General features: G+C 45.5%; 2 protein-coding genes across 6 annotated transcripts in view; both read right to left on the bottom strand.

Annotated features, from left to right (window-relative positions):
* Positions 1–21,089: 21,089 nt before the first annotated feature.
* Positions 21,090–57,919, bottom strand: RNF8 (ring finger protein 8). Of its 2 annotated transcripts, none has more exons than XM_079780869.1 (9): positions 57,742–57,919; positions 52,498–52,626; positions 40,884–41,624; positions 38,514–38,576; positions 35,350–35,439; positions 33,219–33,326; positions 30,924–31,128; positions 25,063–25,226; positions 21,090–21,880 (listed from the first exon to the last, which is right to left on the bottom strand). In XM_079780869.1, the coding sequence occupies exons 1-8, from the start codon at positions 57,850–57,852 to the stop codon at positions 25,087–25,089; spliced, it is 1,587 nt and encodes a 528-aa protein (XP_079636995.1). In that variant the 5' UTR covers positions 57,853–57,919; the 3' UTR covers positions 21,090–21,880; positions 25,063–25,086. The 2 variants fall into 2 exon arrangements, with proteins under 2 accessions (XP_079636995.1, XP_079636994.1); XM_079780868.1 differs by having other exon boundaries at positions 21,093–21,883.
* An 11,828-nt stretch (positions 57,920–69,747) lies between these two features.
* TBC1D22B (TBC1 domain family member 22B) overlaps positions 69,748–71,890 on the bottom strand; it is a 76,404-nt gene continuing 74,261 nt past the window's right edge. For 3 of the 4 annotated variants that reach the window (XM_079780632.1, XM_079780634.1, XM_079780633.1), the window contains one exon: positions 71,867–71,890. This exon is cut by the window's right edge and continues 1,908 nt beyond it. The gene's annotated coding sequence lies outside the window, so the exon portion shown is untranslated. Of the gene's footprint in view, positions 70,059–71,866 lie in introns of those variants that run through there. The other variant, XR_013813989.1, reaches the window with a different exon arrangement.

Consider the following 71,890-nt stretch of genomic DNA (forward strand, 5'->3'; position numbering starts at 1 on the left):
CTCATAGCAGCTTTATGTATAATCACCCCAAATATGTAATATGTGCAAAAAAAGAAGCCAAGCATAGAAGAGCACATATCTATGATTCCATTTACATGAAGTTCAAGAACAGTAAAAACTAACCTAAAGGGACTTCAGAAAAGTGACTTAAAAATGTGCGGGAACTTGCTGGGTGCAGGAAATGTTTTGTATCTTGATTGATTTGGTGGTTACCAGGTACATACACTGTCAGAATTCATGGAACTGCTCACTTAACATCTGTGATGCTGTAACTACAGAACCGGCTCACGATGGTCCTTCCTGTTTAACCACGTGCTGAGTTGTTTTTCAGAGAAGACAGAACAAAGTCGAAAGTCATGCAGCCCAAGCATGCTCCGGGAGAGAAGTCTGACCTTCAGCTGCACCAGGAACCAAAGTCTCACCCTGACACACACACACACACACACACACACACACACACACACACACAGAACCAAAGGATCAGGACATAACTAGAACTTTAACACCAGAAACCTTTCAGAAGCAGCGGGTCTGTTGTCCAGAAAGATCTGGCACCCTTACCATAATGACCACGCTCCAAGGTCCTCCCATTAAAACTTGCCCTGCAGCACCTCTGCATACCTGTTCCCCCAAATCCTTAAAAGCTTGCCTGGCCTGGCTGGTGTTGTTGCAGAATTTACCAGGCGTCTGGAAAACACACAACAGGCACTCAGAAGATTCAGGGGGAAAAAACCCTTTATTCAAAGCACGCTGCTGGCGCAGGGGATTCAAAGATCCAAAGCCTGAACACCTAATACAATGAGATTACTCCTTATATATTCCTAAATTCTTTGTTTCCTAACTTCCGGGCTTTTGTGGCAGGCTTTTGCAGTCAGTTAGAATGGGGAAGTAAGATTACGTCTAAAGGCCTGGCCTGGGTGGTGTCAGTGACCTCCCCTCTGGCTAAGCTGTTAAATTCTTAGTTTATGGCCCTTGTACACTGGGAGTATTTAGGAAAACAGATTATTGCCTAAGGAAGGCGCAGTGACTTAATTATAGGCTAACAAGAATGTGCATCAGAACACTGGTATTGGCACAGATTCAGATTGCTAGCCCCCCGCCCCCAAATAGTCTTATATTCCCCTTCAGTGTGACTCAGTGGTAGAGTGTCAACCTATGAGGTCACGGTTCAATTCCCAGTTAGGGCACATGCCCAGGTTGTGGGCTCGTTCCCCAGTATGGGGCATGCAGGAGGCAGCCAATCAATGATTCTCTCTCATCATTAATGTTCTATCTCTCCCTCTCCTTTCCCCTCTCTCTGAAATCAACAAAAAAATATACATTTTAAAAAACTCACCCAGAACCTTTGATCAGGGAGTTCGGGCTTTTGAAGACTAGCTTCCTGTTCTCTTGGGTGGCACTGTTCATAATAAAATAACCAATATTTCTCCACTGCAATTCTCGGTGTTTAGTGTTTGGCTTTGCTAGTGCCAGGTGGACAAACTCTGTCCCATAACAATTTCACTTGAAGTAAAATCTACCTCAAAAAATAATCAGATATATGAATAAAAATAGTGAAAAAGCTGTTATTTAGCTTAAATAAGAACACCAAATTGTGAGTTGGTCTTTTGACATGCATGTTTTGTTGGTTAACCAATTTTTTATTTTTATTTTGATGGTGAGAAGCATTGGTCAGAAAATCCCAATTCGTGTATTCATAAAGTTCTACTCTTGCAAATGGGATAAAGCTTCTAGAGTGTTTTTTTTTTTTTTAATTTCAGAGAGGAAGTGAGAAGGAGAGATAGAAACATCAATGATGAGAGAGAATTGTTGATTGGCTGCCTCCTGTATGCCTCCTACTGGGGATCGAGTTGTGCCGTTGACCGGAATCAAAACCTGTACCCTTCAGTCCGCAGACCGATGCTCTATCCACTGAGCCAAACCAGCTAGGACTAGACTTCTTTTTAATCAAGGCAAGAATAATCCTTCCTCAAGGAATATCAGAATTCTCCAAGTATGTTGAGTTGCAACCCCAATTGTATTTATTCGTTCTAAGATTAATGAATTAATCTTCAGTTAGGTCTACATCTTAACATCTTTGATTCAGTTTAAATCAGAAAAAAATGAATTGCACATCTGTGCTTCAACTTAGAAGTCATCAAGATAGAAATAGCTTTTGAAAGACTTCTGAAGTGTTCCAGAAATTTACAGATTTTTTTTCAAAGAAATAGACAGAATTTTGCATTACAACTGCATCTTAGAAAAGCATATCCTCCAGTTTTGCCCCTTTCCATCACTTAACCAAAATGTTTTTAATTTTCAAAGAAGTATCTATAATGTTGACTTCATAACATTGAACTGAAAGGTTTAACTCGTTCTCATTGTTAAAAGTATATGCTAGGTAAGCCAATACAGGAATAAAGTGCCTTTTCTCATAATCTCTCGAGTGGATATTCCTTTCTTTCTTTCTTTTCAAAAGTTCAGTTAAAGTAAAACTTCTGCCTTAGTTTGAAAAGGTGTTTGAAGGCAAATCTACATGAAGGCAAGTGAACTTCTGTATGGTGGAGCAGGAATTCATACGTGATTCTTGTTATTTTTACAAAAATTTAAAAAATGCATTTGAGTCAGGATCTGCTCTGATAAAGCTGATGACCTTCATGGCTGTTGACAAAGCTTCTCTTCCTTCTAGGATCCAGGGCTGTAGGAGAGTCTGCTGTTGGTGTGAGGCGTGTCCATGGGAAGCGTCCTTTCTCATGAAACAGCAAGACGAGATGAGTTACCAAGCACCTCAGGGGCTCCCTCAAGTACAAAATATGACGGTTTTCTTTGGCATAAAATATTGTTACCATTTCCAAACTGTTCACAGCCTTTGTAGTTTCCAAAGTGACTCACGATATAAGAATTCTTCCTGGATGGCATCAGCGTGTGTACAGGAAACAGGAGGAGGGAGCCTGCGACATGGAGAGAGGGGCGGAGAGACACATCTCACTCAGGTGCCCTTTCAGGCTGGGCAGATGTGAGATGCTCAGCATCATACTTCAGTTCACATTAACGTACACACACACACACACACACACACACACACACACACACACCCCACTCTGGCTTTTTGTGTTCCATCACATTCAATAATGCAAGCAAAACAATATAATACATGGTTTTCACCATTTGTCCTTTTTTTTGACATTTCACTTTAAATTGGGTTTATAAAAAGATATAAAATAAAGCTAAAATAAAACATTTGATTCAATTTACTTATTTTAAATAATTTCAAAATTATAGAAAAGTTGCAAAAATAATACGAAGAATTCCCATATACCCTTGACTAGGTTCCCCAATTGTTAACATTTTACCCCATTCACTTTATCATTTTCTCTCTATGCATACACATATCTCTATATATACATAGTTCTTTCTATTGTCATTTCATACATGCACACATACATATTCCTCTCTCTGTAGCAATACATATTGCTTTTAAGAACCACTTGAAAGTATAGTGTAGGCATGATACCTCTTTATTCCTAAATACTAAAGTGTTTTATAAGAACAAAGGAGAGTCTCTTACTTAACCACAGGGTAATTATCAAAATCAAGAAGTTAACATTGAGCCCTAACTGGTTTGGCTCAGTGGATAGAGCACTGACCTGCAAACTGAAGGGTCCCAGGTTCCATTCCAGTCAAGAGCATGTACCTTGGTTGTGGGCACATCCCCAGTAGGAGGTGTGTAGGAGGCAGCTGATCAATGTTTCGCTCTCATCGATGTTTCTAACTCTCTATCCCTCTCTCTTCCTCTCTGTAAAAAAATCAATAAAACATATTTTTTTAAAAAGAAGTTAACATTTATATACTTTAATCTGCAGACCTTATTTATATTTCACTAATTGTCCCATGTCCTTTATAGTAAATAATTTTTGGATGAATAGATAAATAAAATGTGATATATCACATTGGCAAAAAGAAGGTTTACAGTTGTGGGTATGTGAAACACCAGGTTTATTCATGTATTATTATTTTTTATTTATTGTATTATTTTCATATAAACAACTGTAAACCTACTTTTGCCTCACCCTGAATATGTGTCTATCTATATATATAAAAAGCCAGTCACCAGAATGCTGTATCGACTGGAACAACCAGTTGTTATGACGCCCACTGCAGCAAGCGAACTGGCCCGATTGGGGGTGGGGCTGGCCAGCCAACCTCCTGTGGCCCCTCCCCCTTGCTGGCCTCACTCCCAATCAGCCTCTCCCACCCCGATCAAGGGCAGGGCCAGCCAGCCAACCTCCTGAAGCCCCTCCCCCCAGCTTGCCCCACTCCCAATGGACCCCCACCACCCTGATTAGCCTGCAGACCCTCTCCCTGGCTGGCCCCAACCCCAATCGCCCCCCTTACCCCAATAGGGAGTGGGGTCGGCCAGCCAACCACCCAAGGCCCCTCCCCCTGGCCACTGGCCCCTGATCAGCCCCTTGACCCCATTCAGGGGTGGGGCAGGCTGGCCCACCGCCCACAGCCCCTCCCCCTGGCCAGTCCCACCCCAATCAGCCCCCACCATCCTGATCGGCCCACACCCCTTCCCCCAGCCAGCTCTGCCCCCAATTGGCTCCCCCACTCCAATCAGGGGCAAGGCCAGTGGCTACTGCCCAAAGCCCCTCCCCCCCACTGGCACTGCCCCTGATCAGCCTCCCCAACATCAATTGGGGGCAGAGCCGGCTGGCCCACTGCCCATAGGCCCTCTCCACAGCTGACCCTGCCCCCAATCGACCCCACCCCAATCAGGGGCAGGGCCTGCCAGCCAATCACCCTCAGCTCCTCCCCCCTGGATGGCCTGGCCCTGATTGGGCCCTGATCAGGGCAGGCTGGCTGGCCAACCTTCTGCTATCTCCTCCAGCCAACAGGCCCAGCCCCGATCCGCCCTGATCGGGGCCGGGCCGGCCAGACCCCAGCTGTGCACAAATTCGTGCACTGGGCCTCTAGTATATATATATATATCCTATCTAATAAAAGAGTAGTATACAAATTAACCATCACGCCATCACAAAGATGGCGGCGCCCAGCCCTCTCAGCCCCGCTGGAGTTCCCCAGTCCAGGGGGGAATGGCTGCTGAGAGCGGGCAGCGAGAGCGGCCTGGCTGTGAATGGGCCTCTGGGCCGTGGAGAGCCTCTGGGCAGCAGGTGCAGAGCAGCCAGGCCCCGTAGAGAGCTACTGGCGCACGGATTCGTGCACAGGGCTACTAATATATATATATATTTAGATGACTATTATTCAGTATTATATTTGGTATATAAATATATACACTGAGTGGCCAGATTATTATGACCACCTGACATTTGTAGGCACATTAGCCATACACTGCATTGTATGGGATATGGAAGCCGAAGGCCTGTTCGGACATCTTTGCTGTCTGCAGTTACCAAGATAAAACGTCTCCAATTCGCACAGGAAAACAAGGATTAGACAGTCGAGCATTGGAAGAAACTCATGTGGTCCGATGAATCACGTTTCCAGTTGCATCATGCAGATGGCAGAGTGAGAATTTCGTGGAAACAGCATGAAAGCATGCACCCCACATGCATGAGTACAACCCTTCAAGCTGGTGGGGGCAGTGTTATGGTTTGGGGCATGTTTTCCTGGCATGATTTTGGCCCTTTAATTCATGTGGAACACGTCTGAATAACACAACATACCTAAGTATTGTTGCTGATCAAGTTCATCCTATCATGTTGATGGCGTATCCCAATGGAGATGGCTTCTTCCAACAAGACAATTTGCCATGCCATGGTACTCATATTGTGCAGGAGTGGTTTCAAGAACACGAGGGAGACTTTACCTTGCTTAGGTGGCCCCCACAATCACCAGATCTCAATCCAATTGTGCATTCGTGGAACGAAGTTAAAAGAGCCATCAGGCAGCTGGTTCCACAACCATCAAATCTCACAGAACTGGACAGTGCTATCCATCAGGCATGGTGTCAGATTCCTCGCATCACCTTTCATCATCTGGTGGAGTCAATGCCAAGAAGAATCGCCGCAGTATTGAAGGCAAAAGGTGGCCCAACAAAGTATTGATGGTCATAATAATCTGGCCACTCAGTGTATATTTAGATGACTATTATTCAGTCTTAAAAAAAAGAAGGAAATCCTGTGATTTGCAACAACATAGATAAATCTGAAGGGCATGTGGAATGTGAAGAAAAAAAAAGAAATAGTTGAACTCATAGAAAGAGTAGAGAAGTGATTGCCAGGGGCTGGGGGGTGGGAGATACAGGGAGAGGTTAATTAGTAAAAGGGCACAAACTGTCAGTTATGAAATGAATAAGGTCTGAGGATCTAATTATAACATGGTAACAACTCTATATTGTATCATTGTAATTTGCTGAGAGTAGAATTTAGATGTTCTCACACACAGAAAGCTAAATACATGAGTTGATGGATGTGTTAACTCATGAGTGGAAACCCTTCACAATGTACACGTATATCAAATCATCATGTTATATACTTTAAATATCTTACAGTTTTATTTGTTAACTAGCATTCCCGTTGCAGGAAAAATCCTGCAATAGGGTTTCCTGCTGCACTCTACCCCACCCTGCCTGCTCTCCTCCCTTGTCCCCCGCCCCGCGATCTCCGCCAGCCCCCTTGCTTTTCTAACTTCTCCGCCAGCCCACTCTCCTTCCTTCTCCCCCGGCCCCGCCTCCGCTCTTCCCTTCTCCCCCGGCCCCGCCTCCGCTCCTCCCTTCTCCCCCGGCCTGCCTTCTCTGCCAACCCGCCTGCTTTTCCCTTCTCCCCCGGCCCCGCCTCCGCTCCTCCCTTCTCCCCTGGCCCCGCCTCTGCTCCTCCCTTCTCCCCCGGCCCGCCTTCTCCGCCAGCCCACTCTCCTTCCTTCTCCCCCGGCCCCGCCTCCGCTCTTCCCTTCTCCCCCGGCCCCGCCTCCGCTCCTCCCTTCTCCCCCGGCCTGCCTTCTCTGCCAACCCGCCTGCTTTTCCCTTCTCCCCCGGCCCCGCCTCCGCTCCTCCCTTCTCCCCTGGCCCCGCCTCCGCTTTTCCCTTCTCCCCCGGCCCGCCTTCTCCGCCAGCCCGCTCTCCTTCCTTCTCCCCCGGCCCCGCCTCCGCTTTTCCCTTCTCCCCCGGCCCACCTTCTCGGCCAGCCCGCCTGCTTTTCCCTTCTCCCCCGGCCCCGCCTCTGCTCCTCCCTTCTCCCCCGCCCCGCCTTCTCCGCCAGCCCGCTCTCCTTCCTTCTCCCCCGGCCCCGCCTCCGCTCCTTCCTTCTCCCCTGGCCCCGCCTCCGCTCCTCCCTTCTCCCCCGGCCCCGCCTCCTCTCCTCCCTTCTCCCCCGGCCCCGCCCCTTCTCCCCCGGCCCCGCCTGCTCAACTTCCTTCTCCCCCGGCCCCGCCTCCGCTCCTCCCTGCTCCTCCCCCCGGCTTGCTTGCTTCTCTGCAGCTTTGTTCCCTTCTGCAGCTCTTGGCTTCTTTCTACGCTGTCGCGATATGCAAATTAGCCGCCATCTTTGTTGGGATAATTTGCATATTCGTCCTGATTGGTTGGTGGGCGTGGCTTGGCTGGTGGGCGTGGCTTGGGCGTAGCGAAGGTGCGGTCAATTTGCATATTTGTCTATTATTAGATTAGATTATACCTCATTAAAACTGGAAGAAATGTCTGGTCCATCCAGGGACCAATCCAGTGTCATAATCAAATTATGTAACATCTCTTCAGTCTTCTTTAATCTGGAATAGTTCCTAAATCTTTGCCATTCATAACCTTGACACTTTAAAAGAGGCATTTTGTAGAATGCTCCTCAGTTGGCATTTGTCTATCGTTTCCTTATAATTAAATTGTAACTTTGATTATCTGTTTATGGGTGTGCCTGTCAAGTTTCTCAGCTTGAAGTAACTTTTTAAAAAAAATCCTCACCCAAGGATATGTTTTTTCTTTATTGATTTTTAGAGAGAAAGGAAAGGAGAGAGAGAGAGAGAGAGAGAGAGAGAGAGAGAGAGAGAGAGAGAGAGAAACATTTATGGGTTGCCTCCTGTAGGTGCCCTGACTGGGAATTGAATCTATAGCCCAGGTATGTGCCCTGATGCGGAACCAAACCAACTGATGCCCCAACTGAGTCACCTGGCCAGGCTGTAAAGTTCCTATTTTTCCCTTTGCAATTAACAAGTAGTTTGAAACTATGTAAATGTTTGGCGCCTCATCAAGCTTTTACCAACTAGTTTTAGCATCCAATGATGACTCTTGCCTGAACCAATTTTTATTATGATATCTGCTGAATTGTGGATTTCTAATGCCATCATTCCTTCTGCATTAGTGGTTGGCATTCAATTGTAAGTAAGAAGGAAAACGTCTCCCTAATGTATGTATGTATGTATGTATATATTTATATGGTTATAGCAGCATTGGTCATTATACCTTACTAATGTTATTTATTTTAATGCTCCAAGTGTCTTTTGAAACTCTCTTTTTAATAGTTTTTAATTGTTTTTATGAACCTACAGAAAAATAAATAATTTGTATGCTAAATAAAATATTCAAGAAATATCCTATATAAAAAAAAAAAGGCTAATATGCAAATTGTCCCCACGGGCGGGTGTCGGCCGACCAGGAGTTAGACGTGCACTGACCACCAGGGGGTGGTGGCAGGCAGCCAGCCAGGGGAAGGGAGGCCCCAGCTGGTGGCCGGCAGCTGCTAGGGATCCTACCTGTGCACGAATTTCGTGCACTGGGCCTCTAGTGTATACGATAAAACAAGACAAGTCTTATATTTTATCTGGCTTTATCACATTTAATGACATTTTTTCTTTTACATTTAATGACTTTTAGTCCTCAGATAGACATATGGATTATAGCAGCAGTAAGTAGCTCAAGAATTGTAACCTTCCAAGTATCTGGCTATTGCTGCACATGACACTGAATGGCTTTCTATACTTTCCTAGAAATAATGGTTCCTGTTTTTTATATCATTGACAGATTTTCACAAAATTTTTACCACATATGTGTGTGTGTGTAATATCACACAGTAATGCAATGTTACAATAATTGCTTTATAATAATAATCTTACATTTTTAAGATAGTTAAGAAATGAGCAAAATATGTTTATACATTCTTTCATATTGACTCACATATTTATCATTTGTAGTGCTCCTCCTTTTCTTCCCAAGGATTTGAGTCATTTTCTGGTGTTATTTCCTTTCAGTCTAAATGACTTCCTGATAACAACAAATCTGTCTTTATCTAGAAATGTGTTTTCCTTTCATTATTGTAGGGCAGTTTTGCTGGTTTAGAATTTTTCATTCAGCACATTGAATCTGTCATCCCACTGTCTTCTGGCCTCCATTGTTTCAAATGAGAAGTCAGCTAACTGTAGTAATGCATTTTTCTCTTGCTGCTTTCAGATTTCCTGTCTTTCAACAATTAGACAATGATGTGTCTAGGTGCAGATCTCTTTGTATTAATCTTACTTGAGGTTTGTTGCATTCTTGGTTATATGGATTCATCAGTTTTTGAGCATTACTTCTTTTTAAAAAGTGTGTCCTTTTCTCTTTCTCTCCTCTCCTTTGGATACAACCATTAGATATATGTTAGTATGCTGATGCTATCCCTCAGATCTCTGAGCACTGTGTATTTTTCTTTACTCTTCAGACTGGGTAATTTCACTTATTTATATTCAAGTTCACTGATTCTTTTTTGTATCATTTAGAATCTCCTGTTAAGTCCTTCTAATGATTTTTTAATTTAGTTCTTGTACTTTTTGTGGTAAAACATACATAACATATAATTTACCATTTTAACTATTTCTAAATGTTCAGTGGCATTAAGTGCATTCACATTGTTGTGCAACCATCAGAACTTTTCTTCTTCCCAAACTGAAACTCTACTACCCATCCTATATAATAAAAGGCTAATATGCAAATCGACCAAATGGTGGAATGACCGGTCGCAATGCTGCGCACTAACCACCAGGGGGCAGATGCTCAATGCAGGAGCTGCCCCCTGGTGGTCAGTGCACTCCCATAAGGGGAGCACTGCTCAGCCAGAAGCTGGGCTCATGGCTGGTGAGTGCAGCTGTGGTGGCGGGAGCCTCTCCTGCCTCCCTGGAAGTGCTAAGGATGTTGGATTGCCAGCTTACGCCGGAGGGCTCCCAGACTGTGAGAGGGCACAGGCCAGGCTGAGGGGACCGCCCCCCCCAACAAGTGCACAAATTTTGTGCACTGGGCCTCTAGTTAAATTAGAACTCCTCATTCTACTTTCTCCTCAGTGCTTGAAACCACCATTCTACTTTCTCTCTCTATGAATTTGCTTATTCTAGGTACTTCAAATAAGTGGAATCAAACAATATTTGTCCTTTTGTGACTGGATCTCTTTGCATAATATCTTCAAGGTTCATTTTTGTTGTACCATGTGTCATAATTTCCTTTCTTTTTAAAGTTGAATAATAATCCATTGAATGTATATACCACGTTTTGTTTATCCATTAATCCATCAATGGGCACTTGGGTTGCTTCTACCTTTTGATTATAATGAATACATTTCTGTGAAAACGTGTGTTCAAGTATCTGTTCATGTCCCTGCTTTCAATTCTTTTGGGTCTTTACCCAGAAGTGGAATTACTGGATCATATGATAATTTTATGTTTAATATTTTTAGTAGCTGCCATAGTGTTTTCATAGGAGCTGTACCATTTTAAATCCCTAGCACCAATGCACAAATGTTCCAATTTCTCCACATCCTCATTAACACTTGTTATTTTCTGTGGGATTGTATGTGTGTTCCCATAATAGCCATCCAAATGGTTGTAAAGTGATATCTCAACTCCATTGTTTTTGTTTACATTTCCCTAATGATTAGTGAGGTTGAGAATCTTTTCATGTGCTTATTAGCCATATATGGGTCTTCTTTGGAGAAATGGCAATTTAAGTCCTTTGCCTATCTTCTTCTTCTTCTTCTTCTTCTTCTTCTTCTTCTTCTTCTTCTTCTTCTTCTTCTTCTTCTTTTTAAGAGAGAATGAAAGGGAGAGGGAGAGACACAGAGAGAGAAACATCACAGTGAGAGAGACACATCGACTGGTTGCCTCCCATAGGCACCCTGACTGGGGCTGGGGATTGAGGCTGCAACGTAGGTATGTACCCTTGACTGCAATCGAACCCGTGACCCTTCAGTCCACAAGCCGATGCTCTAACTACTGAGCCAAACCAGCTAGGGCTCTTTTGCCCATTTTTAATTTGGGTTGTTTGGTTTTTTGTTGTTGGTTTGTATGGGGTTCTATATATATTCTGGGTGTTAATCCTTTGTCAGATATATGACTTAAAAGTGGTTTCTCCCATTCCATAGATTGCCTTTTCACTCTGTTGATAGTGTGCGTTGATGCACTAAAGGTTTTAATTTTAATAAAGTCGAATAAGTATATATTTATCTTTTGTTGCTTGTGCTTCTGGTATCATATCAAAAAAAAATCATTGCTAAATTCAATGTCAAGAAGATTCTCCCCTACATTTTCTTCTAAGAGTTTTATAGTTTTAGCTCTTACATTTAGGTGTTGAATCCATTTTGAGTCAATTTTTGCAGCTGGTGTAAGGTAAGGATCCAACTTTATTCTTTTGAATATGGATATCCAGTTTCCCCAACACCATTTGTTGAAAAGACTGTCCTTTCCCCATTGAATGGTATTTTGTATTTTTGTCAAAATTCATTTGGCCATTGGTTTGCAACTTGGCCTCTCCCAGTCACCTCCAAGTCCAGCACAAGTAGCAGGTTGCTACTTGTAGCCCATGCTGGGTGGCCCTGAGCAGGGCACAGGCAGTGGCTGATCTTGGTCTGCACCTTCCTGGAGGCCACGGAGCCAGCACACCTGGTGGACAGTTTCAGATCACGCCAGAGCACCATCCAACCACATCCAAGAGCGAAACATTCAAGGACCAAACTCATCAAGCACTAGAGCCCCACTGAAGTGAGTCCTGTTCCATGGGGTTGGCCCCTGCACAACAGCTCTTCTGCTGTGGTCACAGCCAGTTCGTGCAGCTGGTCCCTGCAGCCAATCAGCCTGTGAATAAATCCTTCTTATTGACGTGCCAACAACAAAGAGGCTCAACTACAACAGACGAGTACACACAGCCCACACTGGGAGGAGGGGGCAGTTTGCAATTGAAAATATAGTTCAAGGGTCAACTGTACTGCATTGTTTTATATATTTATTTATTTATTATTAATTATTTTACTTAAATTTATTGGGGATATCCTTGAACTTCAGAATATCCTTCGGTTCTTCTTATTATTATTTTTTACTATTTCTTTCTCCTTATTGAGAATCTCTATTGTTGATTCATTGTAAACAATTTCTTTCAGTTCTTTGAACATAATTAAAATAGACCTTTTAAAGTCTTTGTCTGCTAAATTCAATATCTGTGGTCACTCAGAATCTATTTATATTGACTGATTTTTTCCCTCTTGAGTATTTCTTTGTGTATCTTGTAATTTTGTTGTTGAGAAATTAAACACTTTGGATGATCTCTTGCTTCAACTCTGGATTCTAATTCCCTCTCCCCAAAGGTTACTTACTGTTACTGCAGTTTTTTGTTTATTTATTATTTCTCTGCTTAATAACTCGTCTGGGCTAAATCCATGAAATCTGCCTCTCCTGTACTATGCAACTGCTGATGTCTCTGTTCTGTTTTGTTATTTTTTATTCTTATTTTTATTTCTTGTCCCTTGTCTGTGTAGCTTAGTTGTTACTCACTGGTCAGAGGTTGTGATCAACCACCTGAAGCCAGTAAGTGTTCTGTCCTCTCCTGGTAGATCTGTGTCTGGGTAGGGGAGTACGTTCAACATTTAGGCCATTTTCAAGTTTTATCCAGCTTCCACTTCCTGTTGGGCCCCTTTGAATCTCCTCTGCACATACACATGACGCAGAGTTGTCAGGCGTGTGGCACGGACCTGAGCCCTCTCTGGTCTCCTCTGGGCATGTATGCAGCCTCCACCTGGGACATGCATGCCCCAACCAAGACTACAACCTCACGCTAGTAGAGCCATTGGTCCTCCTCACTTGTCTGCCTCCGAGGTTGTCACTGTCCACTGCTCCAAACTGGGTGAGCTCCCATTGATCCCAGCACAGGAGTTGCTGGTTCCGATGGCCCCCAAATTTAGAACCTGTGTGTCAAATAAGCAGAGGAGTGTGATGGAGCAGCCACGGGCCACGCCGCCACAGATTCCCATCATTCTTACCTGAAGCTCAGCCGTTTTTCAAACATAAATGCTTCTCAAATTGTATGAATTTGTTTGGTTCCTGGGGAGCTGAAATGGTTATTTTTGCCAATTTTTTGTTTGTCAACTATTACTTTTGTCGCTAGTTTCTTTTTGGGGAAAGGCTATGCTGTTCTCTTTACTTGGTCATAGCTGGGAGTCCTGCCTTCAGGTTTCTTATTTTAAATGCTCATTATTTTACAAGGAAAAATAATATACAAATACTACCTGCACAACATATTGCTTGTTCATACCTTTATTTCAAAACATGGACAATGTACAAAAAGGGAGTTCAAGGGGAAAAGTCAGAGACAGAAACTCTGCTACTCACAGAACTTGTAACTCTATAATTTCCTTATCATGTATTATTAATCATAAATTATCCTATATAATAAAAGGCTAATATGCAAATTGTCCCCTTGACCAGGAGTTTGCCCAAGGGGCGGGGCCAGCCAACCACCCTCGGCCCCTCCCCATGGCCGGCTCGGCCCAGATCAGGGCAGGCTGGCCAGACCCCACCCGTGCACCAAGACGAATTCGTGCACCAGGCCTCTAGTCTTAAATAACATCCTGTAATAGTTAACACAACCATTAGACATGTTTGAAGCTGCCTAGTCCACCCTTCTGGACTGCACACTTGTTCATGTTACAAAAGGTCAAGCTGCCTAATGGAGAGAAGAATTCTCATTTGGACTGTTGGTTTGCAAAACTTGAACCAACAATGGAAACAACTCACCCTCTTTTGTTGGATCAATAAAAATTTTTTGATAGAATTCCTGGAAAGCCACAAAGATAACTGAGTTATCAAGGTGAGAAACACATCAATTACTAAGTGCAGAGTTGCCCAATGGTTAGCCAGTTGCATCACACAAATGTAAGTAGATGGAAGACTGTAGTTATGTATTTTTTATTAGTAGTAGACCTAGTAATACTGTAATTCTGAGGTAATTATGAGTAGGAATAATATTTTGAAATATCTACAGCAACTTTAATGTGATATAAAAATAGCTATGGTTTCTATTGGTTGCCCACAGTATTAATTATCTATTGCTGCATAACAACTTGCCCCAAAATTTAGTAGCTTAAAACAATGCTTATTATCTCACAGTTTCTGAGCGTCAGGAATCTGGAAGCAGCTTATCTCAATTACTGACTCAGGGTCTCTCATGAGGTTGAAGGCAAGCTGTTGGCCGGGACTACAACCAACTAAAGGCTTGACTGGGCGGGAAGATCCACTTCCAATCTCACTCATGTGGCTTTTGGCAGAAGGCTCACTTACTTGATGAACCCTATTTCATTCTGGATGGCAATTTGTCAAGTGGAAAACCTATAATCCCAGCCTCCCTTGCTAGGTGTTACCATATACTATGTTCTGGCTCCTGAGGTATAAGTAGAAGTTGTTAGAGCTTCTGGGAAGTTTTAGAATTTCCCGGGTACTTGCTGTCTTGGATTATTAGGCAACCACTAAGATGGTAAAGGAGAAAGAAAGAACCCGGAGTCTTTAATAACAATAGAGCCTCCATTCAGCTTCTTGAAAGGGGGAGGGGCTTTTTCCAGGGCCCTGGATTAGCCTAACCTAATTCTGATGTGCACACATTATTTCATTTCATCCTAACAAAAACCCTGGCAGGAAATACTTTATTATCTTTTTTTTTTTTTTGGAAAGGAAATTAGAAGATAGATTAATGGACTTGCCCAAGCTCATATGGATGGTAACATAGAGCAGGAATTCAAACTCAGGTATGTCTGACTCCCCCGCCAATACTCATGGCCTCTAGACGACAGGGTTATTTTGCAGTGTGGGCAACCTAAGTTCTCTGCACTATCAATAATGTTAATAACAGCAAACATTTGGCGAGCTCTTTCCATGTGCCAGGCACTATGCTACAGTTTCATTTAACCTTCACAACTTCCATGAGTTAGGTGTTGTTATCCCCATTTCACAGATGAGAAAACTGAGGTTTAGAATTTTTTAAAATACATTTTTATTGATTTCAGAGGGGAAAGGAGAGTGGGAGAGAGATAGAAACATCAATGATGAGAGAGAATCATTGACTGGCTGCCTCCTGCACGCCCGCACTGGGGATTGAGCCCACAACCCGGGCATATGCTCTGACCAGGAACCGAACAGTGACCTCCTGGTTCATAGGTTGACACTCAACCACTGAGCCACGCCGGCCGGGCAAGGTTTAGAAATTTTAAATCATTTGGCTTAAGCAGAGACATAGGTGGCCGAGACATAATCTAACATATATTTCAGAAAGTCACGTTATCCGGTGTGGAAAATGGATTAGAGAGGGAAAGAGCAATGAGCAGGGGTTATTTAGAGAGCTACTGAAAGATTTTGGGAAGAGGGAAGGCCTGAATACCTGTGCATTCTGTCCAAGACCTGGATTTCAAGATGTGTGGTCTGTGTGTTCTGAGGGAGCTGCTTGTGAGCCAGGTCGCCTGCAAGAGGGTGAGGTTCAGGAAGTACTTCTCTCTCTCCTCCCTAATATTTCAGGGAGATCCTTCCATTCCCTCTTGTCTCTCACCTCCTTTAGCTTCTGGAACATTCACTGTCCCAGGCTTACCCTGAGTTTGTGAAAGGAAGAGAATGAATTGAAGAGGTGACAAACCCATTTGCTTTAGAATGTCCTGAAAACCTGACCAGTCCCATCCATCACCTAGTTAGGGGTGGTGTCAATATTCACTGCAGAAACACGTGACTGTCTCCCCGGGGCTGGCGTGTCACCTGAGGCTCCCTGCGGTCTGGGGCTCCTGGTGCCGGCATACACAGGACTCACGGGGTTCTTGTGTGGTGAGGAGGGGATCTTGGGGGCCTGTCCTCCATGCTGAGGGCCCAAACTGCCTCAGGGATGCCTTGAAGGCCCCTGGTGAGAGCTGAGTAGAGGCCCAGGAGAGTTCATCTCCAGAGAGCTGGTCCCTACATCCTAAGGGGAGGTAGGAGGGGCGGCAGACTGAGAAGGCTCGGGCACCCCAGGCCCTGGAGGTGTGAGATGCCGCCTTTACATCTTGGTGTGGCCTGGAGTTTGTGAATGTGAGGACACACTGATGAACCACTCCCACAGAATCTAATAAAACCTTGTGGGAAGCTTTTGACCTTTTGACCTCTACTAGAAAGGAGGTTCACAATACCTTTTTTGTTTTGTTAGATGCCATACCCTAAACATCTAGAATAGTGCCTAGTAAAGAATGGGCATCCAAAAACCATTGCTGAGCCGAAGCCGGTTTGGCTCCGTGGATAGAGCGTTGGCCTGCGGACTCAGGGTCCCGGGTTCGGTTCCGGTCAGGGGCATGTGCCTTGGTTGCGGGCGCATTCCCGGTGGGGGGGGGGGGTGCAAGAGGCAGCTGATGGATGTTTCTGACTCTCTATTCCTCTCTCTTCCTCTCTGTAAAGAATCAATAAAATATATTTAAAAAAAAAACACAAAAAACCATTGCTGAATTGAATTTATTTGAAACATCCAGAATTCAGAATTTGGCTGCTATATGACAAAAAATTCACACCAGATAAAAGTATTCGCAGAACTGAAAGGAAGTGCTCAGCAGGGATAGTGGGTCTGGAAATTGGATCTGAATTGGGAATCTGGGTTATACTGCTTGGAGATTAATGAACTCTGATAACCCATCGTGGGTACTGTTTGGGGAATTCTAGCATCTGAGTATTTATTGAGCACCTACTACAGGCCCAGCCCTTAGGATCCATGTGCGCTTCTAAACTGCAGAATTGCCCAGCTGGTGATGCTCAATGGTTGGGCGCTGACCTATGAACCAGATCACAGTTTGATTCCCAGTCAGGGCACATGCCTGGGATGTGGGCTTGATCCCCAGTAGGGGGAGGGAGGGGAGCGTGCAGGAGGCCCAAAGATTCTCTCTCATCCTTGATGTTTCTATTTCTCTCTCCCTCTCCCTTCCTCTCTGAAATCAATAAAACTATATTTTAAAAAACAAACTGAAGAATCAATTAAATAAATAAAAATAAATACACTGCAGAATCAGTAGCACAAAGCAGCTCATTATTTTCCATCAGCACCAGATCCCATCTTCTCCCCAGGAGCCCCGACGTCTATTGCTTCAGTCCCCATTTATGGAAAAATCAGGAAGGGTTGACCACATGGGAAGTTTTCTTTCTTTGCAAGAAGCTAATTGGTGTTCAGAAGAGCAAGCCCTTGGGCTACTGTAACCAATAGCAGCAAGCTGCTCAAGACAGGGTAACAAGCCTGCATTTCTGGGCAAGGCACAGTCATTCCAGGATTCTCCTCATCTTCTTAGGTTGGGACCACAATGCCAGTGCCTTCTCTTAAACCGAGAGTTCCAGCGAGTTCCTAGGTTATCCTTAGATCGGCAGTGGGAAGGTGCTCTCCCGTCAGGCTGTCAAAAGCAAACAGGCAGTTGGAGAGAGCTGCCATCCCAGGCACTTGCAGCTATGGTGACTGCCTGAATCATTGTTCAGAGGAGGAAAAAGTAGTGAAAGAGAAGGGCTGGAGATAATGAGCGGATTTGAGTCTTTCTATTAAAAAAAAAAAAACCAAAAAACCCCCAGCAGCTTCCAATCAGAAGAACAGAGGATGGGTATCCAGCTACCCAACCCACAAAGGGCAGAGTCCCTGCCCTGGCAGACTGACTGCTGGGATGAAGCTCGCCTAGAGGCAGAGCGGGCCCTTTCTAGGTTAACGTAATCAGATGGATATGGGACACCTGCCACTCACTGCAAAGCGCTTCACAGAGCGTGCTGGCGCATTCATCTGCTTAATAAAGCCAGAATCTGAAGCAAACCCTCTTTACCCAGTTTCTCAGAGCCCTGTGGTAGAGAACATGCCTCTAATTAGAGCCCTCTGCACAGTGGTGGGGCTTAGCTATACTGGGGTTTGGTGCTGCAAGGCAGAAGTTACCATGTATTTTTCTAGGCAAGCAAAATGTAGATGATGTTTAATATCAGAAATCTCTCCAGGGAAAGAACATACTGTAGCTCAGAGAAATAATGCAAAAGTTGGAGTTAATTTTTGGTTTGAGTCTTTTAAAAATAGAACACTCAGGTTTGGCTTTGAGCAGTGCAGTAACTGGAAAAATTATTTGGGCCTTCACAATAGCACATCAGAGTATTTCAGACGTAAAGAAACTGAGACTCAGAGAGGTTGAGTAACTTGCCCAATGCCACACAGTTACAAATGGCAGGGCTGGAATTCAAGATCGCGCCCGAAACCCGGGCATGTGCCCTGCTGACTGGGAATCGAACCGGCAAGCCTTTGGCGCACGGGACAATGCCCAACCAACTGAGCCACACTGGCCAGGGCAAGAGCTCACTCTTCACCCGTGTGGCTCACTGGAGAGGAATGTGGTGTTCTGAAGGGAGAGGATGCCAGTCACTGTGTCCAGGCGCCCGGGGAGAGAATGGTCAGTCCTGCAGAAGGCTTTCAGGCTGGGTCCAGGTGTTTCTTCTCGGAGATCTTTCCTCTGGTGACGTGTGTATAAGGGTGCTGACTGCAGCCCTGTCCAGTGAGGAGTGGACGCACTGGTCCTCGGTATGGGTGTCCTGTGGCTCGTGTCAGTCACCACGGGACCTTGGAGGGTGGCCGCCATCACCACTGGGGGCAAGGAGACAAGTGTGAGGACCTCAAAGTGGGACATGTAAATACGTAAAGAATAAACAACGCTACGCAAGAGCCAGTCAGCCTTATCAATAAAGAGCTCATGTGCTCATAGCTGTGTTTTCTAGCACCCAACATAATTTCAGGGCAATGAAACATATTTTTGAAGTTAATTTTCTCAAGCTCATCTCTTGTCACAAAGTAAATGGCTGCTCATACAAAGTGGCGGCTGCACTGTCTTTTTCTTGGATGGTGGGGAGCAGATCAATTTTACCCGGGCAATGGGTTTTGTGGAATTGTGGAAGCCTACCTGATTTCATTCTTATTTCAGTGCAGATTGTTGGGCCTTCAGGTGGAAGTAGTTACATTACAGACTATCATGGAACCAGACTTACAAGACTATTCCTAACAAACGTTTAGAAAAAGTTTTATCTGTAAATCTTTTTTCGAAGAAACAGATAGAAGGCGCATTGGTTTTAAGAGAGAGCTCCCAGCATGTGGGTTTCCAGATTTTCCTTCTTTACTTTATGGGTTCTATATATACTTTTTGTCGTTACTTTTGTTGTTTTACTTAAAAGGATATATTCCGAGATTTATTTAATAGAACTTTCTTGGGAGCTATATGAAAAAAAGAGTCAAGGGTTTGAAGCAACCTAGGTCACAAACAGACTGGAAAGACAATTATGGTACAAACACACGATGGGATGATTGGCAGCTGTAACAAAGACAGAGGAAGTTCCTCAGGTACTGACATGGAGTCAGCGCCAAAAGCAAGGTAAGAATAATGTGCAGTTTATGACCAGTTGTGCAGAAGAAAGGAAGAGAGCACACATGCGCATCTGCCTGTGGAGAGGCGATCTCTGGAAGGACACACGGGCAAGTGGGCACTCCGCCTCCGTGCAGGGAGGTGGTCACGGGGCAGACGGACAGGCTTTTCACTCTGGGTTCTCTGTACTTCCCATTTCAAACCATGTGACCATACCACCCATTCAAGTGTGTATCTGGGGAGCATTTGAGATCTTGCTCCCTGGCATTTGTCAGTTTTGCTTAAATAAACTCTTACAAAAAATGTTTTAAAAAGTATATCTCTACTCTTAAAAGTGATTATGATATGTGAACTTAAAAAATGAACTAAGTAGCCCTGGTTGATGTGGCTCAGTTGGTTGGAACATTGTCCCATACACTGAAAGGTGGCAGGTTCGATTCCTGGTCAGGGCACATACCCAGGTTTCGGGTTCAATCCCCAACAGGAGGCAACTGATTAATGTTTCTCTCACATTGATGTTTCTCTTTCTCTCTCTCTCTCCCTGCCTCTTCTCTCTAAAATCAATTTAAAAAAGAATAAGTCAACATTTATACTAGTATATGCCCATGTAATCACATAAACAAAATACAGTAGGTCCTCAGGTTACATCAGAGATCCGTTCCTACAGCGCGACGTAACGCGATTTTCGCCGTAAGTAGGAACCCACCTATATAAGCACCTACGTCACTCACATGAAGCACATACACAGCAGTAATGAAGTGAAACAGTAAAAAAATTTAAGAGAGAGAGAACAATTCCTGACCTTTGCTTGTAAAGCACATATATACATACGTCGAAATGTCGGAACTTTTTTTTTTTTTTAATAAATAAATGGGAGATGGCGAGGTTAACCATGAAACATCGTACTTAAGAGTGTGACGTAACCCGAGGACTGTCTGTACATATATAGGATAAATAGGAGATTATCACATCAAGATGGTAATAATCTTTTTTCCCTGTTTCTCCAGAATTTTTACCATGTGGTTATGATGGATGTTTTTGTAGTATTGTTTTCTATGTTTATTTACTTCTTCCTTGACTAAACCAGTAATCAATCAGTACACTTGGTGAGACAGGCGGAATTGAAGACAAGGGACTCCAGTATCCCAATTCACAGTATACTCAACAAAGGAGAAAACCTACCAGCCTAAAAGTTGTCCAGTCAATAGCTTCCAATCCTTTATGAAAACTACAAAGAACGATTCTCCAGGTAGGCATAACAAGGTAAAGGAGAAATCCCTTTCCACCCAGAAGCAAATCACTGCCTGACACAATGCAGTTCACAATACTAATAGCTCCTTGCTTCTAACGACTACCCCTCAACTTCCTGTATTGTCCCTCATTCTCATCACTGGTAACCAAGGGTACCACAGATTTTCCCAAGCTTCTCCCTCCCAAATTTCAAACTGTTTTCTTTCTGCTTAGGAGGTAGCAAGAGAGATGACTTCTACTTTTTTTTAAACACACACACATAAAAGCATTACTCGTGTTTTCTGACACTGAGTAAAACAGACTTGGAAACTACTTCCAAACCCCAGCTGAAGAAGGGAAGCCACCTCATCCCAAAGCCAGGGAAGCAGTGCCCCAGCTCTGGAATGAAAAGGAAGCGCAACATCAGGGTCTTCACAGAGCCCATCTGCGATGGCCATGACCTGGGGCCTGGCTTCCGGGGCTGACGTTCACCGAGTCTATCTTCTGATACAATCGCTTCCTTGGTTGCAATTTATGAGCTGCCAGTGTTTACCTGTGAGACTGTCTGGGAGCTGGAAGGGAAGGAAGACAAATACACCAAAGCCCAGCCGAGCAACTGTTAAGTTTTACATTTTATTTCCAGGAAACGACATCTTGTTTTCACAAGGAGTGTGCCATCCTCTCAAATAGAGGCCGCCTTCGTGTCAGGGGCAGCCACAGGGGTACATTCAAGCTGTCCGGAACAAAGGTCAGCAGAGGCACCAAAACAGTAACAAAACAACAACAAATTTAAAAGAGCAAACGGAACTACATAACCATTCGACACGCAGTGAGGCAGAGCTGTCTAGTACCCGGAAGCCGGAGGGTGGTGGGTACAGGGTGCTTCAGATGACGGTCAGCGGGCTGGCCAGTATGGGAGGCTCGTGACGGACAACTTCCTACTTAGACTCTGTCTCACGTGGTTCTCCCACGCTCTGTCCCGGCGCAGCCCAGAGTCCACAGAGGAGCCTCGAGACCCCCCGTGCTCCATGGCCTGGCAGTCTTTCAAAGGCCCCTGCAGCACAGTCTTCACAACAATCTCTCTGCTTTGGAGAGAAAGAGAAGAGAAATAGAAGATGAACTGCCAGATGTGCCTTCTCTGGCCTCCTTACTGCCACCCTCCATCTCCTCCCCACAGACCAGCCCCTGCAAAGAGAAAACAGGTCAGATCATGTCACTCTGCTCAAAGCCCGCTCCTCACTTCCCCCAGAGTAAGAGCAAAGTCAAGGGCCTTCCGATGGCCTATCAGGCCCACACGACTGCCTCCTGCCCACCTCCTGACCTCACCTCCTCTCCCGGTCACTCACTCTACTGTAGCCGCCTGGCCTCCTTACTATTCGTCCAACACTCCAAGCAACCCCAAGCACACTTCCTTCTAGTCCCTCCCTGTGGGACACTCTCCCCCAGTGCAGCGGCCACTTCCTGCAGAGCTTTACTGAAATGCTACCTCCTTGGTGACGCCTTCCTTGACTACTCCAGCAAAAACTGCCGACGCTTTCCCCATCACTCCCGAGCCTTGCTGTTTTTCTCCATAGTACTAACTATTAGATTTTCACTTCTCTTTCTATTCCTTGCACCTGGAACAGTGCCTGGCACAAAGCTGGCCCTCAATAAGTATTTGTTGAAGGAAGGAGGGACTTGCATCCACAGTGACTGGAGGGAGAGGCGGGAGTTCTTCCGATACCCAGGAGGATGGGGTGGGAGGGGCTATTTGCTGGCCTCCAGTCTTTTCCGATAACTTCTGCCTCCTCATGGAGAAGCAGGAATCCTGGCCTATCCTGAGGGCACAAGACAGCCACCAAGGAAACCCCCTTCCTTGAGACTGAGGTCCGGAACACTTGGGTAGGATTGCAAGGATTGTAAAAGTTACTGTTCTCCCACTTCAGGGCAGCCTTCGAGGTGGTAGGCCTTGGGACGGGCAGCCCTGGAGAGCTGGGAGAACCGTGCATGTCCCTTCCTCTCGGCTAAGGGCCTCACCTGACAGCTCACAGAAAAGTGAAGAAGCCACAGCACAGAAATGCTCTTGACTCTCTTAAGCACATTTCCTTGCCTGCCCTCCCACATTGTCCCCTTCTCTCTAGGAAACAGGATGTACCCTCCTGCTTTAAAGACTAATTCCTCCCTCCCGCCTTCCTAGGAACTGTCCCTGTCCGCTATCCCGGCTCCCCAGCACCCCTCTCCAGGCTCCTTCCAATCAGCAAGTGACATGCTAAAATCTCTCACGTCTTCAAAAATTCCTTTACCCTGGCGTCCTTCCCAACCATGGCCTTCTCTAGGTAGCTCCCACACTTGTAGCCCATTTTTTGAAGAACTTGTTAAACTTACTCTTGTCTACTTTAGCCCATACTCATTCTACAATTCAATGCAAACTGGCTGCTGACCCGGCCAGTGCCCACGATGCCTGCTCTGTCCAAAGGGCACTTTTCCGTCCTTACCTTCTCAGCCGCAGCCACACCGCCCACCCCTCAGCTCCCGGCCACTCATAACGTGCATTCACTGGAGACCTGCCAAACACTCCCCCAGGCCTCAGACCACACACAGACAGACACACCCCTGACCTGTTTACAAATCGAGGGGCAAGAACACACTAACAAATACGATTTCAGTATTGTAAGTATTTGAAATAAACAAATAGGGAGATGTCTAGAATGTAATAAGGGCTAAGGGTGGCGTCAGGAAGGCTCAAAGCACACCACTCCGATGTCTTCTGTTGCCTGTCCCACACGCCCCCCTTTCCCACCTCTTCCACCACCTGCACCTTCCATGCTGGCATTGCTCTGGGCTCTGACCACCCAGACAGGATCCCCAAATCTAGACTCTTCTGGGCTCCAGGTCCACATATTCAAATGCCCTCAGGCACTCTCAACTCACTTTGGTCTAAACAACTAGTCTACAACTAAACTCACCTCCCTGACAACCTGCACCTTATTTCAGCAAATGCACCATCATCGCCCCACCGCCCGACAGAAACCGGAGTGATCCGCAACTCTGAGCTCCTTCGTTCCTCACAGCAAACCAGCTCCACAAACCTGCAGATTCTACCCTCTGTACCATGCGCAAGCCCAGCCACTCGCGGCATCCCCACTGCTACTTCTCTGGCCCAGCCAGCATCCTTGGCCAGAGCCGCTGCCTCTGTTCTTGTCCCCCTCACCATGTATCATCTTCACGGCAGCCCCATTGACCTATCCAGAAAAGTGTAACATGGACAGTCACAGCTCCACCCAAAATCTATAGTTTTCCCATGCCCCCCCCGTCTAAATCTTGCGGACCCTTCACGGTCCACCAGCCTCACTGCTCAACCCGCTCTCCAGCACTCCGCAGCCCCGCCCCTCAGCACTGTGTCAGCCCTCAGCACTCCCTGCTTTCTTGTTTTTAGCCCCTTTACCGGTGATCCGCACCATCCCCCTTCCACGTCCCTTCACTTCTCTGCCGTCCCGGGCCTCGGCCTAGCACCATTCATCTCTCTTGTGGCGTTACTACAGCCGGCCAGGCCCTGCGTCGGGACCCAAAGCTCCGCTCCACGAGGGCAGGCTGCAGTGCCCGCCCACTTCCATTCCAGCGCCGGACAGTAGGTACTGAGAAAGAGGAAAGGTCCAGGGGAAGGAAGCGAAGAGCAGTTTCTTTGGGGTTGGTTCTGGTTCAGGTTTCATGGGCCAAAAGTAAAAAAACAAAAAAAGGTCCAAACTCTCCAGGGTAGAAAAGCAGGAGGCTGTTCAAGCAGGAGCCCTGGCCAGAAACAGGAGCCACAGCAACAGGCGCCTGGACAGGAGAGAGTGCAGCTGATGCAGAGATGCCTCAGTGGTGATGGACCTAATCCTACGGGGTTCCATGGGGGAAGGACAGGAGGAAACGGTTTCCATGACGGGTCATGGACATCTAGAACACCCACTTATCTGAGCTTGCTCTAAAAATACTCGGCGCTGCTCGCCGTAAGTGCCGGGACCAAGGAACCCCCCAGGAGGAGCAGCTTTGGGTAGTGACACTGCGCTCCAGTCACACAATGGTCTCCCACAATAAGAGGCTCCTGCAAGTCTGTCTGAAAAGCCCATTTAAAGGTGCACGTTAGCGGGAAGAGAGGATCCATTTTTTAGGGAGCCAAAAGAACTGTTTTATCGTTACAGAAAACAAAACCAAAAAAGCAGGAGGAACTTCTGCTGCGGAAAACAGCAACACGTGAGGGAAGTCCCTCCTGCTGGACCCCCACCGACCGGAGCTGCTCACTTACTTCTCCTGAAGCTCTCGCGTGCGCTCAGGTTCCTCCCCTGGGCCCTTCTCTCCGGCTGGTGGGCAAGCCTTGGCCAGCAAGCACTGGTCTCGCCCTCAGTACAACGTGGTGGTGGTGGTGATGGTGGTGGTGCTGGTGGGCGGTGCTCACCAGAGTTCCTGACTCTGCAGGCAGGTAAGCAAAGGTCAGCCTGGTCTCTTCTCCAGCCTGGTCTCTCCCTCAAACCCAGCCATGTACGCATTTGGGGTGCACCGAAAGACCATCATTGTAGGAAGGCACAACCCCTAAGCTGTGAAAGCTTGTGCGGGGCCTGCGGTGAGGTGGCAGCTTCCGGTGAAGGAGAGAAGACACTCCACCGCAGAGCACTAGTCAGACAGGCTTTACCTCCAGATGGAAGGAGACCATCCAGAAACCTCAAGGACTACACAGTCAACAAGCAATGCGAGGCTCGGAGACTCTGATGGCTACTCCATTATTCCAATTCATGTCTTAGAAGCTGACTTCTAAGATCATAGTACCTGCGCCACTGGGTGAACAGTTCCCATGCTGCCCCTGTCCCTTCCACCTGTGCAATCTTTTAAAAAATATTTTTATTGATTTCAGAGAGGAAGGAAGAGAGAGAGAGACAGAAACATCAATGATGAGAGAGAATCATTATCAGCTGCCTCCTGCACACCCCACACTGAGGATCAAGCCTGCAACCCGGGTGTGTGCTCCGACTGGGAATTGAACTGTGACCTCCTGGTTCACAGGTCTATGCTCAACCACTGAGCCAAGCCGGCAGGGCCCCAACTGTGCAATCTGAGATGCCAATAAGGGCGACGAGGCAGACACCACTTAAGGGACAAGGAAAGGAAGAACAATAGGAGACAAAAGAGGAGGAGAAGGGAAGGAAAAAAGGAGGGCAGCAAAAGAAACCATCAACAAGATGAAAAAGGAACCCATTGTACTCACCAATAATACATTTGATAAGAGGTTAATCTCCAAAATATATAAAGGACATATACAACTCAACAGCAGAAAGACAAACAATCTAATTAAAAAATGGGCAAATGGACTGAATAGACACTTTTCCAAAAGAGGATGTACAAATGGCCAAGAGACATGAAAAAAATGCTCAAAGTCACTGATCATCAGAGAAATGCAAATTAAAACAATGAGGTATCACCTCACACCTGTTAGAATGGCTACCATCAATATATCAACAAACAACAAGTGCTGGCGAGGATGTGGAGAAAAGGGAATGCAGACTGCTGCAGCCACTGTGGAAAACACTATGGCATTTCCTTAAAAAATTAAAAATGGAACTGCGTTTTGACCTAGTGATCCACTTTGGAAATATATCCTAAGAATCCCAAAACACTAATCAGAAAGAATATATGCTTCATAGCAGCATTGTTTACAATGGCCACGATCTAGAAACAGTCCAAGTGCCCAGCAGATGAGTACATCAAAAAGCTATAGTACTGCCCTAACCGGTTTGGCTCAGTGGATAGAGTGTCGGCCTGCGGATTGAAGGGCCCCAGGTTCGATTCCAGTCAAGGGCATGTACCTTGGTTGCGGGCACATCCCCAGTAGGGGGTGTGCAGGAAGCAGCTGATTGATGTTTCTCTCTCATCAATGTTTCTAACTCTCTCTCCCTCTCCCTTCCTCTCTGTAAAAAATCAATAAAATATATTTTTAACAACAACAACAAAACCCCCCCAAAAAGCTATAGTACTTTTATGCAATGGAATACTACACAGCCGTAAAAAAAGAAGGATCTGTTATCCTTTGAGACAGCATGGAGGGACCTGGAGAGTATTATGCTAAGTGAAATAAGCCAGTCAGAGAAAGACAAATACCATATGATCTCACTTATATGTGGAACCTTATGAACAAAATAAACTGACAAACAAAATAGACCACAAGCATGGATACATGGAACATCTGACAACTGTCTGAGGGGAGTGGGGAGCTGGATGAAAGAAGATGAAAGGATTAGCCAAAAACATATATGCATAACCCATAGACCCAGACAACAGTGTGGTTCTGGCCAGAGGGAAGGGGGTGCGGGGGCTGGGTAGAGGGGGGGTAAATGGGGACATTTGTAATAGTGTCAACAATAAAAAAAGAAGAAAAAAGCCCTGGCTAGGTGGCTCAGTTTGATGGAGCATCGTCCCGAATACCAAAAGGTTTCGGGTTTGATTCTGGTCAGGGCACATACCTAGCTGTGGGTTCAATCTCCGTCAGGGCACATACAGAAGCAACCGATCAATGTTCCTCTCTCTCTCTCTTTCTCTGTCTCTCTCCCCTTTCTCCCTCTCCACCCCCCCCCTCACTGTTCCTCTCTCTCTAAAAGTCAATAAAAATGTATCCTCAGGAGAGAAATAAAAAAAATCTCAATTTAGAAAAAAATATATAAAAGGAGGGGCAAAAAATGGAGGGTGGTTCTGGACTATAAAGAAAAAAAAACTTCTAAAAATAAGCCTGCCAATTTTCTATCCCATGACAATTTTGCAAAAGATAAATTTTTTTTAAGTCAAACTTTTTAGAGTCCAGTGTTACACACTATTTGGATGCATGCAGGTGGACACCCCACCCCATGCTACCCTTGCTGAGAGCTATGTCCCTTAGATAAACACCATCCTATGCCAGATAGGCATCCTGACTTCATGCATAGACCCTCCTGACTTCCTAGGAGCAGGACTGGGTGGATTAAAAGTACTTGCCAACAAGTATTCTCTCTGGATGAAGTCAACTCTGCCATTCCTCACACACGCCTTTACTGGGCTCTCTTTCAGCAAGGGACGATGGCACTATCAGGGACGGCCTGCCAGGTGGCAGGCAGGCACTCTCTTCAGAGACTACCAGTTTCCTGCGTCCCATGCCTGGACCACCCTCCAGCTAGCTACGGGAAGCGGCTCAGGTCTGACCTGGCCAGATCTTCCTGGAGACCCTCAACCTCTGGATTCCGGAAAGCTGTGGCTCATGAACCTCTCTCCCCACCTCAGCTCACCTGAAGGCCATGGCACTCTCACTAGCCTCGGCTCAATATGATAGTATCAAGGGAGCTGGGGAATGTGGTTTGAAAAAGCCCCTGGACTGGAAATCACTGTCCTAAAGGACCAACAGGATTTTATTTCTAGAAAATTTGCTTTCTTCTTTTCTGAGTCCAACCCAGAGAAACTGCTGGGGAAAGCTAAAAGCGGGAAGTTAACACTCTCGTCAACCAACAAACACTGAAGAACAGAGTAACAGGGGAGGGAGCCTCCGCAGGGGGTAAACGTCTTCCCTGCAGGCAAACCTCCCGTCAGCTTCCGGGCCAGTTACAATTACTCATGCGCTAGCACCAGCTCCAGAGCACCCTTGCTTCAATATTCTCTCTCTCTCTATTCTCTCTCCTCTATCATCTGGCCACCCGGAGTTTACGAGGGACCAATGGCTCGTCAGTCAGGAGGCACTGCGCCTCCCATGGGACATGGAACGTGAAGACAACGACCAGCCAGGGAGGCCTAGGTGGGGCTGCTCTCGGTGGGATGAGCCCCACGTGGCCAGAGAGGCAGGTCTCCCTCTCGGAACTCGTGCTAAGAGCAACCCCTGCAGGAGGAAAAGAGCCCTTTGACAATGACAGGCAGGCTTGCCGACCCGAGCTCCCAGAGCCCAAGTTTGGTCCTTTTTAAAATTCCCATGCACTGGGGATTAAACCAGCTTTCTGCTGGCAAGGAAGGTTGGTATCTGAAATGAGACTTTCGCTAAATCCCACACCGCAGACCGGTGGAGCTGCGGACGCTCAGGCACGTTTCCCTAGCCAGGCCAGAGCCTTCGCTGTCTCTAGAGGAAACCTCACAGCTGCACGCACTGTGATAACTGCAGAAACCCAGGCGGCTGCCAGAACGGCTCGGCCGTGCCACCAGGGGAGGCCGCTCGGCTTCTGGTGCAGCTCTGCGGTTACCAGAAGGTAGAGATACCCTCTTTAGCCTTTGGAGAGAAAAGGGAGTTGGCTATTCTTTCCCTTTCCAATGCTGCATGAAGCCGTCTACTGAGCTTGAACTTTCGAGAAGAAACCTAGTCAATGGGCTGGACGAAGAAAGTACTTGGGTGTCTCCCCCCTGCTGACAGTCCCAGCACACTTCAGCTCAAAGGCTGAGCCTGGTCAGCTCTGGGTGCCCAGGTCCCTGCTCCCACCCAAAGGAAAGAGGAAAGCAAACAGAAGGCACTCGCAATGGCCCAGTAGACCCGCTGCTCGGCACCACGAAGACATTCCACCTGGTGTGGACATGAGGGGGCACTGCTAGGAACAAGACACTGCTTCTCAAACCTCTGTGCTTTGCTTGGAAAGCTGCCCCTTAGGGAACCTTGAACTCATTCAAAAGGCACTTGCGTGAAGCTTCTCCCGCACTCCACCTGCCCAGGCCGACGTGAGTGCCTCTTCTCGGCAGTTTCCTAGCGCCGTTGTAGAATTTGTCATACTACCTGCGTCCCTCTCTACCTCCCCCACAGACGGTGCCTCAGTGACCATTGTATCCTGGCCTGTAGTACAGTGTTCCTGCACATGCTTATGGAAGGAGGCAGGTGGAGAGGAGGAACGATGGGATTCTGCCAGAATCAATGGCTCCTGGGAGGTAAAAAACAATTTCTGGGGGCTTAAAACGGGGCACAGGTCAGAATATCTTCCTTGAGTGTAACAGGCTCAAGAACACTCCTGTTCAGCACGGCACCCCCCGGCTCTGACAGGCTCGCTGCCTCTGCTGTAGCTGACCACCTGAGGGCGTCTCATGCCACAGCTGCTCGCAAATCAGCATCAGATTCCTGGTCCTACTCAAAGTGGCTGCTATCTGCTGGAGGGCTAGGAGAAAGGAAGCAGTGGATGGAAGATCCTATTGCTTCAGCTTCTCTGAACTTAGGGAAAGGTACATCCAAAGGCACACGCCAATATGGATTCCCATGGCCAGGTGGTGGGAAGTACCTGGAATGGCAGCAAACTCCTGGCTCTTCTCTGATAGGCCTTTATGTGCAGCCAATTGGTATCACAGCACGTAGGCTCTGCAGCTTTCTCATGAGGCAGTGCTACACTAGGTTATTAAAGGGACTTAGTGATGATCAAGTCCACCCTGCTTCTATGCACTCATCACTGCACAACAACCAACCTTCTTATCCATTGAGTTCCTGGTGCTTTGCCCCAGGACATATCCTTTTGCCAAAGGCCATTCAAGTCGTAAGCAGAGCAGCTCTGCAACCCGCAGCAGAGCAGGCAGCAGGGGTGATGAGGTCACTCGTTAAATAAGCAGGAGTTCACGATGGAAGCCTGGTTCGTTGGGGAAATTCACCCCTCCCTTCCCCAATCTCTACCAAATTCCCTCCAACTCGGAGACTTGCTGGTAAACATATTAGCACCCCCAATGATAACATGGCAGGCTTAAACTTATCTGCCTCTGGTTTAACATTATGCCCAATTTGTGTAATTAAGCTGTGACTATCACAGAGAGAACCTGTATATGTGTTTCCTTCAGGCATTCAAGTTGTGAATCTCTGACTTGTACACGTCCGATTTATAATTGACTGTATACCCAACCCAAGGGTTTTTACACCTGGACAGAACTAAACTGTCTTGAACAACAGCACCATCTAGTGATCAATACAGCAAACTGACTGACCATCTGTTTCTAATCACATCTTTTACCCCCATAACCAAGGCACATACACTAAGCGCCCCCTTTCCCGTTGCTCAAATAAGGGAGTGAATGCTACTTCAACTCTTTCTCACACATTATCTCTAACTCCTTTACTTGTCCCCTTCTTCCACATCTTCTTCATCTGACTCTCTTCCCCAACCAGTAAGTGCTTCATTGAGGGCACTCACCTTGTACATAACCACTCACCTTTACGTCTCTTAATTAAGTCAGTTCGTCGTTCTTTTACTTCCGAACTCAGATTATCTACCATTTTACTAATGCAATTGTCCAGAACCAGGGAGGGGGTTTTGGACTTGATGTCCTTCCGACAAATGGGACATTCTACCTTCCTCTTCATCCATTCATTGATACAATAGGAGCAGAAACTGTGGGCACAGTTCAAGGTGACAGCCTGCAATGGGAATGTGAACACACACATCAGGACTGTCAGGTTAACTTTCTCAGGGTGGGTGTGATCTCAAAGCTAAGCAAGACCAAGTGGGTTTTTAACCATAATCTTTTCTAGAAAGCTTACAAAAGGTACCAGAACCATTGTGGGGGCTGGAAAATGTTTAAAATGTTTTTATTGATTTTATAGAGAAAGGAAGGGAGAGAGAGAGAGAAAAACATCAACATTGATAGGCTGCCTCCTATTGGGAATTGAGCCCACAACCAGGGCATGTGCCTTGACTGGGAATTGAATCAGTGACCTCTTGGTGCATGGGTCGACCTCAACCACTGAGCAACCCTGGCTGGGCAGGGGATGGGAAATTTTAAGCTATAAGTTAGATGATTTATTTTCTTTCTCAAAAGTTAAATTCATAGACTCAGGCCCCAGGAGGCTGTCTGTCTGGTTCCACCAACTTAGGCCACTGCCAACATGGGTTAGCTACCTTGCAAACAAATATCATCGGACACCGGAAGGACTAGTAAGCGAGTGAATATTTGGTACAAGTACATCACTAATTCTCTTATGGAAAACAAATATGTGTCTTGCTAATGGGGAATTAGAACCTCAATTTTAATATAGAAAGGGGAGTGAATACACACAGAAAATTCAGTATATAGGATAGTAGGAGGAGTCCTCTCTATTCAAAAGAAACCAAAAAAGTAAAATACATGTAAAAGGCAACTAAAAAGGCTGAAGAAAAGGGGGGAAATGGAAAAACTGTAATGGCTCCCTGCCAGTGCCTGAGCCTGAGTGACTGAGCCTGTGAAAAGGGAGGAAGCAGAGGAGCTCTGTCGTTTGAGGGGTTCCGCTGAGCAGACCAGTGGTCCCATTTTCGTCGTGCTTTTCATTCCCAAGAATATAAACCATTATCTTCATTGCTCCTGTTTATGTATGTCTCCTAAGACACAACTTTTCTGAGGCTCAAAAGTCTTCATCCTGCTTTTAGGATGGCAGTGACAAATGACACAGAAATAATGTATGTTCCAAAGGCCAACTAGGAGACAATCTGTTTACTATAGGAGGTAAATTCTTATAAACAGCACTAAAAGCTGTCTGATTAAAAGGAAACCTCTTTCCAACACTGGCTTTAAGAGGTGACCAGTAGAAAATGTCAGGCAATACGCAGTACACAAAACACAGGCCACGTTGTCAGTCTGGTTTGTGTGTGCAGAAGCCCCAGGTTGCCTAACCCACCCCCAGTTCCAAGCCCCTTTTCCTGTCTTCCCCTGGTAGAGTCTGTAAACCCGAATCAAATGACTAGAAATTATGGGGAAATTTATGACCCGAAGTCAAAGTGGACCCAGAGCAAAAGAAACAGGTCTGCTCAGAAGAGTGTGTTTAGGGGGCTAGTAGACTCAACCTCATAAAGACCACCAGAAAAAAGGAAGCAGTGCCATATGTGACTTCCTCTGTAAAGGAAGCTGAAAAGCACTGTCATTTAAAAACTTGATTTTAAACTTGTGGTATAAGATGAACTGGTCACAAATGGTACAATATGCGAAAATAAGAGTCTGTGCAAAAATATGACAGGTAACTATTGGTAACGTAGGAGAGAGCTGTTCCATTTTCACAAGGCCTCGGAGTCCCTGAAACATGTTCCATGTGTGCTGAATTCCCAGGGCCCGCACATCAATGACATGACCGCCCTGTTTAAAGGCTGTGCCGCACGCCCACTCTCAGTACCACGCCCATTCATAGTGAGGAGTAACTTTACTGAGCAGCTTTATTCTGATTCTTCAAAAACGAATGCCACGTGGCTCTGTTTTCTCCCCAACAACTGAGAGAAAGGCTGTATTGCAGCTAAAAGTATTGATTATATCAAGTAAATACTCAAGAACAAAGGAAATAGGAAAAGGGACAGGAAAGTTAAAGAAGACTACAAAAACAAATGAGAAGTGGCCACCTCTAGACATCACTTTGAAGTCAGCTACAAGAAGTTCCCACAAGAAAAAGCTCTTCCGAATGTTTCCCTATGGCAGCAGCAGCCTGTGCAGCTGAGCTCCCAGGGTCGGGAGAGTGACAGGCGCGAGGGAGCCACTGTTCATAATTACCTCAATAAAGTATTCTGAACAGATAATACACTGGAGCTCGTTCTCTAGCACGTCATTCATGTGGCTAAGAACTTCCTCCTTCTGTGCTTGCACCTTCTCCTTCTCTTCCTGCAAAGACACAACCCAACCTACCCGTCACTCGGGAGGACCAACGAGAATGCAAAACAGGACAGGGAGCAGAGCTAATCATCCGGAGTGGGATCCAGAAGGATTCTAAATTAAAAATTCATCCTGGCAGAGCAACACAGAGAACAAAGCATTTCCCAGGGAGTACTATTTCTCAGAACTGGTTTCTAATAGGGGGCACTGTCTTCCTTTCTTTCCTCTCTCCGATTTTTCAGGATTTGTATTGTAGTTTCTGTCTCCTTCCCTAAATTAACCAAATGAGAAAAACGGAAGGCAGTATACTAACCCCACCAACACCCAAGGCCAGAATGAGACATTTAGAATCCCACAGTGAACTGCAGTTCAGAGGGGATATAATATAAAATTATCCCCCAAAATGAAAACTCACTGGACAAAACAGAAGACATAAAGAATAGTCCATAGAGGCAGAAGTTTGAATTAGAGTATAAGGTCCCTTGTGCTCTGTATAGCTGCCTCTTCTATAAAATAGGGATAATCTCTATGTTTCCTGGAGGCTGGAAGGGTGTCAGGCCCCAAGCTCTACACTGGCCACTTCCCACTCCTGCAAGGCCTGCAGTGCAATTTCCCTATGCTTTCCGCAAGAGGTCAAACCGCCGTGGACAATCTTTTTAGGGAGCATCCTAGGTGTGTGCCCTTGAAGCGTCATTTATTTAAGTTAGCACCTCATCCCCCAAAAAGAAAGTATCAGGAGCCCCTGAGGGAGAGAGGAAATGACATTCAGGGAATATAATTGATTCATTTGTCATCTTTTTGTTTTTAATATACATATATAATTTTTACTGATTTCAGAGAGAGGAAGGGAAAGGAAGATAGAAACATCCAGAGAGAAACAATATCAATTGACTGCCTCCTGCACACCCTCTACTGGGAATGGAGCCCCTAACCTGGGCATGTGCCCTGATGGGAAATCGAACCGTGACCTTCTGGTTCACAGGTTGACACTCAACCACTGAGTTACACTGGCCAGGCTCATTTTTCATCTTTTGTTTTCTCTTCTAATCAAAGCAAAGACTGTCAGACTGCTTACGACAGGGAAGAACGTCTGGGCCCATTTCTAACTAGAGTCAAGTTCCCTGAACACTTATGAATTGCTGGGTTTAAAAAGATGGTTGGTTTCTTGGAGGCTGGGAAAGAAGGTACTCTGTGATTTTAACAGAGGATAAGGCAATCAATCCAAGTGAAGAGAGTCTCCTCCTTTCTGTGCTCTGCTCCAGGGCTGTCTGTGAGGAGGCGCAGGCTGCGAGATGCAGACGGGCTCAGGCAGTAATTTGGGGTCAGAGGTTGCAAACTGATGGCCTGTGGACTGGATCCAGCCTACAGATTGGTTTAGTTTGGCCATTAAAAAACAAGACAAAAAACTGAACTTGTTGCCAATATTTTAAAATTAGGATATTTTATGTGAACATTTGGATTTCCCTCTTCTGTGGAAAACTCAGATCTGACAACCCGGGGCTCGCATTTCTGGATGGCAACGACTGGCTGCAGCAGAGCTGTTCTTTGGGGTGGAGGTAAAGGCTCTTTCCCGTGCACCTCGTCCTCACAGGACACTACTCACTTCTATTACCAGTCTGACCTCGGTGGGCACTTGAGTTAATAACCCCTAACTTAAGAGTTCTACTGATTTGATGTGGGAAATAATTACATAAATGCATGAGGATGAACTCCTTTTAACTTTGATTACAACACCCCTTAGCCTGTGTCAGTGGGACGCACTGAGGAAGCATCTACCCTAGACAATGGATTAGACTGCAGCAAGTGTGTCTTATCCGCGGCATTTCGCTTCTGAATGAGGGAAGGAAACAGATGTTGTCTTACAGGCAGAACCTTCTATAGGCCCGAGTAATTTTACAGATTATTTCCCCTGAGGCTGGGAAAAGCCACATACTCTCTTCTCTCACCATTCACCATAGCAACCCTTGCACTGTTGAAAATGCTGAGTTGCTCATACTAACCAAATTCTAAACCTTCATCTTCTTTCTAGTACCTTGGTCTGCTCCAATTCTTTGTTCTTGGCTTGAATGATGGCTTCAAAGTCCTTCTTGCTGCGGTTTAGCTCTTCCATTAGAGCCTGATGCTGCAGAAACACAGCAGATACACACTCAAGACGAGCTCCACTGCATCCCTCCTTTAGCCACACACACAGCTACCCCCCTTCCCTCTGTCAGTGGCGTTAGTTCAAGAGATCAATGGACTGGCAATTACAAATTAATGCCTTTGTTCCTTCAGGACACTTACCTGCTGCTTTTTTTGGGGGGAAAGGGAGTAAACAGGAGGGAGGCCATGAAACCTATTAATCCCTCTGGAAATAGCCCAGTCTCGGTGGCCATCCAGATCAACTGAGGAACTGCCTTCCAGGGAGTCTGATTCTGCAGATGTTGCTGGGGGCCCAGAATGTGCGTTTTTATAAAAGCTGTCCAAGTGATTCTAAAAACCAACGCTCAAGAACTAATAAGTAACTCTGAGGCTACCCAGCACTGGGAGTGGGCTTTTAAGAAATAATCAGGGAGAAATGGGATTCGGGGATTTCATTTTCATTGAAATTAAAAAGGCCTTTAACCTATTTATTCTACATATCACACACTACTCCTGCACAAGACAGTCCTGCCTAAACCCTGCCTGCATTTTCTGGATCCTGGCGTGTCCAAGGATTAACAGCTTGTTCATGGGGACTAACTGCCTAGATGAGTGCCAAGTGGTTCCACTTCTATGAAACCTAACTTCTGAACTCCCTGTGCTTAAGTGTAGCTTATACTTTAAATATTACCTCACATCCTTTTTGAAAAGGTGGAGTAAAGGTAAGTATTTCTAAAAAGATACTCAAGAAAGAAACTTTAAAATGTGTGATCGCCTGAGAAAAGCAGTTATATCAGAAGGCCTGGGTATTTGTTCATTTTGACCACTAATTAGATGTGCTATAACTCTCTCATCTATAAAATAGAAAAACAGGTACCTCTTCCATATCGGTGTTAATAATAAAATCTATACTAATAAAAAGGTAATATGCTAATTAGACCAGAAGACCTTCCAAACGTCCTTCCGGACAAAGCTGGTGGCTTGGCCAGCCTACAAACCGCCCCCAAATGGCCCTCAGCCCCTCGCCCAGGCTGACCACGCCCCCCAGCGGGGACCCCCACCCCAAAGGGTATGTGGCCAGCTGGAACCCCCACCCCATGAGGGCATGACTGGCCTGCAAACTGCCCCAGCTCCTTGCTCAGGCTGGCACTATCCCCAGTGGGGTTCCCCCACCCCGATGGGGGTGTAGCCGGCCTGCACAAACCACCCTAGGCCCCTCACCCAGGCCGGCCCCGCTCCCCCAAAGGGAACCCCACCCTGATCTGGGACCCCATTCAGGGCAAACCAGCCAACCCTCACCCATGCACCAGGCCTCTATCTATACTAATAAAAGAGTAATATGCTAATTAGACCAGGAGACCTTCCGGGAGACCTTTCGGATGTCCTTCCGGACAAAGCCATGGTGGCGGGGGTGGAGGCAGAGGCGTTTAGGGGCAATGAGGCCAGGAGGAGAGGGCAGTTGGGGGTGATCAGGCCAGTGGGGGGGAGGCCATTGGGAGCGAGCAGGCCAGCAGTGGGGAGCAGTTGGGGGCGATCAGGCTGGCGGGGAGGGGGTGAAGTTGGGGGTGATCAGGCCGGCAGGCAGAGTAGTTAGGGGAGATCAGGCAGGCAGGCAGGTGAGCGGTTAGGAGCCAGTGGTCCCGGATTTCGAGAGGGATGTCTGACTGCTGGGTTAGGCCTGATGCTGGCAGTCAGGCATCCCCCGAGGGGTCCCAGATTGGAGAGGGTGCAGGCCAGGCTGAGGGATACCCCCCACCCCCTATGCACGAAATTCGTGCACCGGGCCACTAGTAACAGATAAGAAAGCATTCAGAAAAGTTGTAAACCTTTATGTAAACCCAGTTGTTATAATGATCTGGTAAATGAAAAAGAGCAGTTCCAGAAGAACCAACATGTTTCAGTTGAGAGAGAGCTATGTCCCCCAGGCATGCTGGCGTAGAACCATGACCTAGAAGTACCCCATTTGAGGCTAATGAGTGGAGACTGGCCCGGCACCTCATGCTGAATGACAGTGTTTTCCTGTCTGTCTCAGGAGAGGGTGAAGAGTTGTGGGTGCGGAGTATGCAGTGATCCCTCAGCGATTTCCAAGCAGCAGAACCTTACTCTTTTCCAGTCAAGTTCAAAACAGTATCTGAATATTAATTTAATAATCCTCTACATGGGAAGCATGCCTACCCTTTCACCCTAGAAAATAAACAAACTTAGAAAATAAAATTCCAAGCAAATTGAATTTTCACCTAGTTCTTCCCAAAGCTGTTTGTGCACCTCTCAAGGAATCAAGGCAGGCACCTCCCAAGCTTTTAATAGCATGTGACTGTTAGCACTGCAAGAAGGTTGGAGGTAGGCGTGCAATAAAAGAGCTGTAAGGATCAATTATCCTAAACAAACTCTAATGTGATCACTCACTTTTCTCAAGGAGACGAACCATCCACTAACCCGACTAAACTTGCAACAGATTACTACTTTTAACACATAGAAGACAAAACAGGTTTTAAAGATGCAAAAAAATTGATAAAAATAATCAGATGAGAAAAGTAATCAAGTTAAATAAAATAAATTACAAGCTATCTTTTAGGAGAATTTTATTCCTGTGAGCCCTGCCTTTTCAGTAAATCAGTATGTTTTGCTGACTGTTAAACTGCACATTCTCGACCTGACCTAAAATGCTTAATTGGAACATTCTCGAATGGGTTCTGGACAGCTTCAGCTCGGGATCGGTGACAGAATGGAGGCCTTGCAGGCCTTGGTGGTGGCCAAGGCATGGCTCACGATTCCCCTCTGCTGCCCTCACCTTCCTGGAGGTGCAGCACTTCCCCAGAGCCTCCCAATTGCTACAGGCTCCATTCCACCTTCACCAGAGCAGCTTCTGCTCAGATGAAGATGTGAGCTTTCATGCTGAGGTCTGGCATGTCTGTGAGGCTCCAGTCTCCGACCTGATGGTGTGAGCAGCTGTCACCTGCTCTATTTAGAGTGGAGGTGCCGCAGAGGTGTGCGCTAAGCAGCAGAGGCAGCCAGTGGCCATGAGAAGCCTGGCTGCCCCCACTCCACAGCCCACAATGGCAAGAGCTAAGTTACCTCCTGCAGAGCCTGGGCCAGCTGTTGCTTCAGGTCCTCTTCTCCTTGCTCTTTCTCCAAACCCTGCAAAACCAAAAACAAAATGGAAGGTTTCCCGGCAGAGAGGGAAACAAGCAACAAAATCCAGCAGCAAGCAGAGCAGACCAGCTAGCATGAGCATCTGGAAGCAACAGGGGGCAGGAAGCTGGTGGAAAATTTCCCATTTTACTCAAGCTGTCGGCAGCAAGCGATCTAAGAAGAGTTAACTGCTTAAATACTGCTCGCCTCAGGGCTGTCACTTGTAAACCACCACTCAGGCTGTTCTGGAGAAACTACTCTGGATTAATTTCCCACAAATGTGGTGACTCCCCAAAGGATGTTAACTGAAAGGTTCTGAGTTGCCAACTAAGCACCATGCCCAGGCCAGCACTCATAGGTTCCTCCCCTTGATTCGGGCACCTCCATCTCTCACTGAGTCTCTACCACTTCCAGCCTTGAACGGCTCCTCCTCCCTTGCCTGAATTTAGGCTGTATTTCCTCCGCCACCCCCTCGACAGGGTGCCCTCCACATCATCATTACCCTATGACCAGCACCTTGCACAGAACCTCTGGGCCCTTCCCTCCTTAAAGAATTATCTATCCATATAATATGCCAACTTAAAATTATTCTCTAATTTAAATATACTGACTTAAACTGTTATGATTATTTTATAGGTGTGACACATTTATTAAGCATCTTTATAACCACTTGAACCCAAGCAGAGTACCAGGCAACATGGGTGCTTAAAAAAAAGAAAGCATCTGTGTGAAGCAGGAAGGGTTAAATGAGTTTCTGAACAAATAATCTGGGTAGAATAAATCCCTAGGGCTTGTGGCAGAGGGAAATCCAACCAATAAATAAAGGACTAGATACTATGAGCCATTTATTTGTGAGCTTCTCCTACCTTGAGAAATTTTCTTAACAAGTCCTTTGGCTTTTCTTTACCATTTTGGTATGAAAAAGACTTCACAGCTATTCCTTCAAACATGCCAGAACAGCCACAAATATTAACAGTCACTCAATTCCTGAACACATTAGCCCTTAAAGCAGTGGTTCTCAACCTTTCTAATGCTTTGATTACACAGATATTTACATTACGATTCATTAACAGTAGCAAAATTACAGTTATGAAGTAGCAACGAAAGTAATTTTATGGTTGGGGGTCACCACAACATGAGGAACTGTATTAAAGGGTCGCAGCATTAGAAAGGTTGAGAACCACTGCCTTACAGAGAGTTCTGTTGCAGGAATGGCGGCATATAGCACGTATGTAGAGATAAACCTCCCTCTGTCAATTTCAAGAACTTAGTCCAGGCTGCAAAAAGGTACTCATAGCAGTGTGTCCCCTCGGAAAGACCTAGTTAATCCATGGCCTGAGCTAATCTACTGGTTCCAGGGGACAAGAGATTAGAATGAAACTGATCAATTGCTCAGAAATGAGAGAACACTACTGGTTGTTCCTTGCCCTGAACAAAGTAAACAAGAGATAAAAGCTTATTCACAGCAATCCTCACTGGTCTGTCTTAGTTCTAGTCAACAGTGGGGAAGTCTTGACATTCAATATGACCTGAGCAAGTAGGTGGGAGTAAACCCGTGGAACTGATGTTTTGAGCAAGGACCAGCTCTAGCCTAGAAGCTTTTTGCAACAGCTTGTCATTTAAGAAAATGACTGGGGGGTGACACATTTGACCTTATCTTGACACAGCTAAGAGAGTCTTTATTTTACCTTCTTGCTAAAGGCACTGTGGAAGGTGGCGTATCATTCAACCCAACAACTGCATCATGGTGGACCTGTTTCCTCCCACGCTGGCTGCTCAGGATGGAAAGAAAGCATTTTTTGCCTCCCACTTCCTAGGTTCGGTACAGAGCTAACAAGCTAACAGGTACATCAAGGGCAGAGTAACCAGTTGGCCTATGCCTATCTTGGGGCTGATTTGGCTTTGATTACAGAGCAAAAAAACAAAAAACAAAAACAAAACAAAACACACAAAACTCATGCGGACAGCTATTGGTTTAAATGGAGAGTACTGTGGTTTGTGGCATCTTGAACCTTCATCAAACCCCCTGAATTTACCTCAGTTCTGAAATGCCTCATCTTTACATCCTGAGATCAGTTACAACCTGGGGCTGGCTCTGCCAGTCACCTTACCCCATCTTGGCACCCGGCTCTGGTTCTTGACCTGATCATACTGAAGCCTTAACCTCTGACTCACCCCCTTCTCTTACCTCCAAGTTTTCTGTTCCCATTCCATCTACTGTCCCTGGCGCTCAGCATTCGGTCCCTGATCCAGAGGCTCACCAAGGCCTGCCCACCCCGAGAGGCACTCTTGCCCTTCCCTCCCGTGTGGTACCTGGAGATGCTGCTGCTCTTCCTCGAAAGTCTTCTCTAGCTGCTCCACTCGGGCCTGCTGCTGGGCCTGCTCTGCACAAAGCTGAGACTGTAAATCCTGCAGTTCCTGCTCCATCTGCACAATGTTCTTTGAGTCCCCTTTTTGGGTCTGCTTCTTCTCATTCAGAACAGCTACTTGCTTTTCCTGCATCTGTGTTTTGAGCTTCAGAATCCTAGACATGGTCACCTTGAACAGCTCTAAGCGGCTCTGAGATACTGACGGGTTTGAGGCTTTCTGCTTGTTATGATGCAGCGCCAGGACTTTGGTGGGGCCAGAGAAAACATGAGCCCCTGTGGTGTGCTCACGTGGCTCGAGAGAAGTCACCTGAGGTTCCAAATGTTCAGAGGGTCTATTGGCCATTTCACCTTTCCCACGTGACTTCAGTGGTTGACCAGGTTCACAAGACACTTTACTCATTTTGAATTTCAAGTGTGAGGGGCCTTCAGCTTCAGGACCCTCCAATTCATCCAAACTACATTTTCTTTTAGTTCTCAAGCCCTTATTTTTCCCCAATATCTGATCATTCGTTGGGGCAAGATATGGATACATCTTCTCCCAGTCTTCTTCAGTAACTTCATATTCATACTCTGCACTCTCCTTATTTTCCAGAGGCACCCCAAGCTGAACGCGGTCTCCCGTATGGAGAGAATACTCCTCCAAAGGCGCTAGACGTACTCTGTTCAGCCACACGCCATTCAGACTCTGGGAAAAGGGAAAGAAAGACAAAATAAGCTTCATGATTTTCCTCCTCTTAATGGAATGTCTCCCCTGCTGCTACAAAACCTTCAGCCTTTTCAGAAGGAAAACCCTTGAGAACAAATGGAAAAGAAAGGTTCATAAACCACCATCCTTAGAAACAGCGTTCTTCCAACAGCACTAGGGCTTTTTACCTGTATTTCACATTCATGCCTCCATAGAGGACGGCCTGTGAACAGGCGGGAATCCCTTATCACTAGTAGATGAATTACTCAAATAAATGCAGTAGCATTGAAAGAAAATGAAACTTAATAGCTCCTATTGACCCAGGACGGAAAAAAACGGCTATGCGTAAAGAAAGTGGCATCTAATGATAAAGCTCGAAAGGATGGTCTTGACCAGGAAAGCCAAGCAAGCAGCGTCTCTGCATGTGGCCCCTGAACACACTGGGGAGTGAGCAGAGCACTTTCCAGTACACATAAAAAAAAAAAATAAAATAAAATAAAAGAGTGCCAACACTTGTCCTGGGGCCAAACCGCAGGTGAGATCTGACCCGCTGAACAGCACGAGAGGTCCATGGGCAGAGTGGTGAGGAGCTGGAGCTCTGGACTCAGAGAGATCTGGGCTCTTAACCTACTGGGCTTATTAGCTGCATGGCCTTCGGCAATTTAAACAGTTTTGTCTGTAACATAGGGCTGGTACAGTACCTACCTCATATGATTCCTGTGAGGAATAAATGAGAAAATACATGTAAAACATTTAGCACAGTGACTCATATATAAATGCTTTATGGTTATAACTAAATCATAGTTCAGAGTTAAGAGCATGGACCCTGGCGTCAGACTGCCTAAGTTTGTGATCTGGCTCCATCACTTAACAACTGTGGGACTTGGGCAAGTTTCTTAACCTCTCTATGCCTCAGTTACCACATCTATAAAACAGAAAATAATAATAGTCTCTCCCTCATGGTGTTTGTGTGGATTTAATGAGATAACATATGTAATATAGTTAGAGACGTGTCTGGCACATGGTAAGCATTATATAAGTGCTCTCTACTATTACTATGATCTGGCTTGATTTATCAACCATCATTTCAATTCTATGCTCAGCATCTTGCAAGGTAAATATACAGAGAGCAAAATTGGAAGACATGAAAATGTTTAGCAGCTGAGAGTAGAAAGCAAAACACGAGGGCACATAAAAGCACAGCCTATAAATGCAATGGGATATTATGTCAAGCTGGGTTAGCTAAGAGATGCCAAATGGAAATGCAGAATTTAGAATTTAAAGAAACAAGTGGGCATTTTAACCCATATCAAGGACTTAACTTTGGGGGACAGGCCAGAAATGAAGCCACAACTGAACTGGTACTAAGATTTATGTTTGTGTTGTTAACTACAGCTACCTACTTTTAGCTACAACAATTACCTGTTTAACCCAAATATGAGATATGGGGGCTTGACCACAAGGTACAGAGGATGAAGGGCAATAGAGATCGGATCTCAGCTCTATTCTGATATTAGACCCTTGTTTCTGGCTTTATATCATTTGGCTCAAGCAGAAAGAGGGAGAGAAAGCAGAGCATAGCTATCCTGTATAATAAAAGACTAATACACAAATTGACCGAACGGTGGAACAACCAGTCGCTGTGATGCACACTGACCACCAGGGGCAGACGCTCAACGCAGGAGCTGCCCCCTGGTGGTCAGTGCACTCCCACAGGGGGAGCACCACTCAGCCAGAAGCCGGCTCATGGCTGGCGAGCGCAGCCGCGATGGTGGGAGCCTCTCCCGCCTCCGCGGCAGCACTAAGGATGTCCGACTGATGGCTTAGGCTCGCTCCCCAGGGGAAGCGGGCCTAAGCTGTCAGTCGGACACCCCCCAAGGACTCCCGGACTGTGAGAGGGCATAGGCTGGACTGAGGGGACCCCCCCACACACAAGTGTATGAATTTTGTGCACCGGGCCTCTAGTATATACATATATACAGAAAGACCAGCTTTAACCCACTGCTTTGGGTCTAACCTGGCTTATCTGGCTAACCTTCTCCCAACCTTTCTATTCATATTCAGCCTCAGAAACTATGAGGACTGATGAGTTCTGCCGACAACATGTGAGAAAATAACACAGGAGGGGAATGGAGGTCAGAAGAATTTATTTTTAAAGTTTTATATCGGCGGGGGGGGGGGGGGGGCGGGAGCAGCTGGGGAGCGGTAAATGGGGGAAAAGGAGACGTATGTAATACTTTCAACAATAAATAATTTAAATTTAAAAAGTTTTATATCAGAATAGATTATACTTAGGAAAAAGGTTTCAGGAAAAGTAATATGACACAGAAGGCCACCTAATGCCAAGGTACAGACATTTTAGAAAAACCTCAAAGGCAAAGATAAGGTTAAATAAAGAAAAGTCACAGAAGCAGCCTAAAACTAGAGAGAACAGGGAATCCCTAAAAAGCTGGGGAAAACTTTCAACAATTATTGCAGCCCTCCACTAGATCCTCTGCATTAAGGTGCCTCCTTCAGAGCCCTTTAGGCCTGGAAAATAAGCTCTCACATTTCCCCATCACATTTTATCTTCAGATCCTTCTATGTTTACCCATTCATCACTTCCTGGTGACACCTAGTGGTATAATTGGGACCACAGCCCTGAGTCAGGTCTATTCACAAGGTGACTATAGAAAAGGATGAAAATACCATGGCTATATAAGAACAATAAAGTACTGCCCAGAATATAATCTCAAATATAATGGTTTAAATAAATCAAACTCTGTTCAAGCCTTTCTTAATGTTGTTTTCATAATCACCAGTTTGAACAATGTCAGCAGCAGCAAAGTGATAACAACAACAGCCTGCCTAATGTCTCTTCGCCATCAGTGGGAAAAAGGTGGGATAGCACACCCCCCTATACAATAATTACTTCACCTGATGCTCAACCTCTGTCCAGTGTTTTTAGAAATACCTGAGTCTCGCCCTCAGACTGAGTTAACAGTCTGAGGCTGGAACTAGGCATCAGGTTTATATACAAACTAGAGGCCCAGTGCATGAATTCATGCATGGGTGGGGTCCAGCTGGCCCGCCCTGATTGGGGCTGATTGGGGGTGGGCCAGGCGGGGGAGGGGGGCCGAGGGCAGTTGGCGGGCTGGCCCCATCCCCTGGATGAACTCCTGGTTGAGGAGACAATTTGCATATTAGCCTTTTATTATATAGGATGCATCTAGTCTATAATTGGATCATGTCATAGTACCCTTTCCAGCCAACCCCTCCCCAACTCCTAGGCAACTACTCATCTGTTCTCTGCCCTACCTACGTAGATTTAACTTTTCCATAATGTTGTATAAATGGAATCACACTGTATATACCCTTTTTGAGCCTGGCTTCTTTCACTTAGCACAATGACTTTGAGACTTGCCAATGTTGTTATATTAACAATAGTTTGGTATTTTTAATTGCTGACTAGTATTCCGGATATGGGTGTACAAATTTGTTTATCCATTCCCTAGTTGTTTTCCCCAAGTTTTTGATAATTAAATAATGCTACTACAAACATTAACACACAAGTTTCTTTGAGAACATTAAGTTTTCATTAATTTAGGGTAAATAGCAAGAAACAGAATCACTGGGTAAGTGCATGTTTAGCTGCAGGAAAACTGCCAGACTATTTTTCAAAGTGACAGTACCATTTTGTATTCACACATGCAATGCTTACGATTCCAGGCTCACCAGCACTTGGTATTGTTTTATTTCAGCAATTCCAATTGGTGTGTATCAGTCAATATTTTTAATGCTTCACTGAAACATAACATACAACCATAAAAGTGCACAAATAAGAAATGTACAATTAGGTGACTAACCACAATGTGAACATCTCAGTGTAAATACCACAAAGTTAAAAAACAAACAAAAATACCCTAACCCACATTTATCAGCATCCAGAATCCTCCTTTTGCCTTCTCTAGTCACGAAGTCTCCTCCTACCCCCATCAGGTGACTACTAGACTGGCGTAACATCACACATTAATTTTTCTGGTTTTGACATTAAATAAATGCCATTACATAATATATATTCTTTGGTGTCTGTCTTCTTCTTTTTTATTATTGTCTAAAGTTGTACATATGTCTTCTTTTTCCCCAGTTGACCCCCTCCCCCAGCCATTCCCACCTGGGCAAGCCCCCACCGGCCCAGTGCCCGCGGTGTCTGTCTTCTTTCACTCCATCGTATGCCTGTGAGATTTATCTGTGTTGTTGGATATAGTAGCAGTTCATTCACATTCATTACAGTATAGTGTTTCATTGTAAGAATATTCCATAGTTTATTTCTCCACTATGCTGTCGAAGGACATCTGGGCTATTTCCCTGTGACTAAATATACTGTCACGGGGTATATATAAGTGCAACTTTAATAAATAATGCCAAATAACTTTCCAAAATAGTTGTACCAACTTACACTTCTACCCAGACAACTTCTGCTCCACATCCTTGCCAATACCTGGCACATTCAATATTAATTTTAGCCATTCTGGTGGGTGTGTAGTGCTATTCCATCCTGGTTTTAATTTGCATTTCCCTGATCATGAATGAGGCTGAACCACTTTTGATGGATGTTGAACATTTGGATACAATATTTTGTGAAGTGTCTGGCTCCTGTCCATTTATAAAACTGGGTTATCTTTCTTTTTCTTAACGATTTGGAGTCCTGTAAATATCCAATTATAAGTCCTTCGTCAGTTATGTGTAGCAAATATCTTCCACTCTGAGCTTGTCTTTACTCTCCTAATGGTGTCTTTTGATGAACAGAAGTTCGTAATTTTGATGTGATATCAGTATTTTTTTGTTAAGTACCCAGGTAAGGACACAACTGAAAACAGGGTTGAGAACCACTGCTCTAGCTGCTGGAAGACCAAGCAGCAAGGCGTGTTCACACAGTATAACTCACCGGAGACTTTAAATGCCAGAACCTACAGAAGGACCAAAGTGGAAATCACCAAGTAGCAGGTAAACAGCAAAGTGATAGGAGGGGAAGAATGGGAAAGGCTCAAACGATATGTCTGAGTCTCTAGGACCAGAGATAAGCAAACCCACCAAAGCATTTCAGATTGTGACTTTGAAACCACAAATTTTCTGAAACAGCTGGATACCAATACATAGGATGAACTATCTGAAGAGCTACTAAATTAACTGAAATTTATGTAACTACAACCATCCACATGTTTCATATGCAAAATAAGCAGGCCTCCAAGGTTGGTTTTTTTTCTAACTTAATTTTAAACTAGAATTGATATTGTTGCAATTTTTGTACCTGTACTTAAGCTTTCCCTGTCTGGCCATTCCAGCATATGAGAGAGATCATTTTTTGAAGATAGAATGTAGTTCTGAGTTTTGAATTACTAGTAATATCTACCTCTTAAAAAGACTTGGCAAAAGATTTGAGATATAACAATAATATCCTGCACCTAAAATTCAAATCCTTCATCAGGAGAAGGCTGATAAGGCTCCGTGCCAAAAAGAAAAGGAGCATCTGTTAAGAGAGGAAAAAAAAGGGGGGGGAGGGGCTTACTGGTAAGAGTTGCTCCATCAAAAACAACCAGTCATTGCTTTTTTTCAAAACTCAGTTACCTCACCAACTGCATCAAAGCTAAGAGGCTTAAACCAGAAAACACTTGGAAGAATCAGGCGCCCACCTTCCCTCTATCTTCTCTCTGAGACCTGAGAGAGGAGACTTATGAAAACAGCCCTAGAAGAAGGGTACAGAGCAAACTGGAGAGCAACGCGGGAGCACTGTCGTATCTGTTGCTGTCACAGGCTGCCTCTATGTCCCTGAGGTTGATGTTTAAGGAACACTCAAGTCAGTCAGCTGGTGGCTTCCCAACCCCTCAAAATCTGCTATCCCATAAATGGAACACATCTGTGTTGTACATCATCAAGCAAAGAAGCAGCAGACAACCATCTCTATAATACTGTAACTCCGTTACTCAAATACCCAACTCTGATGAGAAAAACATCTTTCCTTAAGGATTAAGTTTTGATATAAGCTACTGCAGGGACTTTAAAACTTTGCAGCTATGTCATAGATATGCATAGTTATTATTACTTTAAATCATGCAGCCAGGATAGCAAACTGCTGTGTCCTTCACTTGTATTTGACAATGGGGCATAGTGAGAGACTTATTTGAGTTTGAGCCCTGGCTTATTCACTCAACCAGTTATGTAGAAGGCCTTGAGCAAATCAATTTCTCTCTGGGCCTCAGATCCATATCATCTCTAAGGTCCCCTTTTCAGTGCCAATTTCTTTTCTCACAGTGTCTTGCCAAGAGTGCTGAACCGATTTACTTAGCATTTATACAGCCTCTCCTTCAACACAGTGCCAACTCAACTTAACCCAGTGCAGGAAGGCACTTTCTCCAACAGCTTAAATCTAACAGTTTTATGCATGAAAAAGGAGGCTGCTGGGCAGGTCTGCAGGACACTTGTGATATTTTGAATTATAAGCAGCAGCATATATTTGGACTTCACCCCCATTTCTATCACAAAGCTTCTGAAACCCTTGGAATTTCCTAAGCAGTGATAAGAGATCAAGGTGTCTTTTGTTAAGTTAATGAGGTGACTTTGGGACTGTCCCTAGGTCACCTAAGAATGAGGGCTGATTGCCAGGGAGGCTGGAACTTTAATTCCCACCCCTGGATCTCTTGGGAGGGGAGGGCTGGAGGTTGAAGTCATCACTAATGGCCAATGATTTAATCAATCACACTTCTGTAATGAAGCTTCCATTAACAATCCCCCACCCCACCACCCCCCCCCCCGACCCAAAAAAAAGGACAGGTTCTGAGGGTTGGTGAACACATGGAGGTGCTGGGAGAATGGTGTACCCAGACAGGCATGAAAGTTCCACACTCCTTCCCACACACCTTGCCCTACACATCTCTTCCAAGTGGATGTTCATCTATATCCCTTATCATATCCTTTTTAAAAAAAATCTTTTTATTTTTCAATTTCAGTTGACATACAATATTTATATTAGTTTCAGGTGATCATCCCAATGAATCTTGTACCCATCTGACACCATACACAGTTATTAGAACATTATTGACTATATTCCCTATGATGAACTTTATATCCCCGTGACTATTCTGTAAAACTCTATTTGTACTTCTTAATCCCTTCACCTCTTTCATCCATCCCCCCCACCCTGCTATCTGGCAACCATCAAAATGTTCTCTGTATCTATGAGTCTGTTTCTGTTCTGCTTGTTCATTATTTTTTAGATTCAATTGTTGATATGTATATATATATTTATTGCCATTTTGCTGTTCATATTTTTAATCTTTTTTTTCTTAAAGAAAGACCATTTAACATTTCTAGTTTGGTGGTGGTGAACTCCTTTAACCTTTTCTTATCTGGGAAGCTCTTTATATGTCCAATTCTAAATGCTAGTTTTGCTGGGTAATCTTGGTTGTAGGTCCTTGCTTTTCATCACTTTAACCCTTTGCACTCGCTTGCTTTTTCTCGATTCCTGCTACCGATGCTAACCGTGTGGAGTCACACTCGACATCCGAGTGCAAAAGGTTAATATTTCTTGCCATTTCCTTCTGGCCTGCAGTTTCTGTTGAGAAATCAGCTGACAGTCTTATGGAAACTCTCTTGTAGGTAACTAACTGTTTTTCTCTTGCTACTTTTAAAATTCTCTGTCTTTAACCTCTGGCATATTAATTATGATGTGTCTTGGTGTGGGCCTCTTTTGGGTTTATACAGTTTGTGATTCTGCACTTCCTACTCTTGTATGTCTAAGACTATTTCCTTCAATAGGTTGGGACATTTTCTGCCATTATTTTTTCAAACAGCTTTTCAACGTCTTGTTCTCTCTCTTCTCCTTCTGACACCCCTATGATGAGAATGTTGATATGCTTGAAGTTGTCCCAGAAGCTCCTTACACTATTCTCATTTATTTTGGATTCTTTTTTTTTTTTTTTTCTGCTCTGATTGGGTGTTTTCTGAATCACAAATCACTGCACCCTGGCTGGTTTGGCTCAGTGGATAGAGCACTGGTCTGTGGACTAAAGGGTCCCAGGTTTGATTCTGGTCAAGGGCACATGCCTAGGTTGTGGGCTCAATCCCCAGTAGGGGGCATGCAGGAGGCAGCTGATCAATGATTCTCTCTCACCTTTGATGTTTCTACCTCTCTCTCCCTCTCCCTTCCTCTTTGAAATCAATAAAAATACATTAAAAACAAAACAAAAACAAATCACTGTTTTGATTCTTGGCTTCATGTACTCTACTGTTGATTCCCTATAAATTATTCTTCATTTCAGTTAGTACATCCTTCACTTATGACTGGATCTTTTTATGGTTTCCATGTCCTTTTTTATGTTGTTGAAGCTCTTTTTAAGCTCCTCTACTCTTCCCCTAAGTTCATTGAGCCTCCTTATAACCAGTGTTTTGAACTCTGCATCTAATAGATTGCTTGTCTCCATTTTGTTTAGTACTTTTTCTGGAGTTCTGTTCTGTTTTTTCACTTGAAACGTATTTCTTTGTTTCCTCATTTTGGCAGTCACCTGTGTTTGTTTCTATGTATTAGGTAGAGGTGCTATGTCTCCCAGGCGTGGGAGAGTGGTCTAATATAGTAAGTGTCCTATAGGAACCAGTGGCACAGCTTCCCTGTTCACACAAGCTGGGCACTCCAGGTGCACCCGTGTGGGCTGTGTACATCCTCCTGTTGTAGTTAAGCCTTCATTACTGTTGGCACATCAATGAGAGGGATTTTCCCCCAGGCTGATTGATTGCAAGGACTGGCTGTGACCACCACTGAAGATCAGCTGTGCCGAGGCCTACTCTTCAGAGCAGGACTTACTTCAGCAGGGTTCTGGTGCTCAATGAGTCCACCCCTTGAGTATGCTGTTGTAGAGGTACTTTGAGGTGATCTGAAGTTGTCCACTGGGTACACTGGCTCTGGGGCTTCCTGGGAGGTGCAGGCCAAGGTCAGGGGCCACCCAGCATGAGCTACAAAGAGATCTGCAGATGGCTGCTACTTGTGCTGGGCTTGGAGGTGCCCAGGAGAGGCCAAGCTGTGAACATAAGCATGAGCCAAGAAAGACCATTCGTATAGAAAAGCCATCGGAAAGAGTTTGGGTGGTGAGGCAGGGTCTCAGGGAATCACAGGACGGGAAGGGAGATGGGAAGCAGTGGTAGCGAGTTGATGGAGACTCAGATATGGCTCTGTTGGGATAGAGCTCAGAAAAGGAATAAAGGCCTCTGCCAGCACTTCTGTCTGGGGGAAAGCTGCTCTTCTAGCTCTTGCCCTGATGACAATTCAGTTCCTCCCTGTATGTTCCTGGTGCCTTTCAAGCTGCTGCCCCAGCGCTAGAGCGGGTGAGTCTGAGTAAATCCATGCACAGTCCCTTTAAGAGGAGCTGCCTGGCACTCCAGCAACCTCCGTGTCACTTAGTCACAATGCCTGCTGGTTTTTACAGACAGAAGTTGTGGGGACTTCTCTTCATGGTACTGGAATCCTGGACTGGGGGCATGGTATGGGGCTGGAACCCCTTGCTCCTAAGGGGAGACTTCTGTGGCTGAGATATCCCTCCCGATTTTTATCTGCCACACACAGGTATGGACCAGCCAGTCCCACAGTTGGATGTGGCTTTTTCTGTCTATCTTTAGTTGTAGGACTCCCATCCAGCTGGATTTCAGGCAATTCTGAATGATGGTTGTTCTGTAGTTTAGTTGTAATTTTGATGTGGTTGTGGAAGGATATAGGTACTATGCATATTTATGTACCATCTTAACAGGAAACCCTCCTATCTGTATATATAAAAGGCTAATATGCAAAGTGTTCCCTCGGGAGTTCAACCAGGAGCTCAATTGCTCGCTATGACGTGCACTGACCACCAGGGGGTGGTGTGAAATATAGTGGGTGACCAGCGGTGGTGGCAGGACGCTGAAGGAGGGAAGAAGGAGGCAAGGAGGCGGGGAACCGCACGGTGGTGGCGCGCAGGTGGCAAGGGAAGGAGGCGGATAGGCAGGGAGGCAGGAAACCTGATTGGCCCTGATTGCCGGCCAGGCCTAGGGATCCTATCCATGCACAAATTTCATGCATCAGGCCTCTAGTCCTTTTATAATAAACTGGTAAATGTAAGTAAATGTTTCTGTGAGTCACTCTAGCTAATTAATTGAATCCATAGGGAAGGAGGTCTTGGGAACCTCTGATTTATAGCCAGCTGGTCAGAAGTACAAGTACAACCTGGACTTGCAACTGGTATCTGAAGTCCAAGGAAGGGGTCTTGGGAACCTCCAATCTATAGCTAGTTGATCAGAAGCACAGGTGTTAACCTGGGCTCTCGATTGGAATCCAAAGTGGAGGATGGGCTTGTAGAGCTGAGCCCTTTACCTGTGGGATTTGATGCCATCGTCATGGAGATAGGTAGACAGTGTCAGAATTGTAGGACACCCAGCTGGTGTCCCCAGCATTGCTTGATGGTGTGGGGATAATCCTCTCTACATGTAGGAATTCATTTCAGAACCATTTAATTTCATCTAATTTTTGTTAATCCTCAAACAAAAATCTTCACTAGATTCCCTTCAAGTGACAAAGGGCCAATTCCCCCAATAACTTAGTCTAGTTTCTGGAGCAAACCTACTGCCGCAATTCAGGTGTTCCTTTCAGAGTAACTAGCTTCCAGTCCTTAGAAATTACTTTGACATAATCTAATCTCTGGCAGCATACACAAGTTTTAGTCTCTGGGGAAGATAACTGGGTGGTTAGGGGAGAGATGATATATTTTTGAATCTTTAAATTTTATACCATGTATTATCTGTACAAAAAAAAGCGCAATTTAAAAATGAACAAAAAACCAATGAAAGTCATTAGGCATTTATGGATTCCTGTTACCTTGTTGTCCATAATTGTCCACTGGCCCTCCGTGTTCTGCTTCAAAACACAGTGGTTTCGGGAAATCATCAGAGGGCAGAGTTTTGATACCAGTTGGTATGTGACACCAAGTCCTCTCCCTAAAGTCACCTAGGAAGACAACAACAATATGAGACACCTTCAACCATTGTGCTGAAAAGGGAGGTCCTTTTGACAATCTTGTCAACCAGTGGTGTACACATGTCCTGACATGAAACCCACACAGCTCAGCAGCTATCCTCCTTCAGCTGCCATGGAGCCACCAAGAAGAAAAAGGCAAGAAGCTGTGACAAGAAGAGACAGCTGAATGCATTTACTCATGGAACATCAGGGTTGGTAGGACTCTGAAAAGTCATGAGATGGAGAAATTCTTTCTATACACCCTCATCAACTAGTCTTAACCACTGCCAAGAACTACAGCTTCTATATAAGACAATCTGTCCAATTTTTTAATGGCTCAGACTTGGCATCTTTCTCATTATAAATTCCATCCATTGGCCCTGGCTCTGCCATGGGCACTATCAGAAAATCCCCAATTCCCCTCCCGCATGACAGCTATAGTGCCTATCAAATCTTTTCTTCTGTTGGCCTATGTTCCCAGTTACTTCAACCTAACTCTCATGGCATAGGTTTGAGTCTCTTTGCTATCTTAATGGTATATTTTTATTCCCGGATGCCATTATAAGAAAAACAAACTTAATTTCTATTACACAGTTGAATCCAAGTATCAGTTTCCAAGTTCTAAATATCATCACTGGAGCATATAAATTGCATTAGCATTCATAGCAGATCTATCACACAATGTACCCTAAGGCTTAGGAATGATTAAATTTTTATTGGTCTGACCCTCCCCCAAGAATTGCATGCGAAGTCACGTCTCTTGACTAGTTGGTAAATCTGGACTCACGTGAAGGAACTTACATTGATTCCTATTAAACTTCATCTTGTTAGTTCAACCTATCACAAGAGCTTGTCAAGACCTTTATGAATTTTTAATCTGCCATCAGATAAACTCAATATTCCTTTCACCAAATGAGTATGATGCCTGTGTACTTTCATTCAAGACACAGATAGAAGATTGAAAGAGGACGTAGCCAAAGACAAAGCTCTCAGGAATGCCTAGTAAACATTCTACCACACATTTTGGATATACCCTTCAACCAGTTGTAATTCAACCAAAGTCTTTGCATCAGGTCCATCCTTTCCATCTTATCCACAAGGACAGCATGAGAGCCCCTGGAAAAGCTTGCAAAGGGGCCCCAAGTGACATCTACCATACTTTCCTGATGGACCAGTCTAGTTCATAATAACCCTGTTGAGGAAGAAAATGTAATTTTTCTGAGATCGAGATCTTGGAATTTCCTGCTTATTCTTCTTGGAGCACAAGCCACCTCTTTAATGGCCCACACCACACTTTACCGGGGAACATTACACCAAATGACCTGTGGTTTTCTAAAAGCTGCCCTCTTTGCTCCCTTGGAAAATCTTTCAGGATCAGGCCTGTCCTCCTCAGTCCCTCAAAGGCCAAAAGACTTTCCTTGCTCCATCTTTTCTTCCCCACAGACTTTCACCTCAGTAACTGACACTATCATCCAATCATCGCCTAGCCCAAAGCTCAGGAGCTATCTTTTGATTCTTCTCTGTCCCTCATTCCCACATTCAAATCATCATTACTACTAGTTGTAATTTGGTATGTCCTATATCTCTTCACTTCTATCTCTATGGCCACTATCTTAGTCAAAACAACCTGGCTCCCTCCAGTTATGCTGTTTTTACTTTTGCACTAGTCCTCTTAAATTTTATTCTTCAAACAGCAGCTGGGGGTAATGTAAAAACTTTTTATCAGATCATTTCCTCTTTCCTTAAAAGTCTCCAAACTTCCTTCCACAGCCCATGCGGCCCTGAATGTCCTAATCCCCTCCACCTCTTTGGTCTTATCTCACACCATGATCAGAAACACTCACCGCCACCTTTCCACTTGTCCGGCTCTGCTTAGAACACGCTTCTCTCAGACATTTATATGGGCTCCTTCTCATCTTTCAATTTTCAGCTCCCCGGAGGCCAACCCTGATTACCCTATCAAAAGTTGCTGCCTGTTCCCTACCCGCCTCCATCCTACCCCATTGCATTCCTTTGTTATTAGCATGCATTTATCACAATCCAAAACTAACCTGCTCGTTTTATTTATTTCTGTCTCCCTCTTACTAGAATATAAATTTCATGAGCCGGGACCTTATCTGTCTTGTGTACCACCGCATTTCTGTACCTGACGTGGTGCTCAGTAAATGTCTGAGAATGAATGTAATAAAGAGATCTTGCTTATGTGTCCTGTCCTCCCAGATTCTAAATGGGTGCTTTTTAGGTCAGAAGTTGGAAACTGGGTTAAACCACTGGAAACTATGGAGCAACAAGCAGTCAGGAACTCTTAAAATCTGACTTGTTGCCCTTAAATATTTTGTGGTGACTACTTCTACCACTTAAGTCCAAAGTTTTGCAGTTCTTTGATGGTTTGTCAGAAATTCCATTAATTGGCTTGGCTGTGGTGGCTCAGTGGTTGAGCATCGACCTATGAACCAGGAGGTTACGGTTTGATTCCTGGTCGGGGGACATGCTTGGGTTGTGGGCTCAATTTCCAGTGTGGGGCATACAGGAGGCAGCTGATCAATGACTCTGTCATCACTGATGCTTCCATCTCTCTCCCTCTCATTCCTCTCTGAAATCAATAAAAAATATACATATTTTTAAAATCCATTAATTATAGAAGTTCCTCTGAATTAATATATGTATATATATCCTTTAAAAATTGAATATTTAAGTATTTATCATCAACCATATTTAGTAAGAATTCCCATTTAGGAAGCTTTATTTCTAAAACGAAGTATTCCATATTCCTATGTTGGGGTTGTTTCTATTTGCTGTACAACAGTTTTGCAAAGCTTTGAGCTTACTGAGATCATCGGTCTACAAGATTATCTTGTCCTTACCCGCCTTCACCAATCCTATCACTTTCCTCCTGGGAATGGCTCCTGTTTCCCAGATGACCAGCATGTATTCTAGAACCATCTTTTCCCTTTTCCAACCCTCTCAGTGCAAAAAGTTTTGTGAAACTCAAACACAAGAGAAGAAAGAACAAGGAAAAAATGAAGATACTATGATTTTCCCCAAAGGCCTACATACTTATATGACCAGGAAACTAGATAATTTGCAATAAATCCCTCTAATTTGTTTTTTCAAAAAATGCTCTGGTTTAAGAAATTTAAAGACGTAGATTCAGGCAGACAATTTACTACAGTATTCCCTACAGTGAAATGAGAGGAACCTTGTTTTATCATTTAATCTGTGAAATCTGAGACTGTGAAGTGAACTAGGAAGGCAGGAAATTGACCTTACACTGCTGTTATAATTAAATGTTATCAGCATACCTCTTAAAGCCATGTGCACATCAGCTTGTGCTATGGTTTGGGACTATTACAATAAGTAAGACTTCACCTCTTGGCTTTCACTCAGGCCTCTCTTCATACATACTGCAGGCTATGCTCCAAATAGTTCCTAAGACACCCCACCCTTGAATACATCCAGGCCTGGCAGGCCTCTCCACCACACAGGACTGTGAGACAAGCCAATCCTCCTACCTGCTTTCGCCATTCACTGTGGCATCTGTGGGCCTCTCCCCAGAAAAGCGACCCCACACAAAATTATCCAACAGTTTAAAATATGTATAGGAATGCTTTTTAGATCTTTTGCCTTGGCTGCAGGTGTTTTAATTCTTTCTGTCCTCCCCTTCCCTCATCTAGACTCCCAGTATTACCAAGCTATTCAGAAGTAATAAATTAATCCACAGCAATTTAATCTGAAAAATGAGTTAACACCTGACCTCCAAGTACCTTATAGAATTGTGTGTGGGAGCATAGTACACGTGTAGGGCTCAGATGAGGTAATTATGCGAAAGCCCCAACACTACGCAAATATAGTTATTATTCAGGTGTTGGAATCTTCATTTGTGAAACTTCCCAAAGGCATATGATTTTTGGAAAGGGCAGTGCAGGAAAAGGTAAATGTGCATTCTCTAAAAGGATGAATGCCTGATGTGGACTCTTGGGTATTGACACCTGGAGAGAAGAGGGATTTGGGGGCAGAAGTGTCTTCCGATGTTCTCCAAATCACAGCATGCAAGTAAACCTTTAAAACTCCTACCCTAGCAACATTTAAGGCTGGACCTGAATCCCTCCTCTGCATTGAGGAACCATTGCTCCAAGACAGCACTAAACAATCCACATCTTGGCACTTGACCATTCATGCCTGCCTCAATGTTCTCAGACTGCTTTACTGTGTGTAAAATCCTTTTTCCTCATTCAGCCATCGACGCCTTGAGAGCAGAAGTCCCTATTATTTGGCTCCCTTATAATACACTAAACAATGTAAGTACTCAAGAAGTACCTGGAAGACTGAATTGAGACTATACAGTTGATAGGAAAATCTAATGAAACATGCATACGTAATGATGAGAGACTTCTTTGTCTTCCATACAAATTATTTCCAAGACCCAAAGGTTCCAGTCCCGACCAGCTGGTCCCTGACCCGCCTCCCTCCTCCCTCCTCCTCGCCCTCCTTAGAACCCCACATTCCAAACGGCCTCCAGGAGAAACTGCCTCCCCTCTCCGGGGGTTTTATTTTGCACTTATGGCCGCTTGGGGAATGGCATCAGCAGCTTCTGCTGTTTCCCAATCGCGGTCACGACCCAGCTCGGGGTCCCGCTCGGCAGCACCGAGTCTCACAGGAGAACCGTGGCCCGTCCCGCCGCGCCCATTCCCCTCAGGAGTTAGAAAAGAAGGCTTTTTTACATTCAAGTTTGAGCAATTTGACTCAAAACTCGCAACTGTTTTCAAAATAAACTAGAGAAAGTTCACGCTCTCCGCGCAAGTTGGGCTCACGGTTCCGCCGCCCGCGCAGGGCTCCGCGCGACCCAAACTGGGGCTGCCCGTCCCCATAAGTCGCCTCCTTCCCCCAAACCCAGCGGGTCCTCACGTCCTCTGCACCCACCTGCCCGCTCCTCCCGGCCTGGGCTCCTGGCTCGCCTCCGGCCCTCCCCCCCTCAGGGCCCCGCTTTCCCCTCAGCCGCACGCACCGCAGCCCGGTCTCCCTCCCCAGCCCGGCGCCTCCCCGCCCCGCTCCCGCCGCTTCCCATTCATCCCCGGCTCCCCTGCGCCTCCCCCGCGGCCCGCGCACCTCGCTCCCGTCCTCCAGCAGCAGCCACTCGGCGTCCATGCCCACGCGCCGCAGGCACCAGCTGCGGCCCCCGGGGCGCTCCCGCCGAGCCCGGGAGCCGGGGTCCCCCATGGCCCTCGGCCCCGGCCCTCGGTCAGCACGCAGCCAGCCCCCGGCCGGGTTCCGGCCGCCGCGCCGCTTCTCTGACAACACAGCCACACCGCAGGCAGAAGCAATCGCTCTGCGCTCGCGATGGGCGCGAACTCCCGCCCAGCGGAGCCACTGCGCCTGCGCGGGAGGAAGGCGGACTCCCGCAGGTGCGCCCTGAGTGCGGCGGGGGTGTTGGGTCGTCCAACTCCGGAGGCGCACCCTCCTCGCCCTTCCTAGACGCCCCCCTACCCCCCGTTCTAGCCGCACTGAGCTGGAACCTCTTCTCACCTTTCCTTTCTCTTTTATAAAAAAAGAATATATTTTTATTGATTTCAGAGAGGGAGGGAGAGAGAAACTTCAACTATGAGAGTCATTTATTGGCTGCCTCCTGGGGATCGAGCAGCAACCTGGGCATGTGCCCTTGATCGGAATCAACTCGGACCCTCCAGTCCCCAGGCCAATGCTCTATCCCCTGAGTCAAAGCGGCTGCGGCTCTTCCTTCCTTCCTTCCTTCCATTTGCTTCATGACGATTTCCATAAAACTGTAACCAACTTTTAAACATTAAACTTGTGATAATTTTAAAATGTTAAGTCTGTTCCTAAGTGGTATATATTTTGCATGATTTCCTTTTACTGGATTTCTTCTTTTTAAATAAAACTCACACTAGGAAAATCTATTCAGTCAGATAGATTTCTGGCCAGTGTAGCTCAGTGGTTGGAGGTTGGCCAGCGCGGGAAGGGTAGTGGGTTGATCCCCATCAAGGGCCACATACCTGGGTTGTGTGTTTGATCCTGGCCCCCTGGCGCGGGAGGCAACTCTTACATAACGTTTCTCTCGAACTCTCTTCACCCCTCTTCCCCTTTCTTCCACTCTCTCTAAAAATAAAGGGAGAATTAGCAAAACAAAATAAGAAATCGGTTACTTGAGGCTTAGGTGTGGGAGCCACGATGGAGTGCAAATAGATTTGAGAGAATTTTGGAAAGTGCTAGAAATTTTCTAAAACTGAATTGTAGTTATGATTGCACAGTTGTATACGTTTACTAAAGTCATTGAAACATACATACACTTCCAATGAATGAATTTTATGGTATGTAAATTATCCTTAATAAACCTGTTATTTGTGTGTGTGTGTGTTAATCCTCACCTAAGGATATTTTTCTATTGATTTTTAGAGAGCGTGGAAGGGAGGGGGAGAAACAGAGAGAAACATGGATGTGAGAGACACATTGATTGGTTAGCTCCCGCCAGCCACCTTCTCACCTCCTCCTCCCCCACCCACCAGCGCTGGGGATTGAGCCTGCAGCCAAGGTGCCTGCCTCTGACTGGGAATTGAACCCATGGCCCATCAGTCCGCAGGCCAATGCTCTATCCACTGAGCCAAACTGGCTAGGGCATAAAGCTGTCAATTGAAAAACAAAAAAACTTCCAAGTCCTTACTTTGATTCTCCAATATAATGTGGTAGCAGCTCCCTATAGTGAGTATCTCTGTGATAATTCAATGTCTCCTTTTGTCTTTTCAATTTTCCAATACCTGGTTAATGATTTTCTCAAATTCTGTTGGGAAGAAAGACACGTATTAAGTAAGTTATACAAAGTATAATAGTAAGTAGCTAACATTTATTGAGAGCTAAGTGCCAACAACTGGGCCAAGCTCCCTACATTATCTTATTTGCTTGCTACTCACGAATAATATGATGATAGTGGTTACAATTATAATTCCTATTTTAGGGATGGGGAGAAAAGAGGCACAGAGAGGTTTAGAAGTCTTCTCAAAGTAAAAATTAAGTGGTGGAGTAGGATTCCAATTGAAGGGTTTCCAGAACCTAACTTCCTAACCATGGCTACAACCAATCTGTGTGGCATTGTCAGATCAGGAATTTCGGCCTGTGATGTCACAAAGGGTTAGGAAAATTGGTGGGTACCATAACTGCTCCCTCTAACAGATGCTTCCCTAAGCTGTGCATGGGTGTCTGTCGGTGCCTGCACCCCGCCTTATGCTCTGTCCCAGGATCAGCCAGAGGGCCTAGAAGCCACCCTGACATCTACCTGGCCTGTCTCCTGAGGCTCCTCTGGGCTGTGACAGTTCCTGACTTTTTTTTTGGTTTTTGATGACTTTGAGGAGTACTGGCTGGGTATTTTGTAGAATGTCCCTCAACTGGGATGTGTCTGACTTTTTCTTGTTATTAGACTAAGACTATAGGTTTTGGGGAGGAAGACCACAAAGATAAAATGCCATTCTCATCAGATCATATTAAGATTACAAGCTTTCAACACAAATGCTTACTGTGGATATTAAGCTCAATCACGTGGCTTAGGTGTGTAAAGTTGCTCTTTCCCCATTCCCCATAATGTGCTCTGTGAAAAGAAGTCATTGTGCACAGCCCACACTTCAGAAGGAGTTCCACTAAGTTATTTGAAATTCTTCTGCATAGGAGATTTGTCTCTTCTCCCCCATTTATTCATCAAATTATATATTTATATCAATATGGACTCATAGATATTTATTTTATAGTTTGGGTTATAATCCAATACCACTTCATTTATTTTGTTACTCAGATTGTTCCTACTATAGCTACATTGTCCAAAGACATAACTTCCATCATATATTTTATTGAGCAGTTCCTTACTTTCTGGCACAAGATGTTCTAGACCTAGAATCAGCCATTTCCTCAAGGACCTCTGGTTCCTTTTCTTGGAAATCTAGAGGCCCGGTGCACTAAATTCGTGCGCTAGAGTGGGGGGCCCTCAGCCCAGCCTGTGCCCTCTCGCAGTCTGAGACCCCTCAGGGGATATCCACCTGCCGGCTTATGCCCGCTTCCTGGGGGAAGCAGGCCTAAGCCGGCAGTCAGACATCACTTTCGCAGTCCAGGATCCCTTGCTCCTTACTGCCTGCCTGCTCGCTGCTCCTTACTGCTTGGCTTGCTGCTCCTTAGTGCTGCCGCGGAGGTGGGAGAGGCTCCCGCCACCTTTGCTGCGCTTGCCTTCCGTGAGCCAGGCTTCTGGCTGAGCGACGCTCCTGCTGTGGGAGTGCACGGACCACCAAGGGGCAGCTCCTGCATTGAGTGTCTGTGCCCTGGTGGTCAGTGCACATCATAGCGACTGGTCATTCTGGTCATTCCACCGTAATGGTTGCTTAGGCTTTTATTATATAGATGGTATTAGAAACCAAGATCTGGGCACTAGGTATGCTTGCTGGCAATGGAATGTCATTGTATATAGACTCTCTCAGCTGACAGTGCAAGGAAAAATATGTGTCAATGAATACTAACCCCTCTATATCCACATAACTATGAATATTTGTGTATGTATGTATTTATATTTATGTATGTAATAACATAAATATACATACTAGTACATACATATATACTGTATACATCTATCTATTTCAATGTGTAAGCTAAATGTACGCATACTGACGTATTACAACTCTAATGTAATACCAGCTGCCACCTGGATCATTCCAGTCATCCCATTGCTTATCTGTAACCTTGCACTCCAAGAGTGAGAAACCTGGCTCTCGCTATCGGCCATTCATTTACTTAGCTATCATTCCGGTACACATGCATAGTGGCTACATAACTGTTAACTCATACACCTGCAGGAAACATCTTTAACAACTGAGCAGACTGCTTATGGCAGGTCTTTTGACTTTAGTCTTACAGAGTTCACTCAATTCCAGAGTTACTTAAATAGGATTGGCACCTTTTCCCCGCCCCTTTCAGAGAGATTATTTCATATGGTTAGAATCTTTTGTCAAAGTCTGCATTTTATCTGGGATCCCTTGACCTCATGAATGATTTTTAAAATTTTAAGTACCATTAAAGTTCTAATGTAAAGTTCTATAAGTTTTGGCAAAATGCATAGTGTCACACATTATACTATCATAGAGAATAGTTTCTAAGCCCTACAAAAATCCCTGTGCTTCATCTATTCAACCCCACCCCCACCCCACTCCCACATCTTGCTTGTTTTATTTAACAATGTATCTTGGAGCACTCCATAGCAGCGTATACATATATTCCTGCTTCCTCTTTACAGTTGTACGTTACTCAATGGTGCGGATGTACCATTGTTTCTTCAACCAGTCCCTTATTGATAAACAGTTTGGTTCTTTCCAGTCTTTTGCTATGGCAAATAGTTCTACAATGAATTAGTAGGTACCATTTTGAGTACCTATTACATGCTTTTTATACACTGAGTGGCCAGATTATTATGATCTCTGAACGCCTGGTGTATGAGTTCGTGCATGGATAGGGTCTGGCCAGCCTGGCCAAGGGGAGGGGACATGGGTGTTTGGCCAGCCTGCCTGCTGGTCAAACTCCTGGTCGAGGGGACAATTTGCATATTAGCCTTTTAATATATAGGATATACACTGAGTGGCCAGATTATTATGCTTTCAGAGATCATAATTATCTGGCCATTCAGTGTATTTTACTTTAATCCTCACTACCATCCTGCAAGATATCTCTATTTACCTAGGAGGAACTTGAGACTCCTGGGTTGCCTAAGATGTCCTTACCATAAGCTCCTTAAGGGTTATGTCTTGTTTTCTGTTGTATTCCTGACATTTTTATTGAATGAATGAATGAATGTAACTCAACTAGTAAATGGCAGTACAGGGGACTAAAGCCAGGGCTGTGAGCCTGGCTCTACCTAGCCCCCGAGGCAGCACTCATTACAATCTAGCAACTGTCTCTAAGCTGGGATGCCATACTGGGAAAGAGAGCAGGATGCAGAAAAGGAAGTAGGTGTTACCTGTACCTGTGGATCTGACATGTCTCATTGCACATGCTCAATCAATGTTAACAGAACAGAACTAAGGAATGTTAGAAAGAATGGGGAGATGGGGAAGGAAAATGACAAGAGGAGGAGGAAGCACAGGGCAAGAAGAAAAGGAAAACGGGAGAGACATATGGAAAGAAAATGTGGCAGATTAATTTCCAAGATGATTACAAGAATATCACCCATCCCAATGCTCTTACAATGTGACTTGACACTCCTCAAGCTGCAAGAATCTAAACAAGTATGTGACTCAGGAGAAGGGATGCTACGCCATCAATGGTAATAGTTTTCACCAGGCCTTTTGGGGATGCTCTTGGAACCCAGTCACCATGAGGAAGCAGAAAGAACCACATGGAAGAGGCCACATGTAGATGTTCTGGCCAACAGCTCCAACTGAGGTCCCAACTTCATCCAGCATCAACTGCCAGACATGGGAATGAAGGGACCCCTGGATGACACCCTGACCATGAAGGTTCACCCCAGCCTTTGAACCTTTCCAGCTGAGGCCCCAGACATTGTAGAGTAGATCCAAGTTATCCCTCTTGTGCCCTGAGTTCCTGACCCACAGACCTGTGTTCAGCCATTGTCTGGGGACAGTTTGTTATGTAGCAAAAAAGAACTGGAACAGGAAAAGTGGGGTGGGGGACCCTTGAACAGTCACTGGTTGTCTGCCTTAATGCTATGTAATACTAGCTGCTGCGAATACAAACCCCAAACCTCAGTGACTGAACACAGTAGAAGTTTATTTTTCACTCACGCAGTTATTCAGTGCAGTGTTCCTGGCTGGTGGACAGCCTTCCATTAAGTCATTCAGGAACTCAACTACTGTCATCCTGTGGCTTCTCTGTTGTCCAGGGCTCGGAGTCCTTTGCATCCAGAAAGCAAAACCGGGAAAAGGCACACCTACTTTTTAACTGTCTTGTCCCAGAAGTGACATATATTCCTGCTGCTTACATTTTATTGGAGAGAACTGGTCACACAACCCCACTTTTTTCCAAGGAAGGTCAGGAAATGTAGTCCCTGGCTGGTCAGCCAGTTCCCAGAAACAACTCTATATCATGGAAAAGGACGCATGGATTTTGGTGGTGAGTTAGCTGTCTCTGGAAGACTGTAGAAGTCAAGTTAAAGAATGAAAATGATGATCATGACAAAGCGTTCCCTTTCTCTCCCTCTCTCCCATTTCCTTTCTTTTTATCTCATTGGAAAAAGATGGAGTACAAATGGTCACACTTTGCTCGCTGTGTGGTTCTGTGTGAGGCCAGCCCTTACCCAAGTCAGCAGTAAACTGGAGGCCACTGGAGTGTGGTAGTGAGATGCATGGAGTCTGGAGCCTGGGCTCAAATCCTAGCTCTGCTACTTACTAGATATGAAACCTTGAGCCAGTTACTTGACCTCTCCAAGCCTCAGTTTCCCCATTTGTAAGATGAGGGTGATAAGGATAGCACTTACCTTATAGGATTGTTTTGAGGATTCATTTGGTTAATTCCTGAAAGATAGTTATGAGTGGCACATGGTAAGTACCCAGTAATTATTGTTAGCTACTGTTGGCGAATGGAGTGTCCGCTTCTGCAGAAGCCTCCTCCTGGGGGTACAAACTCTATCTTCCTACCCTTTTCTATGTTTTCTTATCTAAGAGACACGAATACAGGATGTTTCCCTTTAAATTGGTAAGTTATAAAGTAGAAATCCCTTCAATAAACTTTAAATTCTTTTATTACCTATCTCCAAGCAAGATGAGTTTTTCAAAATGTGTAAAGCAAACACAGTTGGTGAAAAGGATGAATCAATCCACTTTGGGGGCACTGCTCTGCCAACTGATTTCAAGTGTGATTTTATACGTGACGTTCAATAAAGATGAGCTGTGTTTTTCAAATTCAGGAACTTTTTCATTATCTTTTCAAAAGATTGAGCAGAGAAGAAAGGGGTCTTGATGTTGCACCTCAAGCAAAGCCCTGTTGTTTCTCCTTAAGGACTCTCTTGAGATCACAGGCTAAGTTTTCAATATATCACTGCATTTAGTCTCACCTTGGGGGTAGGGTGAGCAGTGAGGGCACAGGTGGATTCCCTAGACTCAGAGTGACCAGATGGGGTGACCCAGCCTTACTGTGTGTGTGTGTGTGTGTGTGTGTGTGTGTGTGTGGTGGGGGAAGGTGAGGCTGATGACTCCACATTCTCATTCACTCTACCTTTTCTCTTACTCATTTATTCCACCACCGTCTCTTCTCCACCTTCCCCCAAATGTAAGATTTCTGCTGAAGGATTCAGGAAAAGATGTCTTTTATTTAACGGGAAATGTTTTAGAAAAACAGAAGCAGGTGAGGAGGGGAACAGGGACCGTCTGCTTTGGACAGATTGTGTGCTGAGTGATATTTTATGTAAACATAGGATTTCAAGTATAAAGTCAGAAGATATTTCTGACACCTTTAATCAAGTTTATGATATTTTGGAAGTACTTATAATGAGTCATCAAGTTTATTATATTCTGGAGGTATCTGTAATCAGTAATTAGGTGAACATTTTAGAGGTACTTGAAATCAGTCCTGTAGGAAACCAGCTCGTTTCTTTGTGATCAGTGCCCTGTTTCTTTAAGCACTCACATCCTTTAACTTGATAAATATCAGTGTCCAGTTCAAATATTTATTACTCATCTGATTTAAAACATATATATTTTAAATTTATTTCAGAGGAAAGGGGAGGAAGAGAGAGATAGAAACATCAATGATTAGAGAGAATCATTGATTGGCTGCCTCCTGCACGCCCCACACTGGGAATTGAGCCTACAACCCGAACATGTGCCCTGACCGGGAATTGAACCATGATCTCTTGGTTCACAGGTTGACACTCAACCACGGAGCTACACCTGCCGGGCTACCCATCTGATTTTATTGAGGAGGAGGAGGAAGGTGGGAAGGAGGAAGGCAAGAGGGAGAGGAAGAAGGCAGTGGGAATTAGGTATCAGTGTACTACCTTGTTTTCCTCTCACTGCAGAATTGGCCTCAGGCTGTTTATTTTTGCAATACAGGTATCAGTGCCTAATATAAAATTAGGCCTGGGGTGACTTACAATTAAACCACACCACCCTGAGTTGGCTATTTTTGGACTATAAAAATCACAAAGGTCCCTCACTCCATTTCCTTTGCCTAGGACTGGGGAAGGAGGGGCGGGCGGTAGGAGTGTTTCTTACATGGAGAACCTTGAGTTCCATAATCTAAGGTTATAATGTAACTAGAAGCCCGGTGCACGAAATTCGTGCACGGTGGGGGGTTGTTCTTCAGCCCAGCCTGTACCCTCTCCAATCTGGGACTCCTGGAGGGATGTCCGACTGCCCGTTTAGGCCCGATCCTGGTGGGATCGGGCCTAAACGGGCAGTCGGACATCCCTCTCACAATCCAGGACTGCTGGCTCCCAACTGCTTGCCTGCCTGCCTTCCTGATTGCCCCTAACCGCTTCTGCCTGCCAGTCTGATCACCCCCTAACCACTCCGCTGCCAGCCTGGTTGATGCTTAACTGCTCCCCTGCCAGCCTGTTTGCCCCCAACTTCCCTCCTCTGCCAGCCTGGTCACCCCTAACTGCCCTCTCCTGCAGGGTTGATCACCTCCAACTGCCCTCCCTCGCAAGCCTGGTCCCTCTCAACTGCCCTCCCTTGCAGGCCTGGTCCCTCACAACTGCCCTCCCTTGCAGGCCGGGTGCCTCACAACTGCCCTCTCCTGCTGGCCATCTTGTAGTGGCCATCTTGTGTCCACATGGGGGCAGGATCTTTGACCACATGGGGGCAGCTATATTGTGTGTTGCAGTGATGATCAATCTGTATATTACTCTTTTATTAGATAGGGTAGAGGCCTGGTGCACGGGTGGGGGCCAGCTGGTTTGCCCTGAAGGGTGTCACAGATAAGGGTGGGGGTTCCCTTGGGGTGTGGGGCGGCCTGAGCGAGGGGCCTGTGGTGGTTTGCAGGCCGGCCACGCCTCCTGGCAACCCAAGGGGAGGCCCTGGTATCTGGAATTTATTTTCCTTCTACAATTGAAACTTTGCAGCCATTTCTATGGCAGTTAATTCACCTTCTACAATTGAAACTTGTAGCCTTAAGCGGGTGAGCCCGGCCAGGGTGTGCGGAAAGCTTTGCTTCCCCTGTTGCCGCCGGCAACCCTGGCCTGCTCTCTCAAGCTCCATTCTGCCGCCATTTGTTTGAATTTGTTTACCTTCTATAATTGAAACTTTGTAGCTTGAGTGGAGGCTTAGGCCTGCAACGGCTATGGAAAGCTTGGCTTGCTCTGTTAACTGGGAAACTTTGTTCTCTGTGGCTGTAGCCATCTTGGATTGGGGTTAATTTGCATACTCGCCCTGATTGGCTGATGGGCGTGGCTTGGCTGATGGGCGTGGTTTATGTAGCGGAGTGATGGTTAATTTGCATATTACCATTTTATTAGAGAGGATTCTCATCACACTTTTTAGACTCAGAAATTTACTGCACTATCATCTCTATATTTGTGATTCAGCATTTGTTGAAATGTGCTTAAGTTTATTTCCACTGGTAGGCTTCTCTCTCCCATTTCAGAATAATGTTTATAGCTGTGTTTTTCAAGCTCAGGTTAACACCCAACATTTTTGAAACAAGGAATACAACAGGACAGGCCAGAGGCCACTGCACATAGTGAAGGAAGTATTGTGAAATGTTGCTCATATTTGTGTCTGTGTACCGGGCTCAGTGTAAAATGTCTTTTCTACTGTAGGTTGTGGTCACAGCGTTTGCAGCATTTCTGGTGCTAGTCAGGATGGAGCGGGCTCCCTGCAGCCTCTCTCTGCCACTAAATACAACGGGAAAGTCAGGTCAAAATGCAACTAGCTGAGAACTCTGAAAAGTGAACAAGCAGGCAAAGGTGGCAGGTGAGTTAAAACTTGAAGAAGCTATCTGTATGGGTGCATTTCTCAAATTCCTTCTTTCTCTCTCTCACAGCTTTGAGCTGAGAGTAGGCCCAGTTGGGGAGCTTCCCAGTAGCAGAAGCAGCAAAACTCTGAGAGAAAAACCTGAAAGAAAAACAACTCTTGTTTCTTCTACTCACACTTCTGACACCGCGTGTGCAGGTGCGTGTGTGTGTGTGTGTGCATGCGTGTGTGCGTCCACACTAACCAATTCTCTAACTCTCCAGGCACCAACTGTCCTACAATTCTCATCAGAAAGAAGACAGTGGACCATCTTTAAAGTGCCAAAAGAAAATAACTATACCCAGAGAAAATATATACAGGGCTGAAGGCAAAGTCAAGATAATTCTCAGATGAAGGAAAATGAGAATTGTTAGCACACCTGCTTTATGAGAAATGCTCAAGAAAGTTTTTTTAGGTTGAAGGGTAATAACAGCAGAGGAAAACTTAAGGAATGAAAGAGAAACACGAATGGTAACTGTATCCTCTTAGTTCTCTTAAATATGAAACAATTGAGAGCAAAAAAGATAACGGTATCTGGTTAGGTTTTCAATGTATGTTGACATAATTCATGTAACTATAATATAAAAGGGGATGGTAAAAGGATCTATGTGGTTGTAAGTCTTCTACATTTTAGATGATAAAATATTAACTACTAGAGGCCCGGTGCATGGAATTCATGCATGGGTAGGATCCCTAGGCCTGGCCGGCGATCAGGGCCAATTTGTGGGGCGATAGATGGGGCGATTGGTGGATCCCCGCTGGCACCCACCTTGGCCGGCCAGGTGCTGCTCACTCGCCGGCCAGCCCTCTCCCCCTCTCCCTCCTGCTGGTTGCCTCCCTCTGAGGGATAACTGGCGGGGCAATCGGGAGGGCTCCTGTTGGCACCCACCTTGGCTGGCCTGAGGCCTGCGGGCAGCTCCCGCATTGAGTGTCTGTCCCCTGGTGGTCAGTGTGCATCATAGCGACCGGTTATTCTGCTGTTTGGTCTATTTGCATATTAGGTTTTTATTATCTAGGACTAGAGGCCTGGTGCATGAAATTCGTGCACAGGGGGTTCCCCTCAGCCGAGCCTGCACCCTCTCCAATCTGGGACCCTCCAGGGATGTCTGACTGCTGGTTTAGGCCCGATCCTCTGTGTGCCGGCCTGATCGCCCCTAACTGCCGCCTGCTGCTGGCCAGGTTGCCCCCAACTGCCCCCTCCCTGTCAGCCTGGTCACCCCTAACTGCCCCCTCCTGCTGGCTTGGTCATTCCCAACTGCCCCCCTGCCAGCCTAGTTGCCCCTCACTGTCCCCCCTGCCAGCCTAATCACCCTCAACTGCTCCTCCTGCCAGCCTGGTCATCCTCAACTGCACCCCCCCGTGGCCTGGCCGCCCCTAACTGCCACCCCACCCCACCCCCGCTGGCCTGGTCGCCCCCAACTTTCCCCCTCTGCTAACCTGGTTGCCCCCAACTGCCCCCCCCTGCTGACCTGGTCGCCCCCAACTGCCCCCCCACACCAGCCTGGTCATCCCTCACAGACCCCCCCCCCCCCCCCCCCGCCGGCCTGGTTGCCCCACGCAGCTTGCTGTTCAGTCGTTTGGTCGTCCCTCACTAACCCCACTGCTGGCCTGGGTCATCCCACGCAGCCTGCTTGTTCAGTCGTTTGGTCGTCCCTCACTAACCCCCCCTGCCGGCCTGGTCGTAGGCAGCCATCTTGTGAGGGTATGAAGGTTAATTTGCATATTACCTCTTTATTATATAGGAGGATAGCCTGGTCGGTGTGGCTCAGTGATTGAGTGCTGCAGGCTCAGTCCCCCTTTCCCTTCCTCTCTGAAATCAATATATATATTTTTTAAATGATTAACTGCACATAGACTATAAACTGTTCTGATTCTGTGTTAATTTCATCTTTCTCATCATGAGTCTAAAAGCCTCTATTTGGTACCTACGGCAGCTTCCAACACTGTCTCTGTATAGATGTAGATGTAACCAACGCTGACTCCATCTTTGTGTGCCCCTTTCTTTAGAATTTCCATGTTTGAACCTGACCTCGATAGTCTCAGCCAGGACCAAGCCTTATGGTTAATGATTAATTGTGTCCTATAAGCTTATACACTATAACCATAGAGATTCCTGTCAGTAAAAGGCCAGAATGGCATAGCAACTGAGATAAATATCAAAGTAGGTGCTGGTGTCAATTGTAAGCAGTTTTCCATCATAAGACCACCAGGAGGTGTGCTCCCTTTGTCTTGTGGCTCATTAGTAGTTCGGCTATTCCATAAACATTTACTGTAACAGCTGTCTAGCAGCGGTGACTATCTGCACAGACTGTGGGCCACCCTCCACTCTGACCCACTCTTCCTGTAACTTACTCTACAAATTCTGTTATAATCAATGGACTTGCCGGCCTCGTTTTCTGGTCTCAAGATACCTTCTTGGTCCGGTGGTCACTGTACCTCCGTCCCTTCGGACAGTCTCCAGCTGGGAACTGAGTGTTGGAAGTCCTAAGAAGAGATATCAAGGGCTCAGTTACTGGGGTTTAGCTTAGTTTCTGACTCCAATCCTTAAAGCTTTACAAAGATGCTGGACATGCGAAGTCCAACCCAAGACAAGCCGAATGCTGTCAGCAAGAGGCTCTTGCCTCAGGAGCAAATGAGTTCACTATTTGAGTAATCTGTCACTATCCCTTCCCAGATGAATACAAGCCGAGGTGGGGCCTATTTAAGTAGAACTGTAGATATTTAGATTACAGAAACATTAGGTCCACTGTAGGTCAGAGTATGAAAGAGTTACTTTTCAAATTTTCATCAACTTTCTAATCATGACCAAACATATTTCAGAAAAATGCTCGACTTTCTACATAAGTGAAAATCAGAATTTTGAATGAAGACCAATTCAGAATAGTTATTTTTTTCTGGAACATTTAATGGCCCCAAATCCAAACAATATCAATTAGAAATACTGTCAATGTTTTATGATAATGGTTAAATTCCAAGGTTAACTGTAAACAGTCACTTGAATTTCAAAGTCAGATATCCTCTATATGCTTATGGGAAAGTCTGGTCTCTGTTTTCAACTCTCCTTAAGTTCTAATTGTAGATTGCTACCTGGATCCTGGTATCTGCTCTCCCCTTCCTCCATAGTAATAGAATCCTGATTTTGAGCCAGGTACGTGGCTACCTGAATTGACTAATCCCCCAAACTCCCTTGCAACTAAGGGTGACCTATCATGGGACTGAGTTTTGACCTGTGAGTCTTAAGAGGAGTTATTATGGGGTACCTTTCTGGAACCTTCCTTAAAACACTACTGGCACATTTCTTATGTTTCTTTCTTTGTCCCTTCTTTAATCCATTCTGTCTCTTGGAAAGTGGATGCAGTAGCTAGAGTGTTAGTTTGTCATCTTGACCATGAAGACCGAGAGAAGTCCAGGTTCCTAAAGGCTTTGTGAAACAGATTCATCACATGACCCTGGGTTGCCTACTTTTGGACTTTTATGTGAAGGAGAATTCCCATGTTGTGCAAGCCAGTTATTTATTAAAATATATGTTTATTGATTTCAGAGAGGAAGGGAGAGGGAGAGATAGAAACATCAAAGATGAGAGAGAATCACCGATTGGCTGCCTCCTGCACAGCACCTACTGGGGATCAAGCCTGCAACCTGGGCATGTGCCCCGACAGGGAATTGAACAGTGACCTCCAGGTTCATAGGTTGATGCTCAACCACTGAGCCACACTGGCTGGGCTAAACCAGTTATTTTTGGCTTTTGTTACATATAGCTGAATTTAGTTCTAATGACTAAAACCAAGAAACACTCTCAAATGAGCCCTAGGAAGAAGTTCCAGGTGAAGAAACCATTCTAATCTACACTGTATGTAAGGACGCAGTCAGCTGACTTTCTAGAATCAGGTTACTAAGAGAAAAACCAACCAAAAACCAAGAAAGAAGAAACCTTAATGAAGACCCTAAGTAGAGGGCCAGTCTTTGAACACATTTTAGTTCTGAATGGTTTGGTGGGAAAACACTGTTTGATGGACAAGTTAACTCCTTCCGGACAAGTTAGTCCACGTAAAGTGCTTGTCCCCCTGTTTGGCACATGGCGAGGTGCTCTATCAGCCATTAGGAGCCACGTGACCACTCAGTCTGTTTCCAGCGTCCTTCCCCGAGGCGGGCGCAGTGGGCCTGCTGATGTCCCCTGCCCGCCTTACAGAAGGCTCATCCCCACAGTTACTAGTATCAACAGGGAAAAAACCTAGAAAAGGGGACTCCTTAGGTTCCAGGTTACACAAATCCACGGAAGAAAAATCAGCAGCGGAGGAGGAAATCCACTCTTTATT

This window comes from Cnephaeus nilssonii (assembly GCF_951640355.1).
Source record: "Cnephaeus nilssonii genome assembly, chromosome: 9".
NCBI lineage: Eukaryota > Metazoa > Chordata > Mammalia > Chiroptera > Vespertilionidae > Cnephaeus > Cnephaeus nilssonii.

Coding starts and splice junctions, on each gene's coding strand:
- RNF8 (XM_079780869.1), bottom strand. CDS start 57,852: ATGGGGGACCCCGGCTCCCGGGCTCGGCGGGAGCGCCCCGGGGGCCGC. Junction 38,577..40,883: donor AAGAGCAGCAGCATCTCCAG/GTACCACACGGG, acceptor TTGGTTTTGCAG/GGTTTGGAGAAAGAGCAAGG. Junction 25,227..30,923: donor CTTAATTAAGAGACGTAAAG/GTGAGTGGTTAT, acceptor ACCTGCCTGCAG/AGTCAGGAACTCTGGTGAGC.